The following is a 71700-nucleotide window of genomic DNA, read 5'->3' as shown; positions in this document are numbered from 1 at the left end:
TTTAAACGATTTAAACAAAACCGGGCCGTTTAACTAAAACCGAACCGTTTAACACCCAGAGCTATGATCAACAACTTCAACTTGTCCGACTCGGTTTCAAATCCCACACTGAATCAAGTCTCTCTCTCTCTCTCTGCCGTCGGCTAATTTGACCGTAATCGGTAAAATCCGAGATGTAATTAATATATAATCACAGGGCATATATGTAATTTCATTGAGGAACTGTAAACAGTACTCTGTACATTTGTATTCCCCATTTCCCCTCCTCGGCTCCTCCTGTGTCCTCTATCGTCTTCTTGGGTTAGGGAGACGGAGAAATACACGGCGAAATTTGCCGACTGATCTCCCATTCTTCGTTTGTTCTTCTCCTTCCTCTTCATTTCTTCCGGTGCTTCTGGCTGCTTGGGGACCTTCCGCTTGCCGTTGAAGAAACTCGTCGGCCAAGGGATTACTATTTGGTAAAACCTTCCAAAACCCCTTTCGTTTACTTGGCTGTAGTTATTGAAGTTTTGGTCGGTTTACACCTAATTTGTTCCCTTTCTTCTTTCTCAGACAGAGCAACACTTAGTTCATATAGTAGAGCTTCAGATTCAATGTCTTAAACAAGTTGTGGAAGATATAAAGAGGTTTGTTTGTCCTCAAAATGTTTTGGTTATTAGTTGTATTTAGTGTCTATAGCCCATTCTTAGTAATGCAAAATACATGAGGATGCTCACAAAAAGTATATCTGAATATCCTTGACTGTTTAAATTACTATGCTACTTTGCAGAGCTGTTGGATTTCTCTTTTTTCTGAATTTAAAAGCAATGTGGTCTGAAGCTTAAGGGAGCAGCCATTTCGATGGCTTCTTGCATTTGAACTCAACAACAGATTTTTTTTTTTTTTTTGGGGGGGGGGGGGAGGGTTGTCTTTGGAGCCATTTCACTTTCCATTTTTAAGTGGACTTAATTGAAAAATCAATATAATCTGCTTGCGCAGTTTTCTTGTTGTCTAAACCAAGGGTGGATGCTTGGGGCAGGGAAAATGAAGAACGGGTCATGCACACGGTCCATGCCTGAGTTAAATATGTTACCCAGTGGAAAACAAACTTGGAAGTATGATACATAATGAGTTCTGAGAGCTGACCATAGATTAACTTGAGCATGATCCTGTAAAATACATAGGGAATATAATATTGTAGTTCAAGTGGTGATTAACTTTGTAAATTACACGTGGGGCAGAAGAAATCCTGAAGTAGCAGATGTCACTTTATGATGACTCTATCGGGCTTTATTCTGGCACCATCATAATTAATGGCTTTTGCATTTCCATTAATATTTTAGAGATGGTTTGTGTCCTTTGGATCTATTGATGAAAATCCCAATCCCAAGCTAGAAACTAGAGACTGATTGTTTGAGTGTAAATAGGTATGATGCTTGCTCCAAGCAGTTCCAAACACTCTGAGATGTTCCAAACATTCAGGTCGAGTGTTCAACTTAATGAGCGCTACTAGTTTGCAAATTTTTTCAGAATTCTGAGTTCAGATAAAGTTGTGCAGCCACTCCTTGTACTACTAGGGAAACAGGGCTGTGACACCAGAAGTGATATATTAGCTAATCAAACTCAGGAACTCAGACCGGAATTTAAGAGAACAGATATCCAGGAACTTAAGTACCAAATTTGAAGCACTTTTGACCAGTTACTAGAAAGATATAGCAACTTGAAGCTAGCTGAAAATAGAAACTAGAAAAGTGCTGCTGCAGGCTAGTTCAAGTGAAGGAAACTGATCTGTGAACTTGAAGAAATAAAGTAGAAACCAGAAGGAGTAAAGGAGCAGGAAATCCACCTACAATACAACTGGAATCCCACCAGATAACCTCTTGAGAATCTCTCTCCAAAATAGTACTGCAAATCTCACAGCATCCAGGTTCCAGTCTGAAATTAGAATGCATATGTTTTAATATTCCCTTTGAACTGATCTTCTTTAAACTTTGAGAAGTTTCTTTCTGATAAGCTTTATATTTGGCATCTGTAATGATTTGATTTTGATATTTAGGCATCCTTGGGGCTCTTAATGTCTGCTATTAACATTTGTGCTTTTTGGAGATCATTACCAGTTACAATTTTCTTGTCTAGGTAAATGATGTATCTTCAGTTCTTAATGCTTGAATTTTCTCCACTTAATTGACTTATCTGTTGGGTTTCTGTTTTATTGTGTTATTCATAGGGCTCATGTGCTCGGGAAAGTGGGATGGGGATAAGCTTGTTTTGCTGACTCTGCAGTAGCACTTCCTCCGACAATTTCAGCATTTTGCCAAGTACCTCATATTTAAGTCAGTTCTCATACTTGAAAATTTCTTTATGTCTATAATAAAAACTGACAGGATGAAATTTATACATGAAGTAACGAGTGTTTGGAATGATCAAATGCCTTAATATATGGGAACAAAACAATTTACGCTGCAATTCCTCTGAAATAACAAATGCAAAAGAAATCCACCATGGCTAAGGAGCTGTACAGTTTGCGAAATTGCTTTATATTTCTGTTGTGCAAGTCTACACTAGATAGTCAGAGATAAATGACACATCAAAATTTGATCAAGTAAAACTGTTGGCACTGACCCAGTGTATTGTAGGGCCAAATTTCAGAATACTAAAGAGTATAGAATTTGATGTGTAGAATATTAGCATTTATTTCATAGGAAACTTATTTGTGAAGAATAAAGATATTGTTTGGTTATATTTTTATCGAAGACAAAAGTTAGTCCAACAGCTGTTGACTGTCGTACTGTTAGGTAATGGAAAAAAAAACCTTGAATCGGATATTTTCAGATGAATTTCTGTTTAATATTTCGAATTTGAATCAAATAATATATGGATATCCGATAAAGTAAATGAATTCGAAGTGCGTTTAGATATCCATCTGATATTTGAATCGAAATCGGATATTGGTTAGGATTGGATTCGAACGCGGATAGTGGCACATTTGGTCCGCATTCGACCAGTTTACATCTCTAAATAGGACTCACCATGCAGCCCTATTAGTGTGGCAGCTAAATTGGCTGGCAAAGTCTGTGAGTCTTCGACAGCCGCCCAACTTATTGAATGCTAATCTGTTTCCTACCCAGAAACAGAGATGTACCTTGCATTTGAAGTTAAGAGAAGAACTTAATAATATACTAGGGGATCCCAACATGCTAAGGTATATTTTTCCTCAAATTCGTCTGCATGTACATTGACAGAAGAAAAAAAGAAGAAACTCCCAATTAGTTTTTCTCCATCTTTGTTAGGTACTCTGAGACTTCAAATTGCAGTTGAAATTTAGAATGCCAGGTTGTTCCATTTTTTGGGTTTGGTGTGAGGTTTGCTTTCTTACTCATTGTTTTTTTAATAAATTTCCACCCCCCCCCCAAAGAAAAAAAATTAGTAATAAAATAAAATTTTGTGTGAATTATCTTTCTCACTGCTGAATCTGTTTGTTTAGTTCTTTCCCCATTCTCTTATGTGGGTATGTTATAAATTTTCAAATTGGTATGGTTGTGGATTAATTTGTTGTGGCTCTTTGTTTTTTCTCCCAATTATATTGCTGTTAATATTCTCTTGATATGTTGTATATAATTTTTTTCATTGAACATTAATTCTTTCTTATTGCCAGTTTTTTGTAGCTTGAACTGTTTACAGCCATCTTTAACCATGGCTTCATTTCAAGCTCTCCAACTGTATCCCTCCTCTACAACCATGCCCTCTTTCCGCATGCACCCAATATTCTCATTTTCATATTCACCACCCTCACATGTGTCCAGCAAGACCACAATCTCTTGTACCTCACAACATGTGGATGGAAGGGTCTCTGAGAGGGATGAAATCCGTCTTGGATTAGCAAGTAAAGGTCGCATGGCTCAAGACACCTTGGATCTTCTCAAGGTTTTTATTTTTATTTTTTTTTTTATAATAATTTTAGGAATTGTTTCTTTGACTTCACTCTATGATATTCTTCTGTTTTCTAATATTAGTGCTTCTTTCACTTTTGTGCTACTTCTTGAAAAGGATTGTCAACTCTCTGTCAGGCAGGTGAATCCCCGACAATATGTTGCGAATATTCCACAGGTGTGTATGTAGGCTGTTACTTTTATGGTCCTGGTTACAAGTGTAAAATCTTATTAATTCTTGTGTTTGCTCCATTGTTTAAGTGTTCTATTTGTAATGTATGCATTCAATAAAATTCTCTGTATACCTGTACTTCTGTGTGCGTGTATGTGTCTCTCTCCCTCTGTGTGTATGTGGAGTTGGTGGTTGAGTGCATGCATAACTGTCTGAGTATTGTTGCATCTTCAAGTTGCTTTGGCTCTAATAATCTGTATTGAATTAAAGTGTTGAACACTGCATTAGCTCTCACAATCTTCCATATATATGTAGTGGAAATCAACATGGGGCTTTTATTGGAATGGGACTTAAAAATTTGGGGTAAGGTTTTGGTGACATTGCAATGGATGTTTAAGTTAATCACAAGTAGGGACAAGGATAAGGTAGACTTTCTTTTCCATAGACGGACATTCTGGGTGTAGTAGCTTATGTTTCAGCATCTCGTCCTTTCTCTCTCTCTCTCTTTTTTTTGGGTCAGACAGGATAGTTTCTGAAGAGCATAGTTGGTAAGACGGTACCTAGGCTGTCTTGGCGTTGAAGCTCTGGCTGATGTAGGTGTACAGTTACCTTGTTGTCTTTACTTTTTTTTTTAGTGTTATTTAAAAGTAGTTCTGGTTCTAATTCATATATGTACAGTTATCATGCACTGAGAAGCATGGAATCATATCCGTGCATATTAGAAAGTTATTAAAAAAGAACAAGAAGAAAAAGGGAAAAAGGACAAGAGGCAAAGGTGAAGTCGAAGTGCCTTCTAGCATCTTTGAACACTTGAGTGTGAGGATGGTGGAAATCAGAAGGCGATTCCCAAGACGGCGGACGGTGGTGCCTTCTATTTTCTGTTTTCTGTTTTTTTCCCCCTTCTTCTCTGCATCTTTTTTCCCTTTACAATTGGGTCAGGAACCCACCATGGCTTGGCCACCACCATCGTCACATCTATTTCTGTTTTCTATTTTCTTTTTATTTTTTCTTCTTCTCTTCTGCTTCTTCCGCCTCTGCATCTTTTTCTTTTTTTTTCCCTAAAGTGGGTCAGGAGGCCCACCACAGCCACGGCCACCGTCACTACCATAAAAAAGAAGAAGAAGAGGAAGATGAAGGAGAGGGATGAGAGAGGGAGCAAATCTGTTTGACTTCCAGTGCCGCTGTCATAGCGTCGAAAGAGAACGCTACCTGGGCATGTGCGCTGTCCCTGTGCCCAGACACAGGGGCACGCGAAATGACCGCCGCACTCCCAGGATTTTCCACCTTTCCATGGGGGTGCAGTGGTCATTTCGTGAGCTCCTGTGTCTGGGCGCAGGAGCGGCGCACCGCATGTGCCCAGGTAGCATTCTTTCTCCATTTGCCAGCTGCTGAAATTCTTCTCTTCAATCCACTCTTCTCCAACTTGTTGAGAAAAAGGTTGGGCTATATTTATTTTGAATTTTTTACTTATTTATAAGGGAAAAGGCTGGGCATGCTGCCAGGGTGCTCAGCATGTGTCATCCTCTCTCCTCCCCCTTCAGAAAAGATTCCCTTGCCCCCCTGTGTCCAGCCCTATGATTGGTGCATGCCGTTAGCTTAACAAAATCTGGCGGCATACCCAACCCTCTCCCTATTTATAAATAGGCCCTCTTTTTATACCCTTATTTGCAACTGAATTAAACCATACTGTTTTACATTCCTTATGGTCCCATCTTCATATTTTCAAGTCAGGAAATTAAGTCTTTTTTATTATACATAAGTCCCTTACCCTTAATGCATGGTATTGTAGACATTGGCATTGTAGTCTTGCTATGAAAGGGCAGATTATAGTCATTGGAAAAGGTTAGCTGGATTCAGCTGATGTGTCATACCATCCTCAATGCATAGTATTTTGTATTCTATCAACCTTTACTGAGAGCAATTCCAAATTAGTGTTGCATGGGGACTTTAAACAAATCAACCAAGTGTTGACCTAGAACTCAAGTTTGAACATACTTTTCTGTTGAAAAGAAATGTATGAAGTGGTAAATGTTATTTGGTTTTTATAAGCATTCGTGCCTGCCATCTTTTATGCAATGAAATTGACATTAACAGTGTTATATTTCTAATTTATTCTTTTAATGCTTTGAATTTTGATGCAGCTTGCAAACTTAGAAGTCTGGTTTCAGCGGCCCAAGGATATTGTGCGCAAATTGCTGTCAGGAGATCTAGACCTTGGTATTGTGGGTTTAGATACTTTCTCTGAATATGGACAGGTATGGTATTAATTTATTTTATATAATATTGGTCTAACTTTGTACGGAAAAGAGAGATCCTTGCTTTCTTTCCTACTGATTTGGTGTTTTTTTTTCTTTGGTATAATGGGTACAACACTTATATATCATTTTAAATATATTTCTGAGATGTTACCATAGGATTTTTTGAGAAGCTCTTAGCATACTCGGGAAAGCTCAACTTAGTAGAAGGAATTTTTTTTTTTTTTGAATGATTGCATAGTTGAACCTTGCCAATTATAGTTTTAGGAGATAGAAACATGCTTTTGTAAGACACCTTCTGAACTTGAGTTAGTACGATGACAAATATTCCCAAACATGCACATATATTTTATAAATGATAAATAAGCATAGAAATGTACTCAACCATAAAAAAAAATTTATGGTCCGAGTATGTTTCTATTGAACCGCAGATGTTTCTAAAAAGAGTGCTACATGAATGACGCTGTTAAGTCAGAAAATTTGTTGAAGCTGCCAGGCTGGTTTTTTTTAGTAGAGAGAAATGTTAGGTAGTCAAGAAACAGCTTATAAGTTGGGCTTATGCAGAAGCAATGAAGATGTTGAGATAGATGAGTGGCACAACTTGGAAAAAGAAAATAATTGTGTTTCAGAAAATTTGAGAGAAAATGCTCATTTGCCTTCTATTGGTTTGTAAACTAAATCTGTATAGAATATTATTTTACTACTTAGGCTGATCACCAGGAACATACTTTATTAACAGGTTCTGTTTTTTATAAATTTTGCAGGGGAACGAGGATTTGATCATAGTTCATGATGCACTTGAGTTTGGGCATTGCTGTTTATCCCTTGCAGTGAGTAGTTAGCAGTTTTTTTTCCTTAAACAAAATGGGACACTGAATCTTAGCTATCACCATTCAGTTTCTACTACTAATAGTTTTGTCTTGTTATTTTTCAGATTCCAAAGTATGGAATTTTTGAGAATGTAAATTCATTGAGCGAGCTAGCACAAATGCCTCAATGGACTGATAAGAAGCCTTTGCGAGTTGTTACTGGATTTACTTATGTATGTTATATTGTTTATTCTATCATTATTTCACTAGTCTATTTGTATTACTTTTATTTTCAAGAATATGTTTCCATGCTAATTCCGGTCAGATGGTGCCCCGTGGACTGATTTTTTCCCCTTGCCCACACAGCTGGGTCCTAAATTCATGAAGGAGAAGGGATTGAAACACGTCAGTTTTTCAACTGCAGATGGAGCATTGGAGGCAGCTCCTGCGGTGAGAATATCTCTTGACCGTATACATTTATGTTTTATCCTGTGGTGTTCTTGATTATTATGCTATCTTTATTTAATTTTCCATATTTAGTCTAGGTGCCATGTAGAGTCTGCAATCAAGAGTTAATCTATTCCTTTCATTAAAAAAAAAATTGCAGTGTTTTGTCTTTGTATTCCTAGTTAATTCAGTTAAAATTCTTTTTTTGGTTCGCTCAGATTTCCATATTGCTTTGATGTGCAATGCTATATATTCACCTTAAAATCCATTGCTTTCTTTGAAATTCATAATAACACTTGTGTCTGCCTTGGAAGGCTCTTTCATGGTAAACTTTCTTTTAAATGATTCTTATCAATGAGTTTCTGTCTTTCATTTAATAGTTTTGAGGAATTACTTAAATACTTTCGGTTTTGTAGATTTTCCTTCTCTCGGGACTGATAAGATTTTTAGAGGGGTGTGAAGGGAAACATAGTGCTGCATTTAAGTCCTCATACATGAACAATTCCCAAGTATTCCAACTCCCCTCCCCCTGCCAGAAGCTGGCCTAGAGATCTAGAGAGAGAGAGAGAGAGAGAGAGAGAGAGAGAGAGGATGTGCTGAACCTCGATAGATTCCATCTAATCTATCGTGGTATCCTGTTGCCTTTATAACATAATCAATTAGCCTCTTAGTTGAATTCCTACTAAGAGTCAATTTCTAATTCCAAAAGGAATTAAACTAACAATTGGGACACTCCTCCTATAATGACTAATTACAAAGAACTAAAGATACTGCAGGATACCTGTACATATCTTAGCATTTATAATGTACAAGTTTATGTGTTATCTTTGAGCTGTTTGAGTGTTCTTAACCCAATCCAATGACTTTATATGCGATCACTTTATACTGATACAATCAAAGCATGATTTTTTGTTCATTTCTGATGCTTTTGGTCCTAGATGGGGACAGCAGATGCTATTTTGGATCTTGTGAGTACTGGGACAACACTGCGGGAGAATAATCTAAAAGAAATTGAAGGTGGAGTTGTTTTAGAAAGCCAGGTAAATTCTCTTAGTCCATGCACTCGTATAGTGGTAAGTTTGCTATATACTAAAGAGTCCCAAGATAGACGAAGGAGCTGATCTTGGATTTTGTACATTTACCATATTCAGTGTTGGTCCCAAAAATTGTAGTAAAATTTTCCTCACTACTTGAATATATGTGGATGTTCTCCAGGCTGTTCTTGTGGCAAGCAAGAAATCTCTGATCCAGCGCAAAGGTGTTCTGGAGATTACACATGAGATTCTTGAAAGACTGGAGGCTCATTTGAGAGCAGCTGGTCAGTTCATGGTGGGCATCTTTTGTTACTCAAAACAACTTCTTTTTCTCCCCTTGTAATTCTGTTTGGCTAATGCTTTTAATGGCAGGTGGTTGCAAACATGAGGGGGAGTAGTAAAGAGGAAGTGGCTAAGCGAATTTTGAGTCAGACATTATTAACTGGGTTGCAGGTGAGGTTTCAAAATGGAAGGTACTGTCTTCCACATGCCCACAATTTTTGGACAAATTTTGTGTGTCCTACTTGAGGGCATCATGAGGTATTGAAGAGACATGTGATTTCAAAATTCAACTCTGTTGAGAACTTGAAAATATATATAAATGGTTGTGAGGAGAGTCTTTTTTGTTTCCACTGTTCCTTCTGTTGATTTAATGATTATATATGCAGGGACCTACTGTAAGTCCAGTATTCTGTAAACGTGATGGGATGGTTGTGGCAGACTACTATGCAATTGTCATATGTGTACCAAAGAAGGAACTCTACAAATCCATTCAGCAGCTGAGAGCAGTAAGAGAAACTTCGTTGTTTGCTTTTGATATCTCTAGTTACTATTTCTGTAGTAGTTTGTCAACCTGGATCACTAAACCACGGGAAAACTGTGATATCCTTGTGGTTTTTGTCATATACTAGTCTTGATTTATTCATTTCAGAGCCCATAGTTAAGCTTTCCCAAACTAGTCTCCCTTTGAAAGAATTTGTCTGTCTTTTTGAATCAGTTGCTTTCCATGTCTTCTCATTTATGCAGATTGGAGGCAGTGGAGTTTTAATATCTCCAGTGACTTATATTTTTGATGAAGAACCTCCCAGGTGGCGTACACTTCTTACAAAGCTTGGGCTTTGAGACCTTCTGGGAGATGTCTGAGTGGGACAGAGACAAAATTTTGTTGCAGTTTTAGTGCTGAGAAGTATTTCTAAGTGAACGGCTCAAAAGAATGACAGACTCCTTTAGGCTGGAGAACATTCTATTAATCTCATTTATTCAGAGACAGCAAGTATTGATAGCAATGAATTTTCAGCTTTCTTGCCATCATATTCTGAATCTTTCTTTAATTTTTTTGGGACGAGGGGTGTTGCAGTATCAATATTCATTTCCGAAGAAGCCATGTCTCACTTGTATTTTACTTGCAGGTCCTTCATTATTGAACTTTAGTCTATTTAAATAACCCTCATTGGGCATTGCGTACTGCTTTGTTTGGAACCAGGGTTTAGTTTGGAATATGATAAGTTCACCAAAGTGATGAAACTTATCATGTAATTTTTAAGCATATATGGACTCCAGGCCTAACTGAAGTTCTCTAAGCTCCTCTTTTCCATCTCTTTGAATCTTTCATAAATGATAACTCCATTAATAACAGTGAAAAAACACAATCCTTGCTGCTGTTTCCATTACTTGTAATTCCTTCGGCTAGCTCATAATCAATGTTAGTTTATGCTTTCATCTCCCAACCCCTTAGCTGTATGTTTTGTCTGAATTCTAACCATTGGGTTGTTGACTTGCATATTCTTCTTGATCATGCTGAACTGGTTGCTGTCACAAAACCTTATTTATCCATTGAAGGTTATCTAAGCCTATCTTCTCAGGATCATGATGTATTAGTTTGCAATGGCAGCTTTGATCCTTCTGCTGGGGAAGCTGGGTGGCATCTATTATATATATTTTAACCACCATTTTGTTCCTGAATATCTGGATTTTGGTGTTTCAAGATGCATTCAAGAAACGCAAGGGGATTCCAACAGGGATTGTAAGGGGCATTGGAGTGTGTTTGGGTTCATCTGTTTGTAACCTGCTATTTGTGACCTTATTTCAGTTGCCCTTTAGCATAACTTGTATTTATTTAGATAAGAGGACGAAATAGTAAATTTACATTAATGTACTCTAGGTTCTACCTCTGCTGCCAGCCCAGCCTATCCATTCCCTCCCTATCCCAGCCAGCGAACTAGCCATTATCCACCCCTTAGCTAACTTGAACTACTAACCTCTCTAGTCTTTACCTCCCAAAGTCGAACGTGGCCAGAACTTCTCTGTGTTGTTGGTACTCGTCGGTTGGCACTTGGGCCAGTGGTCTGGTGGATGAAACAATGCAGCTATTCCCATTCCCGGCAGCGACTGGGACATCCACCCTCTCTGTGCTCCATTTCTCCCATCCCTCTTTTAGTTCGCTACAAATTGAGCCACTAGCTTCAATAGATTCCTACTCTGAATTGAGCGAAACAGAGGAATGACATTTTCTGGCAAGAAGAAGTTGTTCGTGATCTGACTAGTTGATGCCGATGGGAGCAACCAGCTAGGGAAGTACAAAACCTGCAATAGATAGATTGTTTGTTCAAGGAAATGTAAGCAATTCCAACTGGAAACATTGATTAGGTGAAGTGAACGAAAAATTACCTGAGACGAGAGCAAACAGAGAAGAGCAGAGAATAGAGATTCAACAGATTCCAAAACTTGGACAATAACATGAAGCAAACTAACCTCAAAAGTTCATCAAAATTTGGTATCACATGTCCAGAAAACTACATTATTGTGGTCACTTAAAATAGACAGAAATTTATTATTTTGATCTTTCACTAGAAGCCCAGCCGACAATGTTTAGAAAGGCACTGGTCTTAAAAAAGAGATTCTCAATTTTCATTTTAATGCTATACAAGTCTATTGGAGGTTTTAGTTATTTCCATCCTAATTCTTTGTTATGAACTGCTCTAATTGCTGAACCAGCTAGAATGCTTGGACAATAGGTGAGGTTAGAGAGAAAATTAGATATAAATCTGTTCATTCAAGTAAGAACCTCCTGCCTTTGAGGTCTGACATGTTTCAAACTTGGATGCTTTTTGAATGTGCCCAAGTTTTCTCCGACTCATCCCCCCTTAGGGAGAGGGGGAGGATCTTCAGGACTTGGTCTTAAAAACCCCCAGCCCTCAAGTTGGAAACTTTGACTTGATGGAATTTAGCTTTGCCGTGCCGGATCAATTAGGAAGCTTAACACTTGAACTGCAAATCCTCAGTAGAAACACACTTGATGAGTTTGGTAGTGAGACCCTTGCAAAACTTACTTGGTCTCGTGATTTGACTCTGATACTAAATGTTAGGTATTTGACTAATATGTTAAAAGCTCCAAAGGGAATGAAATCGTTACCAAACAAAAGAAAATGGGATGAAACCGATTCCACGCTGGTCCAATCTAACGGGCATACACTAGATGGTACCCCATTGGGCATATAATAGATGCTTCGTTGAACAGTGAATACCAGGGTTGGGCTGGGTGGCAACGGTTGGATTAAGCCGGGTGGAATCAGACGGAGCATATTGTCCCTTCAAATCCAATTTGAAGGCTCTTGTCACCCTACAAATGGAAAGGTGGGGAAGGAAACCGAATCCACCTTTTCTTCTCTGCTACCTTCTTTGGCGGGAAAGAATAGCCACTTTTCACTGGCTTTCTGATTTCTGAGTTCAAAGTCTACCAGTCTTGCCTTCGAATTCGTTATATTTTCTCGGACTGTTTGAATCTGTTCAATTGGAACTGGAAAATAAACCCCAATTTCGGATTATGCGACCTGAAAACCGATAAATTTCAGAGTTCTAGGACGTAAATTAATGGAGGATCGTCTACCCAATAGGCTTCCTGTGAAAGCCCATCAATCCAATTGGAAGGAAAAGGTAATCATCCTCTCCTTACATCTCTTGCTTGCTTCATTTTCTTTCACTCGTATCTTTGGCTTTGTGACAATCCTGAATTTGATAATATTTTTTTTCCTACTTCAATTGGGCTCCCTCCCACTCCTCTGTTATTTCACTTCAATTTCGTTTACTCCTTTCTACAAATATTGTTGGATTCCAAGTCATCCTAGTTAACTCCACTTTTTGATTGAGACACTTTTCAGAATTCTTGTTTTTGGCATTAGTGGAGGTTTTAGATTCTGCTTTTGGATTGCGTTTGATGAATATTCTTTTGTTGGTTGCAGCTGCGGGAGAATTGTTTCAGAAGGATAAAGGAGGACCGCACCCGCTTGCTTTGGAAAATGAGATTACCCGTGGAATCATCTGTGAATAAAAAGGTTTTATTATTGACATTTTTCCCTTTTTCGTTACCAACCTAGAAGTTGGACAAATGCTTAGTCCAGCTTGTTTTCTGAAGCAAATTTTAGTTTTTCAGTTTATGGCAGGTAGTGGGACTTTCAGATTCTCTGTTATTTTGTATATGCTTTCTAACTAACTCTACTGCTATTCTTAGATGAATGGTCCTTTTAGGATTCTGGGAACAGAAATTTGTTTTTTTAGGTCTTGTGTTCTCTATTCTCATCATCTGCATTGTTTTTCTGCATATACTCTTATTATCTATTACTCCTGTTGTTTCTCTTTTGCTGTTAGCCATTTCTCCAACTTTGATATCACTCATCTTGGTCCTTCATTATGTGTTCTCCCCGTGTAGGGTTCTTTTTGTAGTCATTTTTCTTCGTCACATCCTGTAATTTACTTATATCGTTATTTGGTTGTAGGAAATTATAGAATCTGCTTTCAGAGACATTGTTTCCGAGGAACTGAGAAAAATAAAAGACCCATCTTTGGATGGTGACATTGAAATCTCAACTTGTGCTATTGCGGACAATGATACTCTGTGGGAATATGATGGTGTTTACAGTTCTTCTCAGTCAAATGAAGGTGAATGTGAAAAGATAATGTTAGAACTGCAAAGTATATTTTATGAAAATCTGAGGGAGGAACCGACTAGTAGAGGTAAATGTTATGGCTTTTTTAATTTAGCTTCTGAGCATAAGGTTTCTTCTTTCTGTTTTGCCAACCCCATTTAGCTGGGAGAGGGCATAGTTTAGTTTAGATGAGTTCTGTGGTTGCTTTACTACAAGAATATGTCCAATTAGGTCATCACATTATGGGAGGACCATTCTACATGTTATGGATTATGATACCTTCAACTCAACGCAATTAAGCCTTACTGAGACTAATTACTAATTAGTATCAACTACTGAATTCTTTCTCACCATTCAATTCTATTTAGAGTCATTGAAGCTGTTAACTCATAAGGCTTCGTATAATTTTAATTTTAACAACTTCAACCCATTTCATCTTTAGACTTCTCCTAATCTTTTTACCACCTTCAATTTGCACAATATGAGTCCAAAGCAGTGCAATCATTGATTTACTGATCCTTGTACAGAGATCCAAGCCATCTCAACCGACCTCTTGTCACCAATTGGTGCAATTTCTTAGTACCCTAGAGTGTCTTGATATCTAATTTTATTCTTCCTACTCTTGCCACTCATACACCTCAACAATCATCATCTCCAAAACCCTCATTTTATGTACTTGTTTCTTTGTTGCAATATGGTACATAAAAGGGCATACCCAGTGCACGAGGCTCACATCACTGCGGGGTCTGGGGAGGGTCATAATGTACACAGCCTTACCCCTGCTTCGCGGAGAGGCTGTTTCCCGACTTGAACCCACAACCACTAGGTCGCATTGGAGTAACCTTACTGTTGCAATATGGTACTTATACCTAAAAATTAATTCATTGGAATCATTATATTTTTTAGTCTAACTAGGAGAAAAATGGTTTCTTAGATTCGTTGTTGTTTACATATTTTCAGAAAATTTCACCTTGTTTCCTACCAAATGTTATTTTCTAGTTTCCTACAAAACGTTATGTTCATTAGTCCTTTCCTGCATGTCAGCTTGACCTCTTTACTTTTTAGTTCTTCATATGTTGATAATCTACTTATTGTTAGTGTTCATTCTCACCTCCTCCCACACCCCCTCTCCCCCACCCCCCCCAAAAAAAAAAAAAAAAAAAAAAAAAAAAGAGAGATAAAAGAAAAAGTTCTTATCATGGAATTTTTTGGGCTTAACTAGTACCATGATTCTGACACAGGAGCAATACCTAAGGGTTTTCTTTGCTCCTTAGTTATATGAAATTTCTAATGTTCCGTTTAAACTTGTTGGAAGCTTTGATGTAAATTAGTTTCAGTAATGCAACATAACTTGCCTTATTGTTAAATTTGATGATATATCTTTGCCAAAATATACATGTTTGCTACTCTCTCCTCTTGAGTTTAAGTGATTGAAGTAGCTTTCTGCAGAGCTGGAAGAATATGATGGAACTTGGGAAGACAAAGAAGCTGACTACTTAGCTCATGCAGTATTGGAGCATATGCAGCTGAGTGATGGTCAGGTATGCACACACAATTAAGTTATTATATGTCTACAGATGCAATATATTTGTTCTTGCTCATTGTGTTCTGCAGATTGGTTTAGATTTCTAATATATTATAAGTCCTGAAGGCTTGAGTTTTGCACCAGTTCTTTTTTATTTATTTATTATTATTATATTTTGGGGAGGGGTGGGAAGATAGATAAGAGAAACTTTGTATTGCTATAAAGACAAGGCCTATACAAAAAAGGGGGAAAAGTCATGCACAAGCAATAAGAAGCTTTACAAACATTTATTAGTATTACCTTTTAGTCTGTTATTTTCAAATGAATAATGTACCTCAATACTGACTACTGAAGGATAAATTCCACATACACAGCCTGCAACCATTGCATTGCAGCACAGAAAATAGATGAAAAGAGAGATGATCGGTTGTGGCCTCACAAGGGAATAAAAGACAAAAATCAATAGGATTTTCTGGGAAGAAAAATCAGAAAAGAATGGTGGTCTGCCCTAGATCATTGCTCTAATACCATGAAACACTGAAATAGTGCAGAATCGATTGGAGACGAAGAGATGAGAGAAAGATGGAAGAGAAAAATAAAATCTAATAGGACAGGGATCCGTTACACAACCTTTATTTATTAATAATTTATTAATGCAGTACATCAGCACACATGATAAGGTGTATCAGTGCCTGTAAACACATTCTTTTAGAGATGAGGTTCCATAAAATGTTCAACCTTCCCCTCCCTGAAGTAGAATGGACCACTCAAACCAGCAAGCACCTGGCCCCAATTGGATCAGGTTCATGGGTCTATCTAACCAGACAACTTTGGCTGAGTTCTACAAGTCGTGGAAGCTTAATAGCACAATTAATTTTCTTTCTTTTCTTTCCTAGTTCTAATAGGAATAGTCTAATTAAGTAGTTGTAATAGCTAATAACTGTGTTCCTAGTCCTAATAGGAGTTTGATTTCAACTTACATAGTTTTAGTAGGAGTTTATTTTCAGTTTATAAATACATTATAAGGCTGATCTGCCATTTTTGCCATGGTTGGTCGAGTAAAATAATCCAACAATATGATGGGAAAACTATGCTCAAAGGATGGCAATTATAACGAGTGACCAAATTATCACCACAAAATTTTTTTCTCAGGGGGGGGGGGGGGACTACAGAAAATAAACTGGAAGTCGTTTTCCAAAGCAGGGGTAAGGCTGTGTACATTTGCCCCCCTCCCATACCCTGCAGTAATGGGAGCCTCATGCACTGGGACACTCTCTCTTTTATTTCAGTATAATAAATATATATATTTTTTCTGTTTTTCTCATCCCTATACAAATTTCTTTTTCTTGTTAAGACAATTCTTGCAAAACAATCGGTTGAAATAACCAGAGCCTAAGGATTGGTAAAAAAAATTGTTTCGTTACTCGGGGTATATAGAGTCAGTGATGTTAATAGTACAATTAATTTTCTTTCTTTTCTGTTTATCTGTTAATGTTAATTTCACTTATTGCCTTTAATTTGGAGTGGAAAATTAAGGTCGGAAAATAGCTTTTCATCCCCTCCACCCAATTAAGCATCCCAGGCCTCTGTCTTCCAGTTACAATATTTACATTTATTGTTTTCCTCTTTGTTTTTTGGTAATTTTATTGTTTTCCTTTTTGAAAAATGAGTGATAATCTGATGTGGTAGGCAAGCCAGGAGATTTGGTGTCCCGTCTGTAAACAGGGAAAGTTGCAAGAGAATCGTCATTCTATATACTGTACCCTTTGTGAGCTTCAACTCAATATAGGCAATGAGGTGATACTATCTGTACTCATTGTTTGATATCCCCTCCTACAGTTCTTTCCGTTTCAAAATGATTAATGTGGCCATGTGAGCCAGTTGTTATCTAATTATCTGCCTTCTGATCATGAATCAAAACTGTGGTTATTCATTTATGTGACTTGTATTACTAAAATCAAGCACCTTGTCTCTTTTTTTTTCTTTCTTTTCTCCATTTTGAAGATTAATCTAGAAGCTTAAGAGAAGAAAAAATTAACAGTTTCAATGATGTGATTTGAACTGCTATATATATATATATATATATATATATATATATATTTTGATAACTCATATTCATTTCTTGTCAGGTTAATTTGGATATTTTGCGAGACCGTCTAGCAGAGGCCCACACAGAACATCTTGATAGGGGATGCAAATTGACTCCCAAGTTCCGCATAGAGACTAGATTTGATATAACTGCATTGTACATGCATTGTGAGGCGTGCAAGACATTCGAGATTATTTTGTAGATTCATCCTCGTGTATATAGTTGACACATCCATGTAGACTAGTGAAACATTCCGTTGCAACTTTTTTCTAATTTTCTTTTTCCTAACAGCTCTTTTCAATCCTTCCACCCATACACCAGTTTTTGCTTGAAACCCATAGCAGCAAGATTACTGTTTTCCAAGCTTTCTTTTATGTGACAGCTCTTTTCCATTCTTTCAGGCATTCCAGATTTTGTTTGAAAATATATGGCTTACCTCCCATGGCAATCTTGATTATTGATCATGTAGAAGTCAACCAACCTAAACCACAAAAAAGTAAAGGGGAAGGTCCACTGTTAGGCCACTTGTGCAGGTCTGGTGAGAGTCAGTGTTGATACCCTTGTCTGGAGGTCCTACTAGGGATGGAAACTGTGAGGTGGGAAGGCCTACCACAGTTTGGTTTTGACCATCAAAATGTTGACTTATTGCTAAGCCAAACCCTGAAAAGAACCTACAGGTTTGGTTGCACCAAGTCAGGTCAAGGATTGCGACCCTTAACCTTTGGGTATACAGACATTTTCAAGATTAAAACCGAGTTAGACCCACTTAATTCCTTAAATTCCTTGTATCTCTATTATATTAGTGTATCATCTTAGTTTTGAAGTCAACCCTCTTACTGCATTACTATAAGAAAGTCAGTGTTTTGTGTTTTTGATAGAAGTAGCCATCAAAGGTCAAATTTTATTGTTCAAAGGAAGCAGTAAAGACTACAAAGATTAGGATCTCAATTACAGTGGAAATACGTTATGTAATAGATTGAACCCATGAACCCCCCAGTCCTGTGATATTGAGTGTTAAGAAAACAACGTCCACAATGGTGATTTACAAAAGAAAACGAGAAAAGCACACAACACACAACATCAAAGATTTATGTGGTTCACCCCCAAGATGAGAAGCTACGTTAACAGCTAAACAATAGAACAGATTTCATTATCTTTTGGAAATGTTCCAAACCCTTCGTTTTTTTTACAGTCTTCCTAGAGATAAGAACATTATATAGAGAAGCTCTAATCCGAGAAAGTACAGAAATGCCCCCAGATCCAAAAATGCCAAACTAGACAGAGTCAGATCAAAACATAACATATATCTCAAAATATACTGTTTCAAAGATCTCGACGAGCCCAACACAACTCATGCCTTTGACAATGATGTATGCCATTTTTCAGCAATTCGAGGTTGTTTCGAGGCTGAAATGACCCTCCAAAGATCTCAACTGCACTTTCTGGACCAAAATCAAACTTCACCAATAACATTGAGGACATGACTGCAAATCAAGCCAAACGATGAGTTACAAAATTTGAGTTTCTAAAGATATAAGTGACCTCGAAGTTACTGAATGCAACAACCAAACCTCCAAGATTTTGTTTGTCCTCCATGGTTAGGACCTGTTGTATTTAAATCAAGATATCGGGAATGTTTCCTTTTTGGCCTATATAAATATGGATTGGTCGTATCGAGCCAAATCTGATGGTTTTGTACTTGAACTTCAATAAATAAATAAAAAAAATTCATTTCTGAATAATTTTACCCAATAAGAACCGTTCCACTGATACCAGATTAGGCAGGTATTGATATCGGGATACTCATACGCCTGATCCGATACCGATAATTAGAACCATGGTTAGGACCTCCACTAAGTGAACTCAAAAAATTGTTATATTAGGTTATCATGTACACCTTCACAAATGCATTGCATTTAGCCCTCTTCTATTAAAGAAAGATGAGTTTAAAAAAAATTTGTTGTCTTTTTTCTATAAAAGGGAGCCAGTCTCTTGGTCAGTCCGACCATAGGATGTTAGGTGGTCAAACCTGATATTTGTCATGTGGCAAATCATTTAGGCCTAAATTTTATCCACAACGAAGCCTTAATGTATCTTGATTATTTATCAAATTTGAATAAAATCAGCCATGAGTATTATATATCTTTAGCAGACCCCCATTTGGTTGAGATAAGGGTAAGTTGTTGTTGTCGTATGAGTATTATACATCTTTGAAAATTCATTAAATTTTGAAAAAAAAAATAAACGACTGAAAATACCAGGGAAAGATGTCAATATATAAAACATAAATAATTTGTGTTGGGTAAATTGTACACAAGAAAATGTTCCCTTTTTTAAAATTTAAGAGACTAACAAGTTGAACCACATAATTTACATTATTCATATTTTGTTACATGCATCCATCACAAGTTGTGAGAAGGATTTTGAGTGAATAATTAATAACTCCATTCTTCCTCCTGTTTCATTTCTTCTCTATTTCATTCTTCTAGCCTTACAAAATCTCCCAATCTCATAAAATGTTCCTAAGGCTCCATTTGTTTCTAATAAAAATCATATAAAATAAAATCTTTTACTTTAAAGATTTTTTTCTTATAAAAGGAACCTAGAAGTTAAAACCCATGAAGACCCCCAACAATCCAACTAACCCAGACATAGGGGTGGCAAAATGATCACATCCCCCCTATGTTGGATGTCTGGTGTGCTCTCCCATTGATCCTTGTGTTGGTGTAGGAGCCACACAACCAAGTAGCATTCTCTCCCAAATCCAAATATTTCTCAATAACGATGTTCCTCCATTCCTCTCGCTCTCTCCTTCCGGGTCTTGGGGTTGGAAATCAATTTTTTAAGCTAAAGAAGATCTTATCTTAAAAAGCCTAGTTATGAGGGTTGGGCATGGAAGATCTATTAACCCATGAACAGATCCCTGGATTCTAGCCTTTCCAGTGGTTTTGACTCCTTTCCCCTCCTTTTGGAAGCCCCCCCATACTATGACTGAACCCATTGATCAGGAATCCAAGACTTGGATTGCTCCCTTGGTCCAATATTGGTGGTGAGAAGACTTGGATCTCTGTTTGGCAGCATGGGTCCTGCACAAGTGCATGGGCCAATCATAAACAGGGGCAAGATTTTTCACATTCAGGAGCCACGCTGCCAGGTAAAATATTTTCCCTATATCCTCAGAAAATGACACAGAGTGAGAGAGCTCTAAACTTTGAAGTCCAACCCTCAACCTACACGCGGTAGGTTCACGCTAAGCTACAATCAAGGAAGAATTAAAAAACAAATAAGAAATTGGTGGCAAATCCTTAAATATGCAAAATTCCAAAAATATAAGTAGAAATGCTCACCCACCAATAATTAAACTAACAAACCGACCAAAACAAACAATCACACCTCTATCATGAGAACACGTGGCATATCATCACCCATAGATAATCTGTCAAATTACAAAAATACCCTACTCCAATGTCTATTCTATTTTAGACCCCACCGTCCTTCGTGGGTCTCATGACAGCCTCATCAACGGCATAACGACCCTTTGACATCTTCAATACCCTTTCATGAACACTTTAACAATCTTGGCCGGCAGTAAAATTATTTTATGATTTTAGGTGTGAATACAGAATCCAGAATCCAGAATCCAGAAACCCCCCTCCCCTCCCTTCTCTGGATCTTTCCATTGAAGAAATGCTTAAGAAACGGAGGAAACAAATGAGTAGCTAAGAACTTCTGTTCTCCATTAACAAAGAGGAAGAGTAAGACAAGGTTCCCCTGCAGAGATGAGATTGTGGGAAAGGGCTTCTGCGATCTTGAAAGACAATAACAGTATTTGTCTTGCAAAGCTATCAAGAAGAACCTCTTTTCGAAACCCAGATCTTGAATCGGCTCTTATCAAAGCCACCAGCCATGATGAATTATCTGTCGATTATAAGAATACACAGAGAGTCTTTGCTTGGGTACGTACCTCTTCCTCTTTCATCAAACCCTTTATCTGGGCTCTTACGAAACGAATGGAGAAGACTCGAAGCTGGATTGTTGTGATCAAGGGTTTAATGCTCTTACATGGAATCTTTTGCTGTAATGTTCCAGCTCTTAGAAGGATTGGTCGATTACCATTTGATCTTTCTAATTTTACAGATGGTCATTCAAAATCTGCGCAATCTTGGGGGTTTAATGCTTTTGTTCGTGCTTATTTTGCTTATCTTGATAAGAGATCTTTCTTCTTAAGCTGTGATGCACCTCTTGATGATCTAAAAGATGAGAAAGATGTAGATGTGTCTATGGTGAAAGTGCTTGTTGAATTGCAAAGATTGCAGACATTGCTGGATATGCTTATCCAGATTAAGCCTCGTGCAGCTGGGATGAATGTTTGTCTCATTCTTGAAGCTATGGATTGCATTGTTATTGAGATCTTCGATATTTATAGCAGAACGTGTCGTGGTATCGCTGGAGTTCTTCTAGGAATTTTTAATGCTGGTAAGGTAGAGGCTTCTATGGCTCTTCGTGTTCTGCAGAAGGCGGCATCACAAGGAGAAGAACTCTCTTTGTATTTTGAGTTCTGTAAAGATTTTGGGGTTCTTAATGCATCTGAATTCCCCAGAGTTGAGCAGATCCCAGAAGAAGATATTCGAGTTCTCGAGCAAATGATAAATGGAAAAGTTTCAGAGAAGAAGATCAATGAAAGCTACAATGGCGATGAGAAAGCTATCGTACCGGTAGATAATCCATCCGCTGAAAAACAGGAGGATCTAGATAATACGTCGAAGACCATAGTAACCCAGAATTGGGTTGTCTTTGATGATGAATTCAAGGCCAAAGAAGGTGCAGATGAATTCTCATTTTTTGGGGTAGATGGAGTTCGAAAGACAACAAATTATATAGATCCTTTTGCAGCTTCTTTAAATTGTCCTCCTCTTTTGAGTGGTAATAACAGTGGTTCTACCATTGTATCATCAAATGGTTTCCTGGAGTTGGAGCATTACTTCAACCCAATTCCAGCAGCTGCTTCAACTGTTGGAAACCAGAGTAACTGGATTGTCCCTCTTTGAGGAGAAACAGAGTTCTTTTTTTTTCCTCATTTTGTTTCTTGTGGGATTTAATGTACTTTTATACAACAAAAGGTGAAAACTTGAGTTATAATTTGTAATTGATAGGTTATGTTGAATAGTAAGTTTTAATGCATCTCTTATAATTCACAAACAGTTGGATGGTTTCCTTTCTAGTCCTACAATATATAACTTGCTTTGCTTACCGGATTGGTGTTTCAATTTCAACTTCTTATTGAACCTTCTAGTTATGTTGGTTACCATCTTTAGACCCAAATGACCTCCATGTTCTTCTTCCAGTCTTCTCATGCACATTGTAGATCAAATGCTTTCTGTTTTCTGCTTTCTGGACCTACAGACATTAGCAATGAAGAGAATATATCCTCTCTAGCATGGCTTGTTCAAAAGCAAGGATTAAGACAGGGTCACACTTGAAAGGATCCGCATTCGTCGATCTAAAAACCCTTTACTCCATTCCATTTGCCCCTTGATATGGAATTTGCAGGTATCAAGGTAAGTGAACCTCCTTGCCCATGATACATACTCCATGGTATTCTCTTCATCTGTTGACTTTGGCAGATGATTGGAATTCATGCTAAAAGTTTGAGTTTCATTTTGGCAATGCTGAACAATTGAGTTTAACCTATTGGAAGCCTAAAGGAACCTTGTTTTCAATGGAGTCAAGTATTCTCCCATTCAAATCATTACTGGTGTCCAGAAATGGATGAATGATCTCAATGTCATCCACCTATAATAACCACCAAATAAACTTGGTCTTTGAATATTTCCAAGACCCAAGAGATACACCCACCTGGAAAATAGCTATGAATAATAGGGGATTTTATAAATGATTTTGTATGATCAGCAACAGAGGCAGAAACAGAGGGATCATGGACAGAATTGAAGAGAGCTTCCAGTTTGACTACAAGAAACTATTAGCCACAATGGATTGCAAACAATTGGACTGGACTAAAAAAGCAAAGGACTTCTCAGGTTGTCAAGAAACCTATTTGGACTTTGTTTGGTATTGCCATAGGCCTGCAATTTTTTTTATGTTGGAGGAAATAGAAAGAATCCTCCAAGATCAGTATAACGGAGAATAGGATCAATAACTGTTCACCTTTATGTATAATGTCTTAAATCATAGAGGAGTTAGAAGAAATGTGTGGCATGTTGTGAAGATTAACAATCAATAAAATTATTCTATCGTTGCTTGAATATGTTTTGTTTCTTTGTGTTTGTTGGTATTTGCGTTAGGTCAGCGGCCCCAGCCTGCATACACGACCGTTTAAAGCCCGAACAGACCTGACCAAGGCCAGAGTTTTCATATGAGTCACGTCTTCCCTTCTTCATCACTCCTCTTCTCCCCTACGTCCTTCTTTCTCTCTCCTACACTAAATCTTCTGTTAAGATCTCTCTCTCTCTCTGTCTCTGTCTCTACTCTCTAATCTCCACGTTTTACTCTTTATATCCTTATCTCCTCCTTATTTCACGTGACCAGTCCTCTTATTAGGAAACCATATATATTTTCCAACTTGTTTCTCATTGGGGGTTTTCCTTCTATCTCACGTCTTCCCCTCTTCATCACATCACTCCTCTTATTAGAGACTTGAATCCTATTGATCTCTATAATCTTTTATCTCAAAGGGGGGAAGAGGTTTTTGATTCCGACGTTATAATTTCTGTTTCAGTCTCACCCCTCGAAGAGCCCTTTAGCTACCGAAGTTCAGAAATTGAAAGACAAAGTGAAGGTGCGTTCCTTTCTTTCAATTGTTTTATTTCCAGTTATTTATTTTTATATATTTAAGGGTTTTATTTCGATATAAAAAACTGAATGCCTTGCGACCTTAATTAAAGGCTTAAACCCTAGCTATTTCTTCTTCGATGGAGATGGATTCTCTTACAAATTGCTTTTTATTTTTTTTAGTTTATTTTATAAAAAAAGCTTCTCTTTCTTCATCTATTAACATCCTCTTTGCATCTTAGAAAATAATTTTGATTTTATTTTTTTTGGGAAAAGAATGCTATTACAGTCATTTCGTGTGGTCCTGTGTCTAGCAGGCGCAGAAGCTGCGCCCCACGTGACTAGGTAGCCTTCTCTTTCCTTTGTGCATATGTTTATATATGTTAATTTCTCGTTTATTTCTTTGAGGACCCAAATGGAAGACCAACAAGTTAAGCATCAACATCATCTACCTTGTGATATTATCTCGGACATATTGTCAAGAGTCCCCATAGAGTCTCTTATGCGATTCAAGAGGGTGTGTAAAAGCTGGTACAGTTTGATAAAGAAAGACCCATCATCCGTTTTCGTCGAATTGCAGCTTAAAAGATCAAAGAATCAACCACACCGCCTAATTCTTTTTGAAAATTGTGGTGTAGACAAGTTACTTTTATTGGACACAGATAAAGAAAAAAAACATATGTGGAAAGCAAGGGAGATTGTGTTGGAGTATACATGGAAGTATAGGAGGGAGGAGGAGCAAGAAAAGAAATTGAAATTCAGAATTGTTGGGTCTTGCAATGGTTTGCTTTGCATGGTTTCTGTATGTTGCAGGAATTTTTATGGCTTATTCATATACAACCCAATCACAAAAGAGTGTGTGATGTTGCCAGACTCAGGTAGATTTCTTTATGATTGTCTAATTGGTTTTGGTGTGGATTCCACAGGAAAGTACAAGGTGATTCTACTAATATGGGAAACATGTTACGATTCTGATGCTGCCGCTAAGAATGATTATGTGTTGAAGTGTGAGATTATTACATTTGGTGAAAGTTCATGGAGAGAGATAGCAGGAGAGATCCCTCATCTGAAATTTTATTTTAGATCAAAAACTGTAGAGGACGGGATGGTATTCATGAATGGGGCACTCTATAGCACTATCATTGTGCCCACAACCACCGGTTTGCATTCGCAGCAGCAGCAGCACTACATCCTTGTGTTAGACCTCGATGATGAGAAGTTTTTTAGTATAGAGTTCCCTTCTTCTATAAAGTTAATTGCCCATGAATTATTTTCGATTGAGCCTAACTATTATCAAGGGTTACCAGAAGCTGGCTTTGAATAATCTTCTTTTTGATGAATCAAAATCTGTGAATCATATATGGATCATGGAGATTAACAAGTCCAACAAGGGCAATGAGATGTCGTACCAATGTGATAGTATTAATATGGTTGAGATGACAAAGCCTTTTCGTTATTATTCTGGTTGCCATCTCGTGGGTATGATGAGCAATAACATGCTCTTGTTTAGGGTAAATGTCCGCAGAGGAGGCCGAGGCCAAGGCCGAGGCTGCCCGGTGCCCACAGTCGAAACCATTGTTTGTCAGCCATCTTATTATCTATTGTTTAGAGAAGAAGCGATGGATGCATGTTAGGGTGTCTGGAGCAACAATTCCAATTCCAATTCCAATAGAGTTTGATGCAAGAAGTTTTGTTCCAAGTCTTGTATCTCCTATTGTTATTGCTTAATGTTATGTGCAATACTCCCACATCGGTCCCATAACGGATTCTATGTGGGCATATATGATATTGGGTTCCCTCCCCTTATAGACCGGTTTATGAGGGTGAGTTCTTCCAATCGTAACATTGGTGCTTTCATTGACTCGTCCTTTGCGGTTGGTTACTTGGGAGGGGCGACCTGGTGCCAGAGTGTGAGCCGCTAGGAAAGGGCTACCTGCCGTGGCAAGTCAAAATCAAAGAAAAATAATAACACTAGCTACAGGTCACAAGGGCTAGCTGCTGCTACACCTGAAATTGGTAGGCTGTTCCTCCCTATAGGAGTTAATTGATACCTAACAACAAAATAAGGTGGATCAGATATGAACATGTTCCATTGTTTGCAGCATTCCTTTTTGCTGCTATATTCTTTATTACAATATTAGCAAAGTGGGCATTCCAATTTCAATTTTTAAAAACTAAAAATGTACTTTGTTGGCCCTTTTAACAAGTTCCACTGCCCTGCCCTGGCGTCGGATGAGTTGCAGAATATAGTGGAAAACACAATGGTTTAGTCTATGAAGGAGACTCTCCATTTAGTCTCTCTCAAATTTCATACAACACCCTCTCCACTTCAATCAGAAAAATAAAAATTCAGGTTTCAGAAGAAAGAAAAAGAAAATAGAAAAGAAATCCTTTTTCATCCATCCCCACAAGACAAAAGATTGCATACCTCTTTGAAGCTGCACGCTCTATTCTATTCTCAGAGCTCATTTGTGAATAGAGATGACCATATGGGTCATGGGATAAATGATTTATCAGTCTATTCCAACCGTTGGACGCAGTTGGAAAACCAGGTTTTGAGTACGGCGAGTCGCCCAAGTCGAGTCAATTTTTTTGGAAAATCTGGTCAAGAGTTATGTAGACTAGTAGGTTAGGGTTAAAAATGAAAAGAGTAGGTCATAAATCGTTCGATTGAGTCAAATAAGATTAGGTATTTTTACCCAGAGTCATGACAAAGTCGGTGAGTTTAGTCCTTTTTAAAAAAACTATAAAGCCGGTTCACTTAGAAATTGAGTTGAATAAAATAATGAATACGTATTCTAAAACTATAAGAAACCCTCAACTCCTTGACTCCTTTTTCTTGTTCGATGGTATAAACTCACAATGCATTGATATTTGATTCCTTGATTTTTTTTTTTCTGTATTTTTACTAATTTATACATATTTATTGTATTAAGAAAATTAAAAAACATGACTCGTCTTGACCGGGTTTGACAAGGCTGAGTTACAAGGTTTTTCTAAAAGACAAATCGAGTCAGAAAACCTAATTTTCAACTATGTTGTTGGATAGAGAAAACATGGTCAAGATTAGTCATATGTCAAATTTATGAGTCCAATGTAATATAAATACGTTCTAAATAATATTGTGCACTCTCGTAAGTATAAACAAGCGGTTTAAATTAAAAATAAAAAAAAAAACCCAAAAAACCCTTAAAAATTTGATGGTTCATATTTGTCTTGTGATTTGTAGAAATATTGCAATCCTTTTGTTACATGGATTACTACCCAAAAAAGGTATTACTTTTTTTTTTTCAATCGTATGATACCATAAGCTAATACACGTATGAAACACATGGAAAACGTTTTATGACATAATTGCCCTTGGATGATTCTCAATCACTATGGGACCTCTTTGTACATTGTCAAACCTTTGTAACATTTTCACTGTCTTAAGAACTACTAGGGATGTTGAGACATTGTCCATTTACTGTTGTTTGCATTGCCACAAGTCTTCCAATGAATCCAGAATGTTGCCTGAACTGTCCTGATCACTGTAACAACCCTGAACTGCCACTATACACTCCATATAATATTGTGATCGTTGTCACATTACTATAGGTGTCTGTAGGTGTCCTGCTACACCAATACATTGTTGTACATGCTTGTACTCACTCATAGCCATCTATATTGCTCATTTGTTATCAGTACTCTACCAAAGTGCATTGTGTTGACAACAACCAACACACATGCACTGTGTTGACAACAATGACAACCAATACTTAGATACTGTCATTTACACTGTGTGTTCAACAAAATAGGTTGCAAATTGGGCCTAAAAAATCCAACCCCTTGGAAGCCTATCCAAGAATTTCTGGGCTTTGTGTAAGTTTTTTAGGCTCGTGGAGTCAAGGGCGTAGCTTTGGATTGGAAAGATTGGGTCGGAGTGTCGGACTGGGCTTGGGGTTGAAGTCTCAATTAAGACATTAAGTTACATATATAATCGGTTGTTCCCGATGCAAGGCTTTTGCCTGACGGTTGCCTGACCGGTCCGACTGAATATAGGCCTGACCAAGCCCAACCCTTTTAACCGGATCTTGCCCTATCCTTTAGTTACTATATGAAATTTTCATTTTACCCCCAATGCCCATAAACTAAAGATTTAAAAAATATTAAGACATGCTTTTAATATAAAAAGGGGAAAAAAGATAGGTTAATTTAACCTTTGGCCAAATGGTTGGGGGTTGGAGAATTTTTGACGCATAGACAAGTTAAGACATGTTTTTATTTATTACCCATTTACAACCCGTTTCTAGTTATACATGCATTTAGTCCGGTTAAAGTCCGATTAAGGCCCAATTAAGGAAGCCCAATTAAAGCTTGAGGCCGATCGATCCAACGTAAATCGGACCGAGACCGGCCCCGGCCCCGGCCCGATCAATTGACAACCCTAATTTATATGAGTCACGTCTTCCCCTCTTCATCACTCCTACTCTCCCCTACCTCCTAGTGTTCTACACACACTCTCTCCTCTCCCCTACGTCCTAGTGTCCTAAATCTTCTTTAAGATCTCTCTCTCTTTCTCTCTCTTTCTCTGATCTCCACGTTTCTCTTTCTATTTCTATCCCTAATGAGTTTCCTTTTTTGTGTTAGAAAACCTAACAGATATTCCAAATTCTTGATTAAGAGAGTTGATGAGTCCTATTAGGTTTTTGATTTCGACGTTATAAATTAATTAATTCTGTTTCAGTCTGACGCCTCCAAGAAGAACGGTTTAGTTACCAAATTAAGTTCAGAAATTGAAAGACAAAGCCCTGAAGTTGGTGCATGCGTTCCTTTCTTTGATCCAAGTAGAGAACAGAACAGAATAAGGGTCGTCTGACTGAGTTTAAAGGTAAAAGTAATACTCCATCGATCCTATTTGATTGATTGATTGATTGATATACTCCTCCTCCTCTATCCATTATTTTATTTTAGTTTTATTTCGATATAAAAAAACTGAAAGCCTAGCTAGCGACCTTAATTAAAGGCTTGAACCCTAACTATTTCTTCTTCGATGGAGATGGATTCTCTTACCAGATCCGAGTGTCAATTCAATCACCAATTGCTTTATATTTTATTTTAGATTTTTTTTTATGAAGAAGCTTTCTCTTTCTTCATCTATTATCATCCTCTTTGGATCTTAGAAAATTATTTTGATTTATTTTTCCTTTTTTTTTTTTTTTTGTTTTTCTTTCTTTCTTATGGATTGATGCTTTTCTTCCTTTTTAATCTTTGATTGTCTGTTATTACTGTCTATTTGTGCATATATGTTTATGTTGATTTTTCTTTTATTTCTTTTAAGGACCCACCCAAATTAATGGAAGACCAACAAGTTAAGCATCATCATCATCAGCATCTACCTTTTGATATCATCTCAGAGATATTGTCAAGGCTCCCCATAGAGTCTCTTATGCGATTCAAGAGCGTTTGTAAAAGCTGGTTCAGTTTGATAAAAGATCAATCATTCGTTGAATTGCAATTTGAAAGATCAAAGAAGAATCAACCACACAGCAGCCTAATTCTTTTTAATAACTATGGTCCTTCAGATAAAAAAAAGTTGTTTTTGGTAGACCCCGAGGTCACAGATAAAGATAAAGAAGATAAAGATGAAAAACATATTTGGAAAGCAAGGGATATTATGTTGTTGGAGTATGAGTGGAAGTATGAGAGGGACCCCAAAGAAAAGAAATTGAATTTCAAAATTTTTGGGTCTTGCAATGGTTTGCTCTGCATGGTTTCTCGCTTGGGTTATGGTTGCTGCATTAGTATTTATGGCATATTCATATGCAACCCAATCACAAAAGATTGTTTGATGTTACCAGTACCAACTGGGTTTCTTATAAATTGTTATGTAATTGGTTTTGGTGTGGATTCCACTGGAAAGTACAAGGTGCTTCGAATATTTTTTACCAAAAAATGTGATGATTATGCAGTGATGAATTGTGAGATTATTACATTAGGTGAAAGTTCATGGAGAAAGGTAGAAGAGGAGTTCCCTTATACTTACACACCCCAATGTGAACAGGACGAGATGGTATTCATGAATGGGGCACTTTATACCATAATAATGCCCACCAGTTCACAGCTGCAGCCCTTCATCCTTGTGTTCGACCTCCATGATGAGAAGTTTTACACTATACAGATCCAAGCTCCGTCTATAGTTGAGCTGCCCAGATATTATAATTTGAGCCTAACCAGTTTTATCAAGGATGATTACGGTCAGCTGCTGGCTTTGCATCTTCGTCTTCCTGATAGATCAAAATCAGTGAATCCTATATGGTTCATGGAGATTAACAAGTACTCCAACAATGGGAAGGAGTTGATGTACCGATGTGATAGTATTAATATGGTTGAGACCACAAAGCCCATTCTATATCATTCTAATTCCTATGAACTCGTGGGTATGATGACCAATGACATTAATACCCTCTTGTATAGGACAGATGTCTTCGACACGTATTCTGATAATTTCTTCAAGAATAATAAGAATGCAGCTGGCCCATCACAGTTGGAACCACCAAGATCATCATCGTCGTTGGTCAGTTTTCTTCTTGTCTATCATTTGGAGAAGAAGCAATCGATGCATGTTGAGGTGTGTGGAGCAACAATTCCAATACGCTTTAAAGCAACAAGTTTTGTTCCAAGCCTTTTATCTCCAATTGTTATTGCTAATTCTGGCAACAAGTCAAAGATAGAGAAGCTTCCTGCTTGTTCTGATGACCTTATTGAACCACCCCCTCAAAAAAAGTCAAAGAAAGATACTAGCTATTATAGGTCACAAGGGCTACACTTGGAATTAGTGGGCTACTCCTCCCTGCACAGGAGTTAATGGAATCTTATTGGTTGCATCAGATAACATCATTAATAAGAGAAGTCCAAATGATATTTCATTTATATAAATGATAAGGCCTGTGATACAACTATACAGTTCTCAAAGGTAGCACAGAGTAAAAGTATACAAGAAACTATTCTATAACTATATAAAGCATTTATAACGCATAAAAGAGTAGGGAGATAGCTTGGATTATCAGGCCAAGATCAGGAGGTTGCCCAATCATCACGTGCGCACGAAGTATCGTGCACTTCAAACTCCAGCGCTGCAAATCCAACATTAGAAGTAACTAAATCACCTGAAAAATAAGGATATTCACAGGGGTGAGCTCTCAACTGAGGCCAGTAAGGGGGTACAAGCATACAAACACAATAAATCCATGATGCATGTGCTAAACTAACATGTTCCTAGCACGATACTAAGTCTCATGGGGTATAAGTACTACTACTAGTGGTAGATGCTAACCTCGGTCTCGGAACTAACCCTTGATCACTGACCATTCTACCACGGTGAGGACCCGCCGATTCGAAACTAACACATCGGACCCAGACCCCCAAATGACCAACCTGCCTGTTTATTCCCACAGCGGAATTAGGGACCCGTAACATAGGGAAGATGGCATCCCGGAACTAACAAATCGGTCTACGCCACGGGTTGTCCAACACCTTTCCCCCTGTTGGTAAGGGGTGCAGTACTGGGTAATGAATATCAACCTAGCCCAGTGCAGTCTAAACATGATGAGGCAAGCATGATCTGAGTTATAATTTACCGAATTCCATCATCATAAATTCACATCATATAAATAATCAATGCAAATGCAATGCAGTATGTCTTTGTGCAACCTATTTTACATGCAGTCTAATGCATTAAATAAAAGCTAGAAAACTACATGCTCCAGGTCTAGAGGTAATGATGCATGAGCATGGCATTCAACATAAAGTTGAAATTAATGTGATAAACACGCAGGAAATTAAGGTCGAATCCCCTTACCTGTATTGGAGTCTAGTTCAACTAGGGAGTTCTCCAATAGATCAGCAAAGCACACAAAGACAGCAAAGAAACAGACCTAAATATCATGACAAAACAGTGTTTATTAGGTCCATGAAGTGTCAGGGCAAACCCCAACATAACAGGGCATCAAGGCTTCAAAAATGACAAACCGGATGCAAACTCCAAAGGAGCCGGTCGACCTCCTCTGGGCCTGTAACTCCATCCCGGAGTGTGTTCGAATTTGGGGTTTTTCCTATTTTTGGGCAGATCCTTACATGCAAGGGTAAATCTTGGTGTTTTAACACCATATTGAGGTGGGTCTACCTACATAGGGGTTCAATTTCATAAACAACTTCCTAATTTTGATAATTTCAAGAATTAAACCTAATTAACTAGATTAGGGTTTATGAAATACTATTAAAAACAGCAATACAGCCTGCAGACTTGATGAATTACTGAATGTCAGGTCTCAAAGGGACAGAAATTGTTTCCAATTAGTCCAAACATGCTCAATCTCTAAATCCCATGCTTGGTCTTCAAGCTTTAATGGTAGAATTTCCTAATAGAAGAACTAGAGATGGAGAAGAAGTGAAATAAAGAGGGAGACAACAAGTATTCAAGGCTTACCTTAATATAGGAGCAGGAAACAAGGTACAACAGCCTTCTAATGGAGTCTCTAAGTTCAATTTCAGAAGTAGAAGGTAGGTTGTAGGGTTCTTCTTCTTCTTTTCCTTTCTTCTCTATTTTTCCTTCTTGCTTTCTGGTTCTTCCACGAGAGAATTCGTTTCTCTCAGCCCCTTTAGTTTGTTGTGATTGTAATAGTAAAGAGAAGGTTATATATATATATATATATATGGTAATGGCATTTAAGCACTAAAGGGCATTTCAGTCTTTTTGACTGAAATTAGATTTAAATCAATTTCTATAACAGTTTATATATCTGAAATTTGTATTTAATACACTACTCTATCCATAATTCGATGCCGGGCGACATTAAAGGTCATCCGAGTACGGGTAACTATCAGGGACAGCATTGCCTACTGGGAAAGTGGGTCCCACATGGTCAATTTTACTAAAATACCTTTCTAACTCTATTTGGTTGTACAAAACATTATATAAATATATTTTAAATTATACTAACATTGAGTTTAATTAAGGGGGAGGTCCTGCAGCCTGTCCAGCCAGCAGACCCGACACAGGTAGCTCTGGTGCTGGGTCCCACAAGGTAAAAATTACTATTCTGCCCCTAATACACTAGTTAATTAAAAATACAACATATATACATATAAAATGGGATTCTTACCTGAGATTCGGCTTAAGACAGAGAGAGGCTTTGCAGGCCATCAATCCAGCATGCCAAGCTTATGTGTTGTCTTCCGCTAGACACCTCAGACTCATTTAAGGCCACGGTAGTTGGCTGATCGGAATGCCTTTACAGACGAGTCATGAGATAGGTCTGAATTTCTTAATCCAGACGGCCCACAACTTAGAGGCTAGTATGGGCAAAGTTGAACCAGAACTTGAAATCACACGGATTCCAAAAGTTCAAATTTATTATGAAATTTGACCGGGTTTCACAAAGTACCCATGGCATGTATTACAAATTATAAGATTTAAGATATACTGTTGGGTAGCCTCACCTGACATATTTACTATAAAACACAGGATGATAAAAAGAACAAAGTGCCACAGTTAGATTTTCCGGAAATTTATTCTTCCAAGTGCGGTGCACTGCCCAGTGCACCACACTTAAGAATCCAACCGTCCATCCAACACTTGAGAGAATAAAAAGATGCCACTGCCCACATTTTTACGGTTAGATTCTTAAGTGTGGTGCACTGGACAGTGCACTGCACTTAAGAGGATGAAAATCCAGGTTTTCCTTAGTACAGGAAAATTATTTCTTTTAAGATTCCACATTAACTTATATCAGATGGAAACAGAAAAAGGCATTCAGTCTTAAACAATACAGAAAGAAATGATTAATTGTCAGTCCAGTAATTGCCAATTCTTAAATGGTCATATGAAGAAAAAACAAATTGTCAAAAGGCTCAAAACATATAAGAGGTGAAAGTACAATAGGAACTGTTAAGTTATGTATTGTTGACTTTATGGGTTTGGGTATGTGTGTCAGTCTTAAAGGTATTATTTTCATAGTCTTTAATTGTAATACTCTTAAGTTCTTAAACCGTGGGCTGCGTTCTCTTGCCTTCTCTCATCTTCTCTCTTTCTTCTGTCAGATTCAGGTTCTGTTATTGTTATAGGAACAATATGCAAAATCAATACAAAATCTCATACCTGCTCTTTTAAATTCCCCCAACTCAATAAAACACTTAGCAGCAGACTCAGCTCTACCAATTGTTTCATAAATCTCTGCAGCTTCTAAAAGAGCAATACGCCGCATTTCGGAATTAGTGCCATGCATGCGGTCTGCAGCAGCTCGAAGACCAGCTGCTTTAGCCCATTTCTCTCTGTATGTGTCTCCAGCTCTTTCAAAGCACATTGTAGCCATCTCAAAGTTTTCCTCATTAAATAGCTGGGATAAAACAAAATTAGTACAAATGGTAAAGGTAGGACGATAAAAAATATCCTCTAACATTATCAAGCAAGCTGTAATCAGTGCAAGATGAAAATTAATAAACAAGAAAGGTATTTTGCAAGAGACTGATTCATTAACTTATTGCATTAGATCTTGTGGACATGTGCAGAAATGTGACCACTGTCATTCTTTCTTGCTCTTTTTTTTTTTCTTCCTCTTTTTCCCCATCATACTTTTCCTTTTGATAAGGAATTTATCAAAAGAGCAACTGCTCCAACACCTACTTTTCTACATTGAACAAGGAAAAAATCCACTAGACTCTGGGTACTATGATTGAGATGGGCCACAAATTTGTCAAGTAGACAAATCCACACGGTTTCCAAGCTATCCAATGGTAATAAAGCCTAACCCCCCAGCCTACAAAAAGAAGTGAAGACAAAGAATGTGAAATTGTACAACTTTATACCTTGATGCCACGTAAACGCCACTCCTCTTTGCTGCTTGCAACTTGCATTGCTTGTGCAAGTGAACCATCAAGTTGCCTAACTTGAACTAGGCCCAACTTTTTCCAATAATCAAACATAGGCCTGGACAACGCTTCAATGTTCTCACAGATCCACAACCTTTGCCTTGTACGAGTTATAGCAACATATAATTGCTTCAATTCGGAGCAAAGAACATTGTGTTTTGCGACACTGAAACATGGAAATGACTTTGGTGGAGAGGGATCAAGGATATCCTGTTCTTTCATATACGCATACACAACTCTCCACTTATTTTGCAAAGGAGATGTGCCAAAAAAGTTGTATAGCAGTACATCCTGCAATAGAAGAAAATAAGGACCAAGTTATCAATTATAAGTAATCCTTCTCATTGAACAATGAACTTCAGTAAATACTCATGGATCTCAGCTATTCTACCAAAGTTATTAATCATACAAAAAGTACTTTATTTGGTAAAGTTTTCATGCTCTGATCTATATGGAAGGGTACTCCAACTAGGCATTCAAAGTATGCATTTGAAACCTTGTACCAACTTAGAAGACATCCAAAATGAATGACACCAAAAGGCACATCTGTTTCACGAGATGGAAATTGAAACAACCGCTCACCTGAAACTCAAGTCCTTTGCACTCAAGTATTGTTAAAACAAGAGCTTGTTTTCCAATATGGGCAGAGACTTCCTTCTTTGCAGAATCATCACGTACCAATATGACCTGCTCAGCTCCGAAGCCAATCATACTTCCAGCATTTGGTCCACTATTGCCAAAAATAGTTAGGATTGGATTTTCATCATTTCCAGATTCAAACAACACAGGAGCTTCTCCATATATAAGACTTGTCTCAGGGCTTAAAACATCAATAGAGTGAGGAAAGAAACGATATAAAAGGTCAATCACACTCTGTGCAAGATTGAGAACACCAGCATGGGTACGGAAGTTTTGGTTTAAATGGAAAATCTCCGAGACACGCGGCTGGCTACTTCTTTTCCCTCTCTCATTGCTATCACTTGCTGATTCCATAAGGAACTCTTTGAAGAACAGTGATCTTATATCTTGGAATCTGAAATCGATCCCCCTGGCAATAGTTTGGGCAGTATCACCAGCGAAAACAAAGCCATCAGAAGAATTTTTGCATATATATTTGAAAAGTGCAATCTGCCTCATGGTTAGATCTTGAACCTCATCAATATAGACCAAGTCCATTTCCTCACCTTCATAGCTTCCATTTCTCAATTGGCGATGAAGGTCAATAACTAAATCAGCCAAGTCAAACTCACCATTCATCAACTTCTTCTTTTCATAATCAAGAAATATATCATAAATTACCTCTCTCCTTTCTCTATTTAAGGTGGACACCCGGCCTTCAGACAAGGCAACATAATCCTCCCGGTTGAGTCTACCATCTTCTGCCCTGCCCGAACATATTCCACCCTTTATATGGGAAATTATCTCAGTAAACACAATTGAAGAATCCAACATCTTAGTCAACTGACTATTAAAATGTGGCCAGTATGATGAATTGAACTTGTCATAATTAACCTCCTTTGTTCTTATGAAGGCTTGTAATGCAACTGAATTAAAAGTTCCAGTTGTACCCAGTGAAAATTTATTTAAATCACGAAATCTATCAAAGAATGACTTTTCCATACTTGCATCCAGCATCGTAAGAAATTTCTGAAAAGATATGACTAGAGGGTAGGAAGTATGTGGAACATTACGGAAACAATAAGGAATATCCCCGGAGACATTTATGTCATCAATATCATGCATATCGATTGATTTAGCTTCTGAAAAACTTCCTCCACAGGTGAAGCTGCAGATTGTGTAGATCGTTTATTAGAAAATAAAAACATTGCTATGCAGAGACTCTTTCTTTCTATGAACTGACAAGATCTATGATATGAACATTAGAGATAAGCTGATAACATCATCATGTATAAAAGTATAAATAATGAGAAATTCGGCTACATGTAAACATAATTATGGACCTTGAGGATGGATAAAGTGAATCCTTTTCCAACTAAATATATTTACTTTTTTTTATCCTTAGGCAGACGTGTACTTGAATAGAATTGAATAATAACAAAGTATTCCTGTGGCTGACCCATTTAGTTAGAATAAAGGTTTATCGAGTTTGTTGAAATACGTGTTTATAGGGGCAGATTTGTCTTTTTCCTTTATTTATTTTAGTCTTTCATTGTATCGGTTTATGTAGGGGCAGTTCTGTCCTTACAATTTTTTCTTATTTGGTTATTAATATATCCTTGGCTGACCTGTGATAGAATATTCTGTTCTACCGCAGGTCCCTTCCTCCATTGGGGTTTGCGTGGACTCCTTCTCTTACTCTTTTCTTCTTTCTTCTTCTTCTACCTCTGGTCTGATTAACTATTTTCTGATATTATAACATGGTATCAGAGAACTCTTAATCAGATTGGAGTTTCCCTTCGATTTTCTGCTGATCTCTTCTTCTCGATTTCCCCTTGTGGTGTGCAGCCACACATAGCTGCTTCTACTATAGTTTAATTCCACTCCTATCAATAACTAATGGAATGATTTTATTACTATTTACCTGCTACTAGTTGCTGATTGGATGTCTACATCAACCACAACCAATATTGCAAGAATCGATCTCCAGAGAAAATCCTGACACCTATCGATCTCATATGGGAGGCTGGTTGTTGAAGCTCTGTGTTCAGCTAAGAAGTTCTGTGTTTTGTGAACTATTTATGATGGTCGATTGCTACTGCAGTGTACTATTTTTGCTGCATATTTGAAAGCCCTACTTCTCGTCTCCAAAGCCCTGACATCAAATTTTTCTTGTTGGCTGGCTGCCTCTGGTTGTGTGTTGCTGGTTTGTTACTGCTAGTTGACTGGCTTCTCTCCTGCGACTGCACTTTTTTTTTTTTTTTTAATTCTCTGAAGGTTGGTTTATTGCTGCTATTCCATTCTGATTCTTCCAAGTCGATTGCTGCCCCTTGGCTTAGCTTGTCCCCATTATCGATTCTTGAAGTAAGGGTTCTACTATGGCTGATTCGAAGACTCCCCCTGATACTGTCAATGTTCAGATCACCTCCATTAAATTGAAGGGTAATTCCAACTATTTGCTTTGGGCACAAGCTGTCCGTATCTACATTATAGCTAAGGAAAAACTTAGCTACATCACTTCTGATCCTCCTCCAACAGATTCTAAGGATTACAGTACCTGGATGAAGGAGAATGCTATTATCTTGATTTGGTTATGGAACAGCATGGAGCCAGATATTGCTGCCAATGTCATGTTCCACACCACTGCCAAGGGAGTTTGGGATGACCTAAAGGAGACGTATTCTCAAGAGAAGAGTATGACCCGTATCTTTGACCTCTATGAGAAGTTATTCCAATTTCAGAAATCCGACAAATCTCTTCAGGAGTATTACAGTACTTTTAAGGGCGTGATGGAAGAACTAAATATGTTCCAAGTGTTTATTACTGATATTGAGAAGTTGAAGACCCAAAAGAAGAGTTTTTTGTATCCAAATTCTTGGCTAATTTGAATCCTAGTTTGAAGAATGTCAAAGGGCATCTACTTGCTGGTGAATCTGTCCCTACTTTTCTTTTTGGGTGCGAAATCTGTCCCTACTTTGAATGACACCTACTCTAGGCTGCAGCGCATTGTTTCCACTAGTTCCAAACCTGACACCAATCCCAAGGAAAATTATGCTTTTACTACTACTACTAATGGCACTATAACAACTCTTATTGTCTATGTTGATGACATTGTGGTGACTGGGAATGACAGGACTAATATAAGTAGACTGAAATCATACTAGGCCAAACAGTTTGAGATTAAAGACCCTGGACCCTTGAAGTACTTATTGGGGATTGAAGTCTCAAGATCAAAACAACAATAACAACTACTTAGCCTTATCCCAACTAAATGGGATAGGCTACATGGATCCTTCAACACAATGTTAATACAAAGTAGAAGAAAAGAAACACAACATCGTAACAAAAGTAAAAAACACAAACTAGTTCGGATCAGCTACACGGATCCTTGCCCTCCAATCAGCTCTATTCAACAACGTCATACTAGAGACAAGACCTAAACTATGTATGTCTTTCCTTACCACCTTTCCTAGGGACATTTTAGGCCTACCCCTGGCTCTTTTAGTACCTTCAATCTGAATCAAGTCACTCCTCCGAACTGGGGCGTTTGAAGGCCTATGATTGACATAGCCTTACCACCTCAAACGACTTTTACGAAGGGCTACTCCCAAACCATCTCTAATATGGTCATTCTTTACTTTATCCTTCCTGGTTTTACCACTCATCCATCTCAACATCTTCATCTCCGCTACACTTAGCTTATCTATATGACACTTCTTAACTGCCCAACACTCCGCACCATACATCATAGCCGGTCTGATGACTGTCCTGTAAAACTTTCCTTAAGTTTTAAAGTGATCCGTCGATCACATAACACTCTGGTTGCCCCTCTTGACTTCATCCACCCTACTTTAATCCTCTGTGAGACATCATCTTCTATTTCACATTCCATACTAATAATCGATCCTAGATACCTAAAACGGATACTTTGTGGAATCTACGTCCAAAAAACTTTCACCCCCTTATTCTACGTCCCGGTGTTGCTAAAGTTACATACCATATATTCTGTCTTCGTTCTACTTATTTTTAGACCTTTTGATTCCAAAGGTCTAAAAATAAGTAGAACGAAATAGGGATGTTGAATTGTAAACCAACAAACTCTCCAAATGATCAAAATCACAAGCTTGGTGAAGATTGTGGTCCATTGCTTATTGATGCAGAAAAGTACCAGAGATTAGTGGGGAAGCTGATCTACCTCTCTTTGACTCGCCCAAACATCACCTATGCAGTTGTGGTAGTGAGTCAGTTTATGTATGGCCCCCCCCCCCAAGAGTGGGCAATGTTTATTGCATCATTAGGAACTTGAAGTCCTCTCCAGGGAAAGGACTTTTTGCCAGACACCACCATTTGAGGATAGAGGGCTACACTGTCGATTGGTCTGGTTTAGTTTCTGACAGACGATCTACATCAGGATATTGTACACTTGTAGGTGGTAACCTGGTTTCATGGAGGAACAAGAAACAACCTCTGGTGGCTAGGTCTAGTGAAGAGGAAGAATTTAAAGGAAGACTCATGAAGTATGTGAACTCATATGGTTGAGACGGTTGATCCAAGAGTTGCGGTTTGACAATTAGGGACCTATGCGGCTCTATTATGATAACAGTGCTGCTATAAGTATTGCTCATAACCCTGTGCAACATGAACAAACAAAGCACATTGGAGTACACTGACACTTCGTCAAGGAGAAGAATGATTCTGGTTGCATTTGTACTCCTTTGTGAAGACAGGTGAACAATTGGCAGATATCTTCACCAAAGGACTCATTCCTCACCAGTTCAATACCCTCCTGTGCAAACTAGGAATGTATGACATTAATTCTCTAGCTTGAGAGGGACTGTTAGAGTTTATGTAACAGGGGTACTTTAGTCACTGATTTATTATATTGTGACCTTAAGTTGTAATTTTCTCTTTTTTTTTTAACCTTTTTACCTCCATAGGGAGGTGTATGTAATTCTTATGAATATGTTAGTAAAGAATATAGGGGAGAGAAATCGATTCTCTCCCATGATTGCACATCTCTTCTTCTCTTCTCAGCCCTTATCTCTTTGCTTGTTCTCTTGAATCGATCCTTGCAAGAGCGAATCCAACGCATAAAGACTAGGGGAAAGGACATTTGAGTCATGACATCATAAATGAAATCCCACCTCACGGAGTCAAATGCTTTGTGGATGTCAATTTTCATGAGGGCAGCAGGAGAATGAGATTTATGGTAAAGACCCAGGACAATTTCAGAACAAAGAAGGATGTTATCAGTTATGCTTCTCCGAGAGAAGAATGCTGATTGGTTAGGGCTAACTAAGGAAGGGACCACCAGTTGTAGCCGATTAGCAAGAATTTTGGTAATGAATTTGTAAAGGAGATTACAGAGAGACATAGGCCTGAAATTAGACAAGGAGAAGGCCCCCTCTTTTTTGGGGATGAGGCAGAGAAAGGTCTAGTTGATACGGGCTAGTTTTTTTTTGGTAAATGAATATATTACCGAACCACAAATGGGGGCAGGGGAAGAGAACCAATATACAAGAAAGAAAAGGAAGAAGGGAGGAGAAAGGAAGGGAGGAGGGGGGGGCAAGAGGGCGGCAACCAGCCTACGCAGAGGAGGAAGGCCGCAAAAGGGCAATGTCAAGGCCCCAAAAATTTACAATATGTCTGTTCTTCCGGTTGTCTGTGGACTGTCTCTGCCGGATGTGTCTAAGCTTGGAAGAGACATCGGAAGAGATGGCTTTCCAAATCAAGACAAAAGATCTAGAGTTGGAAGTCCATCTCCTGAGGTTTCTTTCCAGCCAGATATGGTGAGTTGCAGTGCCAAAAACTAGCTTTCCAATAATGTCACAGATGGAGTTCCTTGAGAAGTTATTGAGCAACCAGAGCCATTCACGATTCAAACTCAGGACTCTTCTGCTCCGCAGCCAGGTGGATGACATGGCCTTATTCCAGATGGAGGAGGTGAAGGGGCAATCAAAGAAGAGATGGGGGGGGGTGTCTTCTCGGCCTATCCAACAGAGAATGCAAGAAGGGTTGGCAGGGATGGTGCGGTGGATGAGGAAGGCTTGGGTTGGCAGGCAAAGTCTTAGGGTTCTCCAGATAGTGAGGCTGTGACGGGGGATGTGGCCAGTGAACCAAACTAAATTGTGTTAGGGGACAAGAGGGCTAGGCTCTCTGGAAAGGTTCCAAGCTGAGGAGGCGGCGAAAAGACCATTGGGGGAGGGGAGCCAGATAACCTTGTCCGCGGAAAGGGGGGGGAGGCTGTAAGGGGGGGGGTTGCCCAAATCTGGGAGATGATGGCAGGGTTGAGGTGGGGGTGGGGGTCTAAGAACTAGAGTCGATGAGGGAAGAGACAGGGGCGTCTTTCGGGAGACCAGAGGAGTAGATGGATCTGGGACCAAGAAGGTTATAAAGGATCCCTAAAGGGTGCCAAGGGTCAAGCCAAAGGGAAGTGGAGGTGCCATCAGCTATGGAAGAGGAGATCCCTTGAAGGGCAAGAGGACGGAGAGAGAGGATCTTGCGCCAGATCCAAGAGGAGTCAGTCGGGATGAGGACTGTCCAAATGGAGTCGTATTTAAGGAGAATAACCCCATATTGAACCCGGGTTAGTTGACCGGGGTTTTAAAAGAAGTTGCGAATGGCTTTAATGAGATCATCTTTGATAATGTCCCAGCTGGCCAAGAATAACCTCATATTGAACCCGTTAGGGCTCAGGGCCCGGGGCCCGATTAGACTTGTTAGAAAGAATCGCTTTGATGATTTCATTCTTAGAGGGGATAGATTGGAGGGAGTCGAAGAGAGAAGAGGGGACAAACTTGTTAATTAAATCAGGGGGGAGAGGGGAGGGATTGGAAGGGGGAGGGAAGAAGAGGGAGAAGAAGGAGATGGCTTCTACCTTAATGTCATGGAATGAAAGTTGGAACGGGTTTTAAGGGATCAATGGAAGTAAGCCAAGAATCTCCAAGCTCGAGCCATTTGATGTGGGATTTTTGACGGTCGAAGCTCTCTTCTTGGGAGGAAAGAGAACTAAGCTTTAAGGATGGCCTTTTCTCTTCCTCAGCCAGAGAAGGGTTGCACAAGGCAGATTGAATCAGGGTTTGCACTTGAGAAGGACTAGAGCGGAAAGTGAACAACAGAACAAGAAAACAGGGAATCACGCAGTAAAATGGAACCAGCAGACCAACCTAGTTAAAAAAGTAGACTCGATGAAAATTATTTGGAGAATTGAAGTAGAGAAAAAGCATGCAGGTTAAGTAGCGAAAATCAGATAAGAGTTGTTTGGAAGACAAGGATCCGTGTAGCCGACCCCTTGTAGGGGAATGTTCTTGGGATGCTGCTTTGACTACTGCTTTGACTTTTTCCTTTACTTATTTTCTATTCTTCTTCCTTTTACTTCTTTTTACTTCTCTTATTTCTTTTACTTTTATAGCCTCTATCGAATCCATGTAGCCGACCCCATTTAGTTGGGATAAGATTATGGTGGTTGTTGTTGTTAAGTAGAGAACACCATATATGCAAGAAAACAGAGAATCCTGAAATAAAATAGAACCAGCAGAACAACCTAGTTAAAAAAGCATGCCTAATGCATGAAGATTATTCTGAGAATTGAAGTAGAGAAAAACAGGTTCAGTAGGAGAGAAATGGAGTGTAGTTCCAGCACCTCATTTGTGCCACATGGAATGCCAACTAAGCAAATATGAACAATTGAATGGGAAGACATCATCATGCACAGGTTGTGCAAAGTTCAGGTATCTAGTTCAATCAAGTGATCCACCTTGTATTACACATTTTCCTTGTATTTTCGATGGTCCAAAATTGCTCAAAAGTTGTGTTTTTCGAAAGTATTCCTCACTTTAAATTAACTTGTGGAAGAGCAGGGTTGAACTCAAAATTAGCATACAAGTAGAGAAGAGTGGGGCCTATCTGTCAATAAATTTAGGGGGTGCATGACCTGCCATATGGCAGATAATGCCACTTCTACTGCACTGGGGTGCAGTCCGTCCTGGCTAGCACTCGCTCAACAAATACATAATGTCTAAGAATTAAAGATTGAGTATGTACCTTTTCAACTGAGAAATTTGCTTCTTGACAGCAGAACATAACTTGGGGCTAACAGTGACAAACACCTGACGCAAAACAGTCCCGCTAGCTTCTCCAACACCCTTCACAATCTCATTCGTCTTGTGAACATCCTTACTTGTATCGAACTTCAATTCCGACATTCCTTCTGAGGAAAGGTATTGTTGTTGCTCCTTTTGAATCAACTTCATGGTCAACACAGTTGTTTTCCCTGTTCCAGACCTTCCTAGGATGAATGTAGTACTAGGGAAAAGAATAATCTCCCGCTCCTGATCTGTTACTTCAAATGGAAGATCAAGTTCTCTACCATCATGTCCAGAGAGAAGATGCCCAATAACACCCGATGATAATGAGTAGAATTTCATCAGTAGCAAACTCTCGCTCACCCTTGAATTTTCAACATAGCTTCTACCGTCAATGTCGTCATCATTTGAAATCTTCTGAAGTTCTGTACAGTATATATTCCTACTCCGAACAATGTTGTCAGAGCTTGGCCAGATCATGGGCACTTCCAAATCCCTACATGCCAACAAATAAATATGTAAAAAATGTTAGAAATACAAAATGGGACTTGAAAAGTCCCTTTAATATTATAAGGAAGCTTTGTTTTAAGTCAAACCAAATGCATAAAAATAACCAAACAAGTTATGGATGGGCAGAGTTGAGAAGTAAAATACTAAGAAACAACCATATATTAAGATATCACATAAAATGATCCATACTGCTCACCTAAGAGGGGCACCAAATGTGGAATGAAACGATAGAAGAAAAAATATCAGAAGTTTGCCAGCTAAAGAAGATAAATCAAAACGCATGACAGACAAAAGTTAGCATATAACTGAGAGACAAAGAAATCAACATACCCATTGACGAATTTCACTTTACAGCGATTGACAAAATCATCTGTTAATGGGGCAAAGATGTTATCCAAACGTTTAACCAGTTTTGGAATCTCCTCTAGAGGTAAAACATCCCAAACCTTCAAAACTTGCACATAGCTTTCATATTTCATAACATCAACAGAACAAATAATATACAAATTTTCAACCTTAAACTGTTTCACAAGCTGTACAGAGCTTTCACAAATGGGGTCTATCTTTCTTTTTCTGGGGCGCCATCCACATGAGAGCTTCAATAATAAATTAATAACTGATTTCTTTTTTTGTGTAGATTTCATTTTTCCAAATGATTTCCTGAAGTTTTCACTGAAGAGAACCTGTCAATTTGGAGAAGCATTAAAAGAAATAAATTACAAATAGCCCAAGTATCCGTATGAAAGTTCACACTACAAATTACTATGTTGAAGAATAATTTAGCGAGAGAAAGAGAATTTTATTTAAATAGTTTACCTTCCACCTTGCATTTTTGAAAAGTGTTGAGTTCGCATTAAGTAAATCATCTAGCTGGTCAAGCTCTTGCTTGGCCTGTACTATTGCTTTAGCCAGATCTTTGTCATCATCAGCATTGAAAAAACGCTGACGCCTTTTGGCATCACAAACTAATTCAGGCCAAATAGATCTACTGTTGATCAGAGTTTTTTCATTTCCTAAAATCCAAAGACAATGCCTGCCAAAAATGAAATAATTAATAAATAAACTATGATACAATTGACTAGATTTACCATCTTTGACCTATACCCATTAGTATAAAAAATTTAAAGCACATAGAGGACATACTTGGCCCTCGTCAAAGCAACATTCGCTCGCTGTGGATTAGACAAGAACCCAATTGACCCCTCATTATTGGATCTTACTGTAGAGAGAACTATGATGTCTTCCTCACTTCCCTGGAAACCATCAATAGAATTCACTTTCACCTCGAAGTTACTGTGTTTCCCATATATCCGTCCAAGTTTCTCTTGAATTGCAGCAACTTGAGCATTGTATGGAGAAATAACACCAACGCTAAGCTTCTGTCTTGAGGCATCCCATGCTGGAAATTTTATAAAATACACTATTTCTTAGAAGTTTCAGGGTTCAATCAAAATAGTTGAGAATGATATTAGTAAACAGTACTCAAAAAACTAGGCCAACATCTAGATATCCTTGATCATGTAGTATTTCTTTTAAAAAAAAATATGAGGCCAAATGACAAAATCTACTTTATCAAAGCACAGGGGAAAAATACACAATAAAATGCAAAACATATGGATTAGGTACCAACTTTTAGCAGGGTTAAAAGTGGCTACCATAGAAACAGTACTTAAAACTCTACTTCTTTATTGTATTTATGCCTATACTGTTTTTTTTATTAGGCCCTTTATGGGGTTATGTGTAATCAGTGGGGGTACTAAGGACATGTATTGCTCTCTGTCTCTCTCTCTCTCTGTGTGTGTGTCTGTGTGTAAAGGTATTTGCTATATGTTCTGTTTATGTCACATGGTATCAGAGCATTAAAGATCCGCTGCTTGTTTCCTTGTTTCTGGTTTGAGTGTCTTCTTTAGATTTCCATTTCCTTGGTTCTACAGCAACCTATACCTCCCTACTTGGTGTGAAACCCTAGTTGTTTAAAGATGAAAAACTAGGGTCACTACTATGCTACAATCTGATCTTACTTCATTCATGTGGTTACATCAAGATTTTCCACTCGGCTGCTCGAATTTCTGAGAATCTCCCAATGGCTTGCACAGGAAGTATTCATCCCTCTTCTTCAATTGGTTTTTTGATGATTGTGGCTGCTTCGTCCTCTTCTAGTGATCAGTGGATGGTTTTATGTTCATAATGAAGATTGATCTAACAGGATCTCAGCACCTAAAAGTGATCAGATTTGGGAGAAACTTCAGATTTGAATAAGAGAAGATGCAGTACAGGGAATATCTTCAACTGACCTTCAAATAATGGTAGAACAACTGAACAACTTCAATACTCACTTATATTGCACAGAAAGAATAGAAGAAGGATATGAATTCAAGAGTCTCACACCCCATGCCTAGTCTAGAATCTCACCAACCACCCTAGCATGGATTTCATTCAAATTCTTAAATTCCTTTAAAATGCTTACATGGAGCCCTTTTATAGAGTGGCTAGGAAAATTCTAGACTCTCATTGGGACTCTTTTCAAGATATTTAATGAACCGGAAATTTTAAAGGTCTTTCACAACTAACAATGAAACTAACCTATTGAGATCCCCAAGACTTCACATCTTTCGAGGACTAGATACTACTAACTAATTAAACATCTAGGTCACTTATCCCTCATATATGGGCTTTTAAAATAGGCCCATTACGAACTCCATTGCGGAGCTTCAGGCAATGAGAGATGGTTTAAAGCTATGTCAAGAGCTGGGCCTTGCGGGAGTGGCAATTAACTCGGACTCTATCTACGCCGTGCACATGTTTAATCTCAGAAGATGTGGACTATGGAAAGGGTGGTACTGGTTTCATGAGTCCATGAAGCTGATTGAGTTGATAAATCCTTGCATCTCTTTTGCTTATAGGGAAAGTAATAGAGCCGCGGACTGGCTGGCAAACCATGCATGTAATGTCAGGCTTCACTTTTGGTCAAGGCGATTTGCCACAGGGTGAGTTGCTTTGTATTCTAAGGGAGGATAGGGTTGGTTTGCCTGTGCTCAGGGAGTAGTGCATATTGATTCTTTGTTATATTTTGTTTCCTGGGTTAGGGGTAAGGTGGCATGTCCCCCCCTTGTATTCTTTTATTCTTTTTGGAGCTTAATAAAATTCTAGGGGCTGCCCCGGGTCCCAGAGAATATTCAGGTTAAAAAAAAAAAAGGCCCATTACATTTGAAAACATAGAAATTGCCAGCCATGATCTATTAAAACCTGTTAGGCTATTTATTTAACACATTAGACTTGGATTTTGGCTTGTACCAGCATGAATACTTGTATAGGAACATCTCTTGATCAACATCAGCTCTAACCAGATTGAAAAAAAAAATGAGTTTTGAAGTTAAGATGGGGAAACATGTGAGTAACAGCTTTGACCTGGTGATGTAGGGATGTTAGGAATAAAGTCTTCAACCCTAGGAGCTTTCTCCTAAAAGTATTCGGGTGGAATGATGAACTCGATGTGTGCAACATCACAATCATCATCAAAAGTAAAGGATGTACCCAAGTGGTCTCCCAGGTTCAATGCCCATAGTGAGCTATCAAATTCTTTACAAATTCCTGTGGCGGAAAAAGTCAAGGGTCAACCCAATCTCTTTCCTTGAGAAAAGACTGAAAGTAGGAGCTCTTGGTCTCACTACATACGAGATTCTGGAAGACTTTGTGTAAAGTCTCAAGGGAAAACTGAGTTCATGTCCAAGATTGGATGAATTTAGCCCACCTGTAAGCTTGTCTCCCATAACGGTATTGTTGTCTTCTTCACCCTTTGCTTCAGCTTCCATTGTAGTAGCAGACGCCTTAGATTACTCATCAATGTTGTCCTTACGAATCTCTGTTGATGAAACCAAACATATGACATGTGTGCCATAGGTCACCGTACCGTCCTCATCATATGTAGGTTGTTCGTCAACCTCCTCCTCAGGAGGAGGTCCATAATAGAACTCTGTCTTCGGGTTGGCGCCAATGGCTGCAACGGTATCATTCTTTGGGCAGTGGGGGACAAAGTTAGAAAAGTGACAATATTGGCTTCAAACCTATATTCAATAACAGTTATGGGGTCTGATAACTGCCTGACCATGTCAGCGATCTGGTTAAGAATATTTGTTGGGTAAGAGTTTCCTGAACTGGGTTTAGCCATAGCTACCATACCGAATAATGGAGACTGGTCTAACCTTACAATAACCTTCAAAACCAGTTTATGATAACAAGATCTAAGCACCTAAGAGTGATCATATTTGAGAGAAACTTAAAAAATGAATAAGAGATGATGCACAGTAGGTAATATCTTCAATTAACCTTTAAATAAATGATGGAACGACCAAACAATTCTAAAACTTATTTTATATTGCATGGACAGAATGGAAGAAGGATAAGACTTGAAGAGTGTCATCGCAAGCCTAGGCTAGTATCTCACCAACCACTCTAACATCTCACCAGGAACAGAATCTCACTGCAACTCTGTTTCTAACAGAAGAACAGTACAAACTCAATTTCATTCAAATTCTTAACTTCCTTTAAAATGCTTACATGCAACCCTTTTATAGAGTGGCTGAGAGAGTTTTAGACTCTCATTGGGACTTTCAAAATAGGCAGATTACAATAGAAAACATAAAAATTCACAAATCATGATGATATAACCTATTCAGCTACTTATTTAACCTATTAGTGCTGGAACCTCTCTTCATACATGTTCTTGAATACCTGCTATTTTGGTAACTGATTTACGTAACTACAGATCAAGCCATCAAATCATTCTCAAACTATGAGATATTTTTCTCCTGCATAAGGCTTCCACTAGACCTCATTTGGTGGCTGATCAGGACAGCTGATGGTTTGTGCTGCAAGGATCTATGCTACAGCTCACTTTTCTTGCAAGTCTGAAATTTTCTGAGGTGTTTCTCCCCAACTTATGATCTGTTTCTTCTATATAACATGTGTTGAGCTGATAGTATATTATGGGTTATGAACCATTGTTTTCTGCATGTTTTTAGATACCTTCTATTTTCATGACTGTGATTTGTTTGGAGATTTAGTCATCAGATCATTATCAATTTTTATAGGCTGTGTTATCTAACTAAAACACCACTTTACCTTAAAATTAGTAAGATTAGACATTCATATATATATATATATATATTTATATAATGTAAGACTAGAATACTAGTCTCAAAAAATCCACAAAAATTTGAAATAAGAACTAACTCAGAATTAGAAAGTTAGGGTTTCTAGCCAAACCAGCCAAGTGATGGTCACCCAACTTAGATCTAGTGTAGATGATGTGCAAATCGAGTGAAGAATGAGTAGAGAAAACTCTCTGCTGAAAGTCTCAGCCAATTGTACTGGTTGAATTGTGAGATATGAGAGATTTCCCAAATTAGAAGGTTATGGCCTACAGGACTAACCAGCCAGCAGAATCCTCTCAAACTGGGGTCGAGTGGAGGAGGTGATGGGGAGGTTGTGTGCTCCAAAAATCAACCAAAACTGATGGTTACTTGTTGAGATATGATCTCCACAAGACACAGCACCAAATCGGAATTGCAGGGGCAACAGCAAAGTGATTTGATCCTCTTTACTGAAGAACAGCAGCTGCAGCAGCAGTCACACTCGATTGATCTTCTCAATGGATGGAGCAGTCACAATATCACAGCAGCACTCAGGAATTGATGGTGGGACAGAGAAGATGGAGAAGATAGAGATTAGAATGTTGGGACAGATGGATTTTGTTGGAACCTCTTCCCCTAAAAGGCCGACCTTGTAGGAAAGGGAGGAAACTGTTGAATAATGTACACTAGAATATCGTAGGGGTACTCTGGTCTTTTTGGGTTTTAATTATTTTATGTTATGTACTGCCGACTCTATTAGTTAGAGTCGGCTAGAACAGGGACAATTCTGTCCTTTAGGTTGTAATTCCTCTTTTATAAATAGATGTTTGCTTGATCGTATTGATCATTCAACCTATTCACTCTAATTGTGTTTTGCTAACATGGTATCAGAGCCAATTCTGATCTAAGTTACAAAACACTTCTCCCCCCCTCCCACCATCGTTTCTCTCTTCTCCTTTTTTTCTCTCAGCTTCTTCTTCTTCTTCTTTTTTTTTTTTTTTTTCCACTGCTTAAGGGCCAGCACTAATGAGGCGATCGAATGATCTAGTTGCTGCCCTCCATCTACCTCAATCGATGCTATAAGAATTTTTTCTTCTCTGCGATAGCTGCTGCCTTGTTTTCCTTCTACGATTTTTGGAGAATTTCCCCCTTGAAGATCAAGTCTCATTCCTACTGGAGATTGGTTGTTTGCATTGGAGATTCCATTCTAGCAGCTCTGGACAGCTTCTATTGCAAGTCTACATCAAATATTGAAGCCCCCTTTCCTCTATCGATCTCAAATTCAGGGTTTTCCAAAACCCTGACACTCATCGATTTTAGGGTTAGGGTTCTCCCCTTTTGCTGATTTTTTGAGGGGAGTCTTATACACACCAAAGGAGCACTCGATCAGAATATCAGCCTTATCCTTGGAGTTTTGCTGCAAAATTTCAGATTTCAGATTTTCAATTTCTGGGTTTTTTCATAACCCTGCCTCCTATCGATATTTGGGTCTTCTCTTGTTGGATCGATTATTTTTTTGCTGGCTTTCTCCCTGTTGATTACCTGCAAGTATGACTGGGTCAGATATTACCACGGTTACCTCTGGAGATGAAGGTCTGTCCAGGACTGAATTCCTCCCTTACGTTGCTGCAATTAAATTGGATGGTTCCAATTACTTGATGTGGGCCAGATCTCTTTCTCTGACTATGGCTGGAAGAGGACTCACTGGCCATCTTACTGGCACCTATGTTCAGCCACTTGATGAAGGCCCTCTTCGGGCTCGTTGGACTGCTAATGATGCGATGGTTATGTCATTCGTATTGAACTCTATGCACTCTGATATCTCTGGTCAGTATCTTCTCCTTGACACAGCTGCACAAATTTGGATTGCTGCCAAGGAAACGTATGGACAGTTGGGGAATGATGCTCAAGTTTATGAGATTCGTAAGACCCTCCATAGCACTACACAGAAAGAATTGTCTGTCTCTAAGTACTATGCTGCCCTCAAGAGTCTATGGCAACAATTGGATCACTACTCTCGGTTTCAGCCCTCTACTGCTGTAGACATTGCTGCCTATCACAAATATGTGGACTAGATTCGTACGTATGATTTTTTGGCTGGACTTAATGCTGAATATGATCCAATTAGGATTCAAGTTCTTGGTCGGGTACCTTTTCCAACCTTGAAGCAGGCCTTTGCTTTTGTTCACACTGAAGAAACCCGTAGGGCTGCAATGTTACTTACTGCTATGGTTGAAAGATCAGCCTTATAGGCTGCTGGTTCTACTCCTAGTCCTCCATCTAAGGGTAATGCTTCGTCTGTTTCAGCAAAAGAGCCTTTAAAATGTGAACATTGCAACAAACCATATCACACTAACGCTACTTGCTGGAAGTTACAAGGAAGCCTGCTGATTTTGAAGCCAAACGTGGTCATGGTACAACTAGAAACAAGACTAATCACACTAAAAGTGTAGCTACAGCTACCACTGCTGAAAGTGGCCTCTCCCAAGAAGAATTACAAGCTTTCCGGCGCATGTTACAGACTTCCGCTGCCTCTACTACATCTCTTCTTGCCACTTACTCCACTCCATCAGGTTCCCACTTTGCCCGTTCAGGTATTTTCTTTGCGGGTCATTGTGCATCAGTTGTCTCCACTCCATGGATTATAGACTCCGGTGCCACTGATCACATGACAGGTTCCTCTAGTCTTTTTCATACTTATTCCCCTGCTTCAGGCAAGGATAAAGTCAAAGTGGCTGATGGATCCCTCTCATCAATGTCCAGGAAAGGATCCATTAGTTGCTCCCCTACTCTTACCTTGTCTTCTGTCTTGCATATTTCCAATTTCACTACTTATCTTTTCTCTATTAGTAGTATTACAAAAAATCTGAATTGCAAAGTAACTTTTTTTTCCAACTCATTGTGTTTTTCATTAACTAGAATCTGGGAAGACGATTGGATCGGGTAAAGTGCATGGTGGATTGTACCTGCTTGATGGTGGTCATCTTGCCACGCAAGCATTACCTTCTCAACTATGTCAGCCTGCTTCTTTCTCCTCTGAATTACACCAATGGCATTCTAGACTAGGACACCCCCCTTAGGAACTTTATCCCATTTATTTCCAGCATTAGTTAAACATTGTAATAAGGAAGAATTTTTTTGTGAGGCTTGTGTCTTAGTCAAACAAACACTTTCGACTTACCCAATTTCTAATAAAAGGTCTTCTTCTTTATTCTAATTGATTCATACTGATGTGTGGGGTCCTAGTCGCAAAGTTTCTATTTCTAGTCATAGGTGGTTTGTTACTTTTATTGACTGTTATTCCCGATTCACTTGGGTCTACCTGATGCACACAAAAAATGAAGTCTTTTCTTGTTTTCAACATTTTCATAAGATGGTCTAGACCCAATTTAGCGCCACTCCCAAAGTCTTGAGAAGTGACAATGGGACAGAGTATATGGATGTTCAGTTCCAGAGATATCATGCTGCCCATGGGATTTTACATCAGACCAGCTGTGTTGATACTCCAACCCAGAATGGTGTGGCTGAGAGGAAAAATCACCATCTCTTGGAGGTGGCTAGAGCCCCTATGTTTGCTCGACATGTTCCATCTTTTTATTGGGGAGATGCAGTCCTAACTACGGCCTATTTGATTAATAGGCTGCCTAGTAAGATTTTGACTCCAAGCCCCCTGTCAAGCTCTTATATGGCTCTTCTTCTTTTATTGTTCCCCCTAGGTTGTTTGGCTGAGTTTATTATGCCAGGGATACTAGGTCCCCTGGTAAACTTGAGCCCCGTAGTCTCCGCTGCTACCCAAAAGGGTTACAACTACTATTATCCTCCCGCCTGACGTACCGTGGTAAGTATGGATGTTGTTTTTCATGAGATTGTCTTCTATTATTTGTCCCCACCTCTTCAGGGGGAGAGTGTTAGTGAAGATGTGCTGACAATAGAACCTCCCCTTCCGTATGTTCACAATGAGTTTGTTCCTGTCCATTCTACTCCTAATCCTCCCTCTGCTTGAGGGGGAGAGGTTCCTATAAAGGGGGAGACCATCACAAATACTGTTGACATTCCTATTCAGGGGGAGATAACTCCAATCCTGCAAACTCCAGTTCAGAAAACCATTAGTAAATTTCAGAGAAGGATTAATAATTCTAATGTGTAGACATATATAAGAAAACATAAGCAGCTTCAATCCATTGCAACACCAATACCCATCCAGTTGCCGAACCTGGATCCAGAATCTGCTTCTCCACCTGGTAATACTTCTTCTCTTGATCTACCTATTGCTGTTTGCAAAGGTGTCATGGCTTGCACTAAACACTCTATATCCCATGTTGTGTCCTATGACTCCCTTTCTCCATCTTTTCGTGCTTTTGTTTCTTCTCTTTTTTCTGTTCGTATTCCTTACAATTGGCAGGAAGCTCTATCAGATGGAAAGTGGAAGGCAACAATAATGGAAGAAATGAAAGCCCTGAATAAAAATGGCACATGGGAGCTTGTAGTTCTTACACTAGGGAAAAGGATTGTTAGATGCAAGTGGGTGTTTGTAGTGAAACAGAAGGTGGATGGCATTGTGGATAGATAAAGGCATGACTCGTGACAAGGGGGTTCACTTAGACATACGGGATTGATTGCTAGGAGACCTTTGCCCCTGTTGCAAAGCTGAATACTGTTTGAGTTTTGCTATCTTGTGCAATCAATCTTGGATGGGATTTACAACAGTTGGATGTGAAGAATGCTTTCCTAAATGGCGAATTGGATGAGGTGTATATGGACATTCCACCAGGGTTCTCTTGTGACGAAAACCAAGGCAAAGTGTGCAAATTGAAACGTGCATTTTATGGGCTGAAGCAGTCCCCTAGAGCATAATTTGGCCGATTTCACAAAGCCATGGTCTCTGTGGGCTACAAGCAAAGAATGCTGATCACACTCTCTTTATAAATAGGGTTGGTGAAAAACTCACTGTTCTTATAGTCTACGTAGATGATATTGTGGTTATTGGCAATGATGGTGATGAGATCAGCCGTTTGAAGACCTTTCTTGGAAAGGAGTTTGAAATTAAAGATCTAGGAAAGCTGAGGTACTTTCTTGGGATTGAGATTGCCAGATCTTCTAAGGGCATCTTTCTCTCCCAAAGGAAGTATGTCCTAGATTTATTGGCAGAAATTGGTTTGTTAGGATGTTACCCTTCATATACTCCTATGGATACTAATGTTCGTCTCCAAGAAAAGGAGGGTGAACCTGTTGATAAAGGTCGGTACCAGAGACTTGTAGGGAAGTTGATTTATCTCTCACACACACATCCTGACATTGTTGTTGCTGTGAGTACTTTGAGTCAGTTCATGCATGATCCCTACTCTTCCCATATAGAGGTTGTTCTTCGTATTCTTCACTACTTGAAGTCAGCTCCTAGGAAAGGCATTCTCCTGTCTTCTCATGATTACCTACGGATAAAGGCATACACTGACGTTGATTTGGCCGGTTCTCCGGATCACAAGTCTATCTCTGGGTATTGTTCTTTTGTAGGTGGCAACCTTGTCACTTGGCGTAGCAAGAAGCAGAATGTGGTGGCTCGTTCTAGTGCTAAAACAAAATTTCGTGTTATGGCACAAGGCATTTTTTAGTTGCTCTGACTGAAGGGCTTGCTATAAGACCTTGGTGTTCCTATTTGTCTTCTTATGATGTTGTACTGTGACAACAAAGCTACAATCAGCATTACACATAATCCAGTACAGCATGATCGTACTAAGCATTTTGAAGTGGATAGGCATTTCATTAAGGAAAAATTGGAAACAGGGCAGATTTGTGTTCCCTTTGTGAAGTCTGCTGATCAGCTTGCTGATATTTTCACCAAGGGACTGCCTATAAAGATGTTTCATCCTAATTTAGTCAAGTTGGGCATGATCGATATATTTGCTCCAACTTAGGGGGGAGTGTTGAATAATGTACACTAGAATACCGTAGGGGTATTCTGATCCTTTTTAGGTTTTTAATTATTTTATGTTATGTACTACCGACTCTATTAGTTAGAGTCGGCTTAGAGTCGGCTAGAGCAGGGACAATCCTGTCCTTTTAAGTTGTAATTCCTCTTTTATAAATAGATGCTTGCTTGATTGTATTGATCATTCAAGCTATTCACTCCAATTGTGTTTTGCTAACAGAAACAATATGTATATCATGCAGGAGCTCTAACACGGTGGACTATCCAAAGGGGGACACAGGTGGATAAATACTTTTTTTTAATACTTGCCCGCTCCTAGGGGGACTCGATACCATGACCCATGCCTGCTCTGATACCATGTTGGAACTGCTTCCTCTAAAAGGCCGACCTTTGTAGGAAAGGGAGGAAACAATATGTATATCATATAGGAGCTCAAACACGGCGGACTATCCAAAGGGGGACACGGGTGGATAAATACTTTTTTTTAACAGATTTGTCTCTCCCAGCTAGGCTCCTTTAGCCCTTCAAGTCTCACATACTTGAGAAACAATCATACATGCAGCAAGCAAATTTTCATTCAATCTATGTAAATCGTGGGGAGAGGCATAGCAGCCTTACAATATAAAGAGGGCAGCACTTGTACCCAAGTAAAAGAAAAAAATAGAAACTTGACATAATAACTTCAACAAGAAGAACCAAAGGAAAGAAGAACTGACGAAAGGAAAGAAGAACTGAAGATTTTACTGAAGAACTGGAGGCTAGTCTGTGATCCAGATCTGCCTTCAAAGCTTACAACAGTTGGTACTTATAGACAATCCTCCGGACTTAACAACAACTGAAGTCCGTTATCACACGACAGGGGCGTTGTAGCCATAATACAAAAGTTACACGTAAACACGCAAAATACCACACATATAATGTAACACTACAAACAAAGTGACGCGCAGACAAGCAATACACAAAGCAATTCCACAAACGTCCATCAATCTGTATCAAATGAAGACGAAGAATCATTCGGTGCATGGAACAAGTACTGGTCCTCCTCGTGCTCAGCATGCTACATCATGATGCGATGGATTAAAGGGTGTCTGAGAACCATTTAATTTATATCCCACGCTGTAAAAATAGTATTGCTGAGGACAGCTGGTAAGGTGGCGGGGTCCACCTGGTTCTCTTGGCACATGGTGCTCATGAATGCAATCCATCTTTCTCGAGATTCGGCATCATCATCTCTTCGGTCAAAAAGATTGGTAGTGCTGGTACTCATGATGGAAAAGGTGGGGTCATAAGCAATGAGGTGGTGATCCAATATTAGTGGTTGGACCAATGCAGGATGGATGTGATCTACGGGTCTATGAAAGAGAATGGTGACATAGAGTTGGTCTCTGGGCAGATCTGACAGTATACTGATCCATTGGGGTATGGGGGGAAATAATTGAAGGAATCTGGCAAAGTGAGAGGGGACTGCAGGGCGAATAAATCGGTGGGATTGGGATCTAGATGGTAACCAATATGTGGTGATGGTTTGCCTGAGATAATGGAGTAGGGCAGTGGTAGAGAAACACATAGCAATTTTATGGATAACCAGAAGGTGCCAAAAAAACACTACGAATTCCTTTTGGAAATTGTAGAAGTAAGTCATGGTGAACAGGGTAAGGTATGGGTAGTCTGGATGGCAAACTTGCCAATCATAGAGGAGTCCATATCGGGATGTAAGGACAGCCAACATGTTTTGGTAGGTTTGGGTGCTATAGTTGGTCATGGCTCTTCTTGAAATATCTGAGTAGATTTCAGGGGGTAGAGTAGGAAGAAGGGATGAAAGATCAGGTTCAGGAGGAGGCTGGGATGGGCCACGGTCTTGAGGTGGTTGAGACGGGCCAGGGTCGGTAGGCCAGAAGGGCATACAAAGGATAGGTATGGAGGAATGGATAGGGATTTTGGTTCGGGATAAGAAATCTGCCAGAACATTTTCTTTTCCTTTGATGTGTTTGACCTGAAAGACCATTAAGAGAACCATCGAGCCCAGCGAAGAAGCTGCGGTTCTGGGAGAACCTTCTGCTTGAATTGTAACATTTGAGGGAAGGATGACATATCCATTTCTACTTGAAAAGTGTGGCCAATAAGGTAAAATTGGAATTTTTCAATGCCACCTTACTGCCAAGATCTCCTTGAAGGTAGAGTGATAATGCTGTTTTGATGGCTTGAATTGAGAGCTACGATATCCACAAACTTTTCTATGGCCATGATCGTCTTCTTCGAGAAGAATTGCTGCCCATTGTTCATCACTTGCATCTGTTTGTAGGATACGCAAGCCATTGGTGAGAATATGAAGCGGTGGTAGTTGAACTGCAATCTTTTTGAGAGCTTGAACTGCCTTGGTATGCTCTGTGGACCATGGGGGAGGATTTTTCTTAAGAAGCTTGTTCAGAGGTCCAGTGTATGCTGTCTGGTGAGGGATGAACTCCGCCATATAATTTACAATGCCAAGAAACTGCTGAAGTTGAGGCACAGTGAGCGGTCCATTTGTGAACTGTAAGAGAGACTTGCCAATGTGAGGCTGGAGCTGATACTGGCCTTTGTGAATGGTTACACCAAGGAAATCCACAGTAGGAATTCCAATTTCCATTTTCTTTGGGGAAAGCATGATCCCATGTTGAACAGTGAGTTCATAGAAGTGAGAGAGAAGCTGCTGATGATCTTCTTCTGTTTTGGAGAACAAGAGAATGCCATCAATGTATATGAGAGCTTGCTTCTGGATGGGAGCATAAATTTTCATCATAGCCTTTTGGAAAAGGGAGGGGGCAACTTTGAGACCAAATGGCATAACATTCCAATGGAAGTGGAAGCCAGGAATGCAAAATCCTGTTTTAGGCCGGTCTTCTAGTTGTATTCCCAATTGCCGAAAACCTGCTTTAAGATCAAATTTGCTGAAAATTGTAACTTCTGAAAGCTGTAACATCAAAGCTGGCCTAGTGGGCAAGGGAAACTTATCATCCGCCAGAAAGGCATTAAGTGGCTGATAATTTATCACAAGACGCAATTTGCCACGAGTTTGCTCTGCTCTTTTATTGACATAAAATGCTTCACATGCCCATGGGGATGATGTGGGCTCAATCAATCCTTGGGTTTGCAATAATGTGACTTCTTGGGCAAGGACCAAGTGATTGGGATTCATTCCAGAATGACTTGCTTTAGTGAGATTGGCATCCTCATTCTTTTTTAAGGGAAGGTGAATAAAGAATTGAGGATTTTGCCACAGAGGATGATCACACTTGGTGAGGAACTCCGTGTGAGAATCTGCACAACATTGAGAAATCAATTGGTGCTTGATATCTTCCAGGGGTGTCAGTAGGAAAAGGTTGGGTACTGTGGTCCAGGGAAGGAATTGCTTTTTGTAGGTGAGACCTTGTGAACTCCACTGGAGATATTGGAACTTGGTGAGCAGGTCAAAACCAATAAGAGCATCTCTTCCTAGGAGGGATGATCCTAAAACTCTATGGCTGACTGTCAAAGTAGGGAATATCTTGAATTGGAGGGGCTCTTTGGAAATAAGATCAACAACAAAGGTTTTGCCATCTGCAGCAGTAAAATACTGCTTGTGTGGTTTCCAACAACAGGAGGGTAAAACATGGGGGGCTAAAATGGTCATGGTAGCACCTATGTCAAAATAGCCTATAACCTTGACAGGGCGATCCCATATAGTAGGGACAATATATAAGGGGGCTAAAGGGAGGGTAATTTTCTGGGTAACTGGATAGGATGGGATTGAGGACTGGTAAACAGGGTAGACGGGTTCTAATCCGTCGGACTCGGTATCAAATTCAGATTCTGATTCTGAGGGGTAATCTTCTAGAGTAAAAAGGAGATCGGGAGAGAATTCTTCATCAATAGAGTACAAAGACTCTATGTCAGCATCCTTATCATCTTTAACATCAAACTGAGTCAGCATGTGCATGAGCTTGGCTTTCTTCTGTTTGTCTGGACAGTTTTTAGCAAAGTGGCCTTTCTTGCCACAGGAGAAGCATGTATCAAATGTTTTACCGCGAAATTTCTTTCTTTTGAAATAGCGGTACCGCTTGCCTTTTCCTTGCCTACGGGATAACCTGGAATGATTGTGATGATTTGGCCGATACTTGGGAAGATGAGTGAGGTGAGACTTCTTCTTAGTAGGGCATTGGCAAGATTGGTCTTTGCACTTGATCTTGAGGTAGGAATTATTACAAGTATCTTTCAACTTCTCAGTGGTTTTCTCCCATGTCTTAAAGAACTGCTGCTGATTACACAAACGCTGGAGAGCAGTTTGGATTTCTTGATAAAGCCTTCCCAGAGTCACCTGATGTAGTTGCAGGCCTTGGGTGTGCAAATGTTTAATGGCATCATTTCCCAATGGTTCTGGGAAAGAGTTGAGGAAGACCTGTTTCATATTCACATCATCAATACCGCCAAGAATGTAGAAGCGGTCCATCATCCGTGTAAAATGTTTCTCCAAGTCAGAACGCTGGAAAGAGCAGCACTTCATTTGGAAATATTCTTCACGGGCCTTGACTCGATCATTCTCAAGTGGACCAATAAACTCATTGTACAGCTGGAGAACAAACTCATCAATTCCGAGTTGTACCCACTGCATCTGTCTATAAGGACCTAATGCCATGTACCATTCGCGAAGAGTACCATGAGTTCGTGCAAGGAACTTCGTGATGACCGCTCAAGGGGTCATGCCTTCCTGAAGTAATTCTGCTGTTAACCAGGCATGGAATTCTGAAATCTTGTTAGGCCACTTGTAGAAAGGGATTCCATCAAAAGTGAACAGCTGTTTGGGTTCCTGATTCTGAAATGGCTGGAATTCTAGTAATAGAGCCTGGAAAGGCGGGGCATTTTCACTAACATGCTCTTCTTCTTCGGATAAGACTTCAGTGACACCTATTGTATTTGGCTGACCTTGCTGATTTGGCGGATCCGGGGGGGTTGGTGGCAAATGCCAGAGGAATGGCATCTTCACTATCAGAACATGAGTCTGAAGTGACAAAATGATCTTCAACTGGAGCTTTAAGAGAGAGAACCGGAACTGTCTGTCTGGATTCCAAATAGAGTTTTTTAAGGAAGGTACTGAGAGAGTTCGGGTTTGTAGCCGGGAATAAAGGAGAACAAGCTGGCTGGGTTGAAGAGGGTTTCGTAACTGGGGGTACATAGGGGACAAAGCTTGGTCTTCGGGGGCTGGGATGAACAGGTTGGAAGGTGGGTTGGGAGTAGGACTGGTAAGACTGAGAAGGGTAAGATTGGTGAGGTTGATATTCCATTCTGGTGCTAGGTTGATGGTGAGGTGAGGGCTGAGACATTGATGATCGAGAACTTGAAGATGGCTTAGGTGATTTTCGCTGACCAAGCCGTCTTTGATCTTGTCGCAGCTCTTGTAATTCTTTGAACATCTCTGTAGGAAAACTATGGTGAGTGTGGGTAGAAGACACATCATATTCAAGCACGGGGGGAACATCTGGATAATAGTATAATACTGGAAGGGGGGAGGGGAAGACTGGAATGGAGCTTGGACCCAACTGAGTTACTCTTCGAGCCTTTGCTTTTCTTTTTCTCGAGCAGAGATCAGGGAAGATGCATAAGCAACATCTTTGACAGTGGTAGTTATATGCATGAGTTCCTTGAGTAAAACCTCGATTCGCTCTTTGAGGTAGCGAACATCTGAATCCTGCTTTTGCAAGGCAAGACTAGTGTGTTCTTGGTAAGACACTATCTTTTGCAGGTATTGATTTTGTACAACTGCATTTAAAGCTTGCCAATTTAACTGAGCTTCAACAGAGGTATTTGTTTGTCGCTGTCCATTTTGATCAACTGTATTTGGTGGAGTAACCTTCCAGCGATGCACACAATGATCATGGTCTTCATAGTCTGCAGCACCTGGGAAATTTTGACTGAAACAACATAGGATCACTTCTGCCATGAGTCCCCTTAGTATATTTCTTGCCGGCTTCTGCATCAATATATATATATATATATATCGTTGGTTTGACCAACAGACTGCATGGGAAATACGAGATCTAGGCAAGCTGCTACATGTTCTCCCCTTGCCCTTGAACGATAGAAGAACTACTTATCTTCTCTCAGATAGCGGTCGATCAGTTCAATTCTATGGTAAATCAATAGGTCCGTGGATCTATTCTTCTATATGACAAATCGCTGTCTCGAAGCACCACCACGACACCAATTCTAGTTCTTATTCGGAGTCCACCATATATATATATATAACTTCTATTAAGCTCAATGGAGCTTCTAATTACTTGCTACGGGCTCAAGCCGTTAAAGAGTATATAAATGCCAAGGGAAAGCTTAAATACCTAAAGCCTGCACTTCTACCCTTTGATTCTAAAGATTATGATGATTTGATGCATGAAAACACCACCCCTTTGATTCTAAAGATTATGATGATTTGATGCGTGAAAACAACACCCCTTTGATTCTAAAGATTATGATGATTTGATGTGTGAAAACAACACCATTCTAGTGTGACAATGGAATAGCATGGAGCCCTTTGTTGCAGCTAATGTGATGTACCACACCACCGGTAAGGGTGTTTGGGATGATCTGAAAGAAAGTTTCTCACACGATAAGAATATGTCTTGAATTTATAATCTCTATGAAAATATTTTTAATTTTAAATAGGGAGATAAATCTGTTGGTGTATATTATAGTGTCTTAAGGGATGTGGGAGGAACTTAAAGTTTATTAGCCTCTTACAGTCTTACTAATGACTTGGAATTACTAAAGACCAAGAGGGCTGAGTTTCAAGGTGCAAAATTGCAGTAAGGGTTAAACTCAGGAACATGTGAAAAGTAAGTTGTTTGCTGCAGAGAAAGTGTTGTAGATGAATGTGGACTTTTGCCGTATTCAATGGGTTGTCTCTCCCTCTCATACCAAGACTAATCACTCTACCTCTTCGAAGGAAAGTTCTGCGTTTGTTACTAGTAGTGGTGGTTTTTCTAGCAAAGGTCGTTGTTCAGGGGAAGGACATGGGTGTGGTGGACGTGGTCGTGGTGGACAGCAGACAGATCAGACTATAGGACAGTGCATGCATTGTGGGAAATCTAATCACACGGTAGACACTTGTTGGGATAAACATGGTGAGCTTGAATGGGCAGAACAGTTGGCTAATATGGCAGTGTCTGCTGGGAATATTAACATGGTGTTATCAGGCTACACCGATCTGGGTACTTCATCTGGAGCTAGTTGTTCAGGTCCCATTTTTCGAGATGATCTGGTGACTTAATTATTGAAGCGTGTCCAACAGCTTGAATCATTTGCCTCCACATTTACTATTCTCTGGCTCATACAGGTACAAGTACAACTACACTTCTTCTTAACACTCCTTTCCCTATCTCTTGCGTCATTGACTCCAATGCGTCAAATAACATGCCTGGTAAGTCTAAATTGTTCTCTTCTTTTTATGAGGTACCTTATCCCTCACAAGTTGTTCTTGCTATGGGTCATTTACGAAAGTGATTGGCCATTGTGTGCTCAACTTCACGTCTTCACCTCTTTTATGACCTTATCCTCTAATCCACATGTACCCCCAGTTACCTTTAAACCATTTGTCTGTTAGTTCAATAAATCTCTTACCTGTTCTGTTACTTTTTATCCTTCTCATTGCGTTTTCCAGGATCTTCAGACAAAGAAGACAATGGGATGTACTATCTGGATGGTGACTCTTCTACTATGATTGCTGCTACTACTTCTAGCGGTGTTTCCCCTTTGGTGTGGAATTCCCGATTAGGTCATTTATCATTGTCTGATCTTCAACAAATGGTATCTGGTTGCAAGTCTGTGCCTCATCTTGAATGTGAAGATTGTGAATTCGGTGAGTATCATCATTCGTCATTTCCTCCTAGTAGTAAGTCTAGGAGTTGGTCTTTATTTTTTTTGGTACTCACAATGATATTTGGGATTCATGTCCAATTTAGAGTAGGTTGGATTTCAGATATTTTGTTACTTCAGTTGATGATCATTCATGCCTGACTTGGTGGTACTTAATGAAAGATAGTTCAGTTTATTTATCTGTTTTTATATCTTATTGAATAATGAACTAAAGACTAAATTTGATGCTTCTATTAAGATTTACCGTTCGGATAATGCTTTGTTGTTTCCTAAAAATGCTATTTATTCCTTCTATTCTGATCATAGTATGATGCATCAAACTAGTTGCGCCTATACCCCTTAGTAGATTGGTGTTGCCGAAAGAAAGAATAGACAGTTGTTAGAAGTTGCTCGTTCTTTATTGTTCATATGAATGTTCGATAAACTTTTTAGGGGATGTTGTTTTAACTGGGCATGAGTGATATATATGCTCCAGCTTGAGGGTGAGTGTTAAAGTTTATATCCTAGCAGGCATGGTAGTTTTGGTATTTTTTATTTTTTTAATAAGTTTATTATGGGATTATATGTATGTGCATGTCAGTGAGGCTCTTCTTTGTGTGTGCAGGTATTGGCTCTAGGTTCTGTTTACGTCACAGGAGTAACATGGGTTTCTTGGTCATCAATAATTACAGTTTTGTCAGAATGTTAGATAGGCCTTGTACAAAGAAAATCTGAAATAGTGTCGAGAAAGATTCTTTCTGAAGTGAGCTAATATATTTGGACTTTGGAGGTAGAGGAAAGGAATAAACTTTGAAGGTAAGGAGGACACATTGCCAAAAGTGACCAGGAAAGAATGAGGATGGTGTAATTTTGGATGTCTTTTGTCTCTGAATTCAAAAGCAAGAGAACTGCCTCCTTTGAGATATACATGATTAATGACAGACTATATCAAACATATAATAGAAAAATAAATAATTAAAAATGGATAATAGAGAAAATTGAAGGGCATTGAAAAAGGGAGAAAAGTTATCTTCTAACCACAATGATGACTCAAATGAACCACAAAGTAGGGAGGTTAATGTATGGTAAAGTTACAAACTCTATCAGGACTCTTATCCATTTATCAAGATAATCACCTATCAAATCCAAATTTGGATATCCGAATCTTTGTTGGATTCGAAACATGGATACTTAGATGAAATATCAACAAGATATTAAATCAAATTCGGATAACTGATGTTAATCAGATATGAATTCAGATACTGAGGTACCACTTTGAAATCACTCCATTCACAGCTCTACCAAAAATCCTACAACCAGAACATACCTTTATAAAGATTACGCAATACTTTTACAACAACAGCTACCTCAACCAGATTTTTTCGACTACGTCCAACATCATCTAATATCTCTCTTCCATCACGGATATTTATGAATGAGTAAGGGCCATACATAGGTCCAGGAAGATAGTGTTTCTCATAACTTTTATCCTGAACACTTGGTGCATCCAAGATCTGGTTGCAGTAGAACCTTGCGTTTGGAAAAATACTGACTTCAGGATGCATCCTATACTGCATATTAAGAAGGTGCTTTGGATGCTCGAGTACACTCAATCTCTCAAACAGACTCCTTCCAAAACCAGCTTCACTAGATACCTACAAAAAAAATGTAAGGGAAGTACTATCATCAGTTACAATGTAAAGAACATATGCACTACTCCCGTAGGATAGATCAATGGTACAAAGGGAAAGAAGAGTTGGAGGTAGGAGAGGGAATGGCCCACAACCACTATTCATGAATGCTATGTACAAGTACAAAGAGAAAGAAAAGTTGGAGATGTGATAGGGAAAGAAGAGTTTAGGTGCACCTTGCTTTCAACCATTGCAGGAAGCTGACACTCATCACCAATGAGAATAGCATGTCGTATGCCTGGGAGTTGTAAAGGTATTACTGATTCACATTCCTTCAACTGAGCAGCTTCATCAATAACTAGTAAATTCAGAGGCTCCATTTCTAAAGAATGCAACTTATATGAACTTGATGCTGTGCAGAAAATTAAAGAAGCAGACTGAAAACATAGTTTTCTTATTGAACCTTTGTTCATAGATTGGGGCAGATCAAGATTCATGACAGAATCATGAAGAGATCTTAGAGTGTTTCTGATCTTCAACAAAATGTCTGATTTGGAACAATTAATACATTGAGGCTCAAGTTTAACCAAAGGAGGCATTGCAATTCCAACTTCTTCTGAATGTAAAAAGAGTTCTTCAAGCTCTTTCTCAACCACATCATCTTGAAACAACATAATTTCAAAGGACTCCAGCAAATAAAGCAAAGAAATTGTGCATTGGAAAATCTGTGCCAAGATAAGATGTTTGGGCAGATGGGTGGATAATACCCTGACACATTCTCGTACTGGTTGTGCAACTTCCTTAAACCATTTCCGTGTGAAATCAAGAAATGACAGACCATCTTTGCTAGTTTTGTTCTCCTCACAAGCTTCATGAACCTGGCTTAGTTTATTTTCTAAGTAAATATTGTACTGTGGAACACAATTTTCAAGAAAATCTATCATGGATGTAAAGCGATGCTTCCACCCAGTTAGTCTTCCAAAGCATTCCACAAACCTATCCACCCGATAATTGATAAATATTTCCTCAAGATCATCACCCACTTTCAACCGATCCTCACTTCCAAACAACAGCACATCCCCCAATGAACAACATGTGCTATTCATTCCATATTCAGCTTGCCTGAAACTTCTAACCAGCATAAGGACACGTGAGGCCACCTGCTTAACTGCAATGTTTGTTGGAGCACATGCCAGAGTTCTGCACTTCATTCTTAAGGCACTCCAAAGCAATGAACTGACCGTTTTTGTTTTTCCTGTTCCTGGTGGACCCCAGATAAGCTTAACAAAATACTCGTGATTGCACTGCATTGCCAAAATAGAGTGTAGTACGGCGTCGGTTTGGGACTCACTCAACTCGGGTAATATGCCCTTCACAAATCTTTCATCCCAAAGAGAACAGATATTGCAGAATTTCTCAGCCTAGAATATAAAACAAGACAACCAAGGAATCATCAAATGAGAGTAATCACACAGCACTCTGACACATCTACTTCATATATTTCTAACAGAAATAATCCCCTAGGGAACTATCTCTTATTTCTCCATTGTCTATCCAAAACATAGTTGTAAAGGCACCGCCTAAGAATCCAGGTGCCTTGGTTGCCTAGGGGGAGCTTTGGTAGTCTAGTTGTGCAAGATGACACAAACGACTTGGGTTGCATAGACACCGTGACAACTATGATCAAAATATATAATTAAAATTGTAGTAGCACAGTAATAAGAATTTTATAACACAAATTTTTGCACAGAGTGAAACAATCGAGAGACTACAAAAAAATATAGAAAGCATAGTTCAATAAATTATTCTCGGCACAAGTAGGTTGTTTTCTAAACCTAAACAAAGGATCTTTAAGATACATTTCGAACCATGGAGAACTAACATATTGGGCAGAGGATATATGGAACAGAAAATGAAGTATTTAGTTCCCACCACTTGATCACCTATATTCACCTTTAAGAGAAAGGTGGATCTTAAGCATTACTCTTTAATTACCTATTCAAACCATTCATGATATTTCCATCGCTGTTCCATAGATTAGAGTTTTAGGGTAATCCTAGCAACACTGAGGATAGGTCCTAACAGTCCAATCTTTAAGCCTCTAGTATGACCAATTAAGTGATTTTCATTTCGTCATGATTCACAATCTAAAAATCTCAGCTTAGAAACACTAAGTAAAGTAAAATTTAAGTAAGCACCTCCTACGTGACAATAAATAGGTGGACATAGAACCTACAAATTCAAGTGAACCTTTTTTTTGGATTTATTATATAGTATTTATATTTACCACACACAAGGTAAATGCAACTTAGTGTTATTAAACATTTCTAACCATAGAATTAATTATCTCAATTTCCATACCTTAAGATTGTCACCAAGAATATTCTCCATAATCTTCAAGTTTCCTATCCCTTTCAAAGCAGCCCATATTCGGTCATTTGTTGTTAAATTTACCAGAAAAATTGCAAAAAGTGAATTCTGCATCCCATCTTTGACTTCGATAGCACTAGAAGCCTTGACTTGTAAAGAAACACCTGAGCCCTCTTCTGATTGTTCATAGTCAGTAGCATAAATTACTGCAGCAAAAGTCCAAGATCTCCCATAACATTGTAAATCAGAAACAGTTTCAGGTATTATATCTGAAAAAACAAAAATATCCCCAGCCTTAGCTCTGTATTCTTCCTTGCCACCTAATCTCAACTTGTTCTTCCAAGAGTCAACATTGATCTGATATAAGAGTGAACCATAAGGCTTAGACTCTGCAAGGGAGGTTACTTCTCCTACTGGGGCCTCTGAAATTACCTCCATGCTTGCACATAATGCAGCACGTGTTTCCTCTAATAAAGGGAACATAAAAGAACCAAGATAATGCTCAATTGACAGAAAAAAATCTGGAATCTTTTCCACCTGCAATGGCCATTGGAAAATGATTTAACTTCAGAAAAACAGAGCAAACAAATCTCATAGAATTGACGAAAAGTCAGAAGCCACAATTAACTGATCCCATAATTAAACTAATGAAAATACTTCGATAAAAGAGACAACTACCCTTAGTATAGTACTTCGATAAAAGAGAAAACTACCCTTAGCATAGTATTAGCATTAGTACTTTACCCAAAAAAAAAAAAAAAAAAAAAGTACTAGCATTGGTAGAGGTTAAATTATGTAACAAAACTTGCATCAAGAAAAAGGATTTAAAATTTGATGACACTAAATACAAGGAAATTATCATAGTAAAAATTGAGGCCTAAGATAACAACTTAAAAGTTGACCAACCAGTTCTGAAACTGTGCAGTTTGCTAAATGGGGTTTAAAATTGGAAAAAAAAAATGTGTCATGCTAAGTTATCACTGGAATAATTAATTCCACCAACAATCATACCATACACATGGATAAAATTAAAGATATACTAAGAGCATACACCTAAGAAATCTAAAATACAGCTCTTAAGTCATACATGCTCAATGTTACAAGGAGTTCTGAAATCCAACATCAAGACTCTAGTTTCTACATTAGAAATTGAGTGCAAAACCCACCAAGATCTGGCATTCTTCGTTTAGAGTGAAACAGTGCTTCCATAAAATCAGGTGGTGGGTTGCGATGTGATTTTGAGGAGAATTGACAATTTCCAATTGTGAATATTCCCAAATATCATGAAATCTTGGAAAGTTGAATCCAGACCTAATAAAAACTATTACCAATATTTGACTTTGGAATTGTATTAATTGAAGCTCAAAAGAATATCAATTCCAACCCTCAAAAAAAAAAAAAAAAAAAAAAAAAAAAAAAAGAGGAAGAAGAAGACAGGAGTTTATCAAAAAATGAGGGCGGGCCTTGGCGCAAAGGTAAGGTTGCTCCATTGTGAGCAAGTGGTAGCCGGTTCGAGTCTGGAAACAGACTCTCTGAGAAAATAGGAGTAAGGCTGCGTACATTATGACACTTCCTAGACCCCGCAGTGGCTGGAACTTCGTGCACTGGGTACGCCCTTTTAGGAGTGTTGTAATGGGTACAAGGGTAATATTGTCCATAGGGGTATTATTGTCTTTGTACCAGTTCTGAAATGTTCCTCCTCTTATTATAAATAAAGGGGCTGTGAGCTCATTGTTCACAAGCCAGTATTCACAGAATTCTACATGGCATCAGAGCGAGAATCCATCCGGGAATCCTGGAAATAATTGTTTTTTTTTTTCGATTCTTCTCTCTTTCTCACATCGTGACCTAGCCCCACCACCACCACCAACCCTCTACCCAACCCCACCTCTCTTCCACCTCGCCACCACCCCTCTTCCGCCTTCGACCACTCTTGGCCACCCTCAGGCCTTCTGCCACCTCCCTTTCGCCTTCCCAAGGCCCTCCTGAAGTCCTCTCTTCCATGCGGGAGGGTTTCCCCCCCACCTGCTGCTACCACCTCTCTTTTTCACGCCCTTGGTGGTGAGTTAACTCCCGCCAAGGGGTGTCCCTGCTCCTTATGCATTAAACAATCCCCTTTGCGATTTTTTTCTCTTCCCTGGTGAATTTTTTATTGAGATTTTTTCTACCCAGCAGTCATGCCAGGAGATTCCGAGCTTACCACTGCATCCTTCGAACAAGAAGGCGTGACTCAGCGCAATTTCCTTCCGTTCCCTACCAGCTCCATTAAATTAAATGGAAGCAATTACCCAATGTGGTCTCGCTCCTGCCTCTTCGCTATCAGTTCCTGTGGTCTCTCTGGCTATATCATAAGAACAGTAGCCAAATGATGCAGCCCCAAGAAGGAAGAAGAAGAAGAAGAAACCCTGAACTTAGGGTTTAAATAGGGAGCCGTAGGCTAGGATTTCTATTTTTCCATACTTAGTTATTTTTCTGTTTTTAGATTGAACCGGCTTAGAAATTGGTTGCATCCAATTGGTTCAATGGGTTTAATGGGTCTAATTTAAGTGAAGAGCTCCTATTGGTTAATAGGTTCTTTTATCCTATTGGCTAATAAGGAATCTTCCTTTAATTAGTAGTTTTAAGTTATAGTCTTTTAATTTAAGTCAAGTAGGGGTAGTTAGGACAATTTACAGTTTAAATTTAATTTAAGTTAGATATATTCTCTCCTTCCACGATTTTAAGTGAGAGGTATTAGATTTGTATTAGGTTTTGGCCGTAGGCCTTTTATTTAAATAAAGAATATCGTGGGAGGCTCCCCCACAATAGATTTGAATTAAAACACTGATTTCGTGGCTGGTTACTGCTGATGCTCCTTGCTCTCAAGAGTTTATGCATCCTTGTGGTTCTATCAACGTGGAAGGGTGGGTGGAATCCTACGACTCTTTACGCCGGGACGGCTGGGAGGATCTTTCTTCAAAGGTGGCTTCATCCTTCAACCATTCAAACTGCTGTTAGAGGATTCGAGAGTGAGTTTGAATTTATTATTTTCTGTTTATCCTTTCTTCCCTTCCCCAATCAATTCCTTTTCTCTTCTGTCCTATTTTCATAAACCCTAGAAGACTCTAAACTCTGATTCAGATCTGCTCCTCCATTGGAATCTGATCAGATTTGGACCATAACTTCCCCTCATCACCATCTCCACTCGACCCTAGCTGCTGCCCATTCTGTCCAGCCAAACCCTAAGATCCCTCTTCTCCATTGAACCCTAAAAACCCTAATTTTCTGCTGGGACACATTCAGCCATCAGAAACCTTCCATAATGCAACCGAATCTTCCCCCTAGCCCCTCTAACAGTCGACCTTAACCCCTGCCCCTAAATCCTACTTTAGACCATAATTTTAGTTGTTTACCTTATTTACGAAACCCGAAACCTAACCCTAATTTCTGCAGGAAATTAAAACTTGTTCAAATCCAGATATTTTTATACCATAATGACCCTCTAAACCTGAAGATCAAAACCCTATAAACCCCATTCCCAAATTCCCATCCTAAACCCTAATTTTGCCCTAAAACAGCCCCTAATCAGCCCTAAACAGCAGGCTTACCCTAAGCTTGGTTCTACTTGGTTCCTAGTGGGATTAATTCCTATTCTAGGACTACATTATTTTGGTATCAGAGCCATGGACGAACATGGCAACCCGGTGCTGCCACATCCAGCCGACCCTATGGCGGCCATGTTAGAGATGTTCCGCAAGTTTACAGCAGATCAGAAGGCTACAAATGATGCAATCATGACTAGATTGCAACACTTGGAAGGACAGAGAATCCCTCCTGATAGGGACAGCAACTTGCCCATAGAAGAGGACAGGTACCGACCCCATTCTGTGATACAGAGGCTGCTTGACAGAGATGGGAGCCCTAGAGATGACTACAGAGGTTATAGAGATGGACATATAGGTCACAGGGACAGATTTAGGACTGACCGAGATGACAGGGATGATAGAGACTACTATAGAGATCGTCGGGACAGACCTAGATATGCCCGTGAGCCTTCTCGGGAACACAGAGATCACCACCGAGGCTACAGAGACAGAGATAGAGAAGACTGGGACAGAGACAGAGGTCGGCAGCTCACTTTTAAAGAGTATATGAGGTCCTACTTCACTGGAGACCAAGGTAATAATCGACGACATACAGGCAACCAAAAGGTGAAGCTTGAGCTGAAAGAATTCGATGGTAACTCTGACCCCCAGGTGTTTTATGATTGGCTTGCTGCAATAGAAGACTATTTCGATTGGTATGATCTGTTTGAAGAAGGGAAAATGAAGTTAATCCGTGCTAAGCTTGTCGGAGCTGCACGTGAGTGGTGGAGAACTGCTGAAAGAGAGATGGACTTCAACGGTACTGCACCCCGCACTTGGGAAGACATGAAATATGACCTGAGCAAGCAATGCTTACCAAGGCACTTCAGGTCTCAGATGCAGGATAAATTCAACTCCCTCCGCCAAGGAACCATGACTGTAACTAAGTACATGAGGCAATTCAATGCTCTTTCTTCTCGTACTGGCATTAGGGAGGAGGGCATCCAAATGCTTTCCAAGTTCAGATTGGGTCTATCAAGTGAGATCAACAAGACAATTGGAGTGGTTGATGTTGTAGATGGTCGAGATTGTTTTGAGAAGGCCTTGAAAGGAAAGGAGCTATTAACTTCATGTAAACAGCCGCGTTC

At 39.1% G+C, this 71700-nt stretch overlaps 5 protein-coding genes across 5 annotated transcripts; 3 read left to right on the top strand and 2 right to left on the bottom strand.

The window, feature by feature from the left end:
- Positions 1 to 3650: 3650 nt before the first annotated feature.
- LOC122645977 (ATP phosphoribosyltransferase 2, chloroplastic-like) lies at positions 3651 to 9858 on the top strand. Its single transcript, XM_043839419.1, has 11 exons — positions 3651 to 3903; positions 4027 to 4086; positions 6222 to 6335; positions 7100 to 7165; positions 7270 to 7377; positions 7511 to 7594; positions 8530 to 8631; positions 8807 to 8920; positions 8998 to 9078; positions 9294 to 9413; positions 9652 to 9858. The coding sequence occupies exons 1-11, from the start codon at positions 3673 to 3675 to the stop codon at positions 9745 to 9747; spliced, it is 1176 nt and encodes a 391-aa protein (XP_043695354.1). The 5' UTR covers positions 3651 to 3672; the 3' UTR covers positions 9748 to 9858.
- Positions 9859 to 20908: 11050 nt separating this feature from the next.
- On the top strand, positions 20909 to 22325 carry LOC122645976 (putative clathrin assembly protein At1g25240). The gene has a single exon (XM_043839418.1). It carries the CDS (start codon positions 20941 to 20943, stop codon positions 22207 to 22209), a length of 1269 nt encoding a protein of 422 aa, XP_043695353.1. The 5' UTR covers positions 20909 to 20940; the 3' UTR covers positions 22210 to 22325.
- A 6960-nt stretch (positions 22326 to 29285) lies between these two features.
- On the top strand, positions 29286 to 30797 carry LOC122645226 (F-box protein At5g65850-like). Its single transcript, XM_043838556.1, has one exon. It carries the CDS (start codon positions 29286 to 29288, stop codon positions 30795 to 30797), a length of 1512 nt encoding a protein of 503 aa, XP_043694491.1.
- A 3222-nt stretch (positions 30798 to 34019) lies between these two features.
- LOC122645225 (TPR and ankyrin repeat-containing protein 1-like) lies at positions 34020 to 47882 on the bottom strand. Its single transcript, XM_043838555.1, has 8 exons — positions 47822 to 47882; positions 45214 to 45469; positions 44887 to 45103; positions 44401 to 44753; positions 43520 to 44056; positions 35441 to 36644; positions 34796 to 35149; positions 34020 to 34326 (listed from the first exon to the last, which is right to left on the bottom strand). The coding sequence occupies exons 1-8, from the start codon at positions 47880 to 47882 to the stop codon at positions 34033 to 34035; spliced, it is 3276 nt and encodes a 1091-aa protein (XP_043694490.1). The 3' UTR covers positions 34020 to 34032.
- A 16379-nt stretch (positions 47883 to 64261) lies between these two features.
- On the bottom strand, positions 64262 to 68993 carry LOC122645224. Its single transcript, XM_043838554.1, has 4 exons — positions 68868 to 68993; positions 66981 to 67526; positions 64856 to 66040; positions 64262 to 64643 (listed from the first exon to the last, which is right to left on the bottom strand). The coding sequence occupies exons 1-4, from the start codon at positions 68991 to 68993 to the stop codon at positions 64299 to 64301; spliced, it is 2202 nt and encodes a 733-aa protein (XP_043694489.1). The 3' UTR covers positions 64262 to 64298.
- Positions 68994 to 71700: the final 2707 nt, after the last annotated feature.

This window comes from Telopea speciosissima, chromosome 11, assembly GCF_018873765.1.
Source record: "Telopea speciosissima isolate NSW1024214 ecotype Mountain lineage chromosome 11, Tspe_v1, whole genome shotgun sequence".
NCBI lineage: Eukaryota > Viridiplantae > Streptophyta > Magnoliopsida > Proteales > Proteaceae > Telopea > Telopea speciosissima.
The sequence above is the reverse complement of the archived record's forward strand: the minus strand, read 5'-3'. Positions and strand labels throughout refer to the sequence as shown.

Bases quoted from the DNA above. Each gene is read 5' to 3' on its own strand.
- LOC122645977 (XM_043839419.1), top strand. From the start codon at position 3,673: ATGGCTTCATTTCAAGCTCTCCAACTGTATCCCTCCTCTACAACCATG. The intron at 8,921-8,997 runs GTGGGCATCTTT...TTTTAATGGCAG, and splicing joins GAGCAGCTGGTCAGTTCATG to GTGGTTGCAAACATGAGGGG. The intron at 9,414-9,651 runs GTAAGAGAAACT...TCATTTATGCAG, and splicing joins CCATTCAGCAGCTGAGAGCA to ATTGGAGGCAGTGGAGTTTT.
- LOC122645976 (XM_043839418.1), top strand. From the start codon at position 20,941: ATGAGATTGTGGGAAAGGGCTTCTGCGATCTTGAAAGACAATAACAGT.
- LOC122645226 (XM_043838556.1), top strand. From the start codon at position 29,286: ATGGAAGACCAACAAGTTAAGCATCATCATCATCAGCATCTACCTTTT.
- LOC122645225 (XM_043838555.1), bottom strand. From the start codon at position 47,882: ATGGAAGCTGAAGCAAAGGGTGAAGAAGACAACAATACCGTTATGGGA. The intron at 44,754-44,886 runs GTAAACTATTTA...CCAAATTGACAG, and splicing joins TCAAAAATGCAAGGTGGAAG to GTTCTCTTCAGTGAAAACTT. The intron at 34,327-34,795 runs GTATAAAGTTGT...GTTTTATCCCAG, and splicing joins GGCGTTTACGTGGCATCAAG to CTATTTAATGAGGAAAACTT.
- LOC122645224 (XM_043838554.1), bottom strand. From the start codon at position 68,993: ATGGAAGAGAGGACTTCAGGAGGGCCTTGGGAAGGCGAAAGGGAGGTG. The intron at 67,527-68,867 runs GTAGAGGGTTGG...TGGCCATTGCAG, and splicing joins TGGAAGAGAGGTGGGGTTGG to GTGGAAAAGATTCCAGATTT. The intron at 66,041-66,980 runs GTATGGAAATTG...TTTATATTCTAG, and splicing joins TTCTTGGTGACAATCTTAAG to GCTGAGAAATTCTGCAATAT.